General features: G+C 34.8%; 6 protein-coding genes and 1 pseudogene across 21 annotated transcripts; 3 read left to right on the top strand and 4 right to left on the bottom strand.

The window, feature by feature from the left end:
- Nucleotides 1-12967: 12967 nt before the first annotated feature.
- LOC147511621 (uncharacterized) lies at nt 12968-17190 on the bottom strand. 9 transcript variants are annotated; one of them, XR_015219453.1, is made up of 6 exons: nt 15444-17190; nt 15247-15316; nt 14851-15170; nt 14366-14489; nt 13865-14200; nt 12968-13746 (listed from the first exon to the last, which is right to left on the bottom strand). XR_015219453.1 is itself a non-coding variant. In XM_086603296.1 (5 exons), the coding sequence occupies exons 2-5, from the start codon at nt 15286-15288 to the stop codon at nt 13735-13737; spliced, it is 426 nt and encodes a 141-aa protein (XP_086459422.1). In that variant the 5' UTR covers nt 15289-15316; nt 15420-15694; the 3' UTR covers nt 12968-13734. The 9 variants fall into 9 exon arrangements, 1 of the variants encoding a protein (XP_086459422.1); XR_015219450.1 differs by having other exon boundaries at nt 15420-17130; XR_015219451.1 differs by having other exon boundaries at nt 13865-14171; nt 15420-17128.
- Nucleotides 17191-20011: 2821 nt separating this feature from the next.
- Nucleotides 20012-21346, top strand: LOC147511620 (uncharacterized). 4 transcript variants are annotated; one of them, XM_086603295.1, is made up of 4 exons: nt 20012-20323; nt 20573-20664; nt 20862-20955; nt 21048-21346. In XM_086603295.1, exons 1-4 carry the CDS (start codon nt 20273-20275, stop codon nt 21054-21056), a joined length of 246 nt encoding a protein of 81 aa, XP_086459421.1. In that variant the 5' UTR covers nt 20012-20272; the 3' UTR covers nt 21057-21346. The 4 variants fall into 4 exon arrangements, with proteins under 4 accessions (XP_086459421.1, XP_086459420.1, XP_086459419.1 ...); XM_086603294.1 differs by having other exon boundaries at nt 20787-20955; XM_086603293.1 differs by having other exon boundaries at nt 20437-20664.
- Nucleotides 21347-21601: 255 nt separating this feature from the next.
- Nucleotides 21602-47916, bottom strand: LOC147511616 (uncharacterized). 5 transcript variants are annotated; one of them, XM_086603289.1, is made up of 3 exons: nt 47550-47916; nt 24293-24362; nt 21602-23370 (listed from the first exon to the last, which is right to left on the bottom strand). In XM_086603289.1, the coding sequence occupies exon 3, from the start codon at nt 22737-22739 to the stop codon at nt 21837-21839; it is 903 nt and encodes a 300-aa protein (XP_086459415.1). In that variant the 5' UTR covers nt 22740-23370; nt 24293-24362; nt 47550-47916; the 3' UTR covers nt 21602-21836. The 5 variants fall into 5 exon arrangements, with proteins under 5 accessions (XP_086459415.1, XP_086459414.1, XP_086459413.1 ...); XM_086603288.1 differs by having other exon boundaries at nt 21602-23355; XM_086603287.1 differs by lacking the exon at nt 47550-47916 and adding exons at nt 24737-24867; nt 24981-25134 and having other exon boundaries at nt 21602-24434.
- LOC147511619 (putative clathrin assembly protein At2g01600) lies at nt 25288-26551 on the top strand. The gene is made up of 5 exons (XM_086603290.1): nt 25288-25497; nt 25661-25846; nt 25926-26004; nt 26104-26219; nt 26335-26551. The coding sequence occupies exons 1-5, from the start codon at nt 25441-25443 to the stop codon at nt 26419-26421; spliced, it is 525 nt and encodes a 174-aa protein (XP_086459416.1). The 5' UTR covers nt 25288-25440; the 3' UTR covers nt 26422-26551.
- LOC147511618 (glucan endo-1,3-beta-glucosidase 3-like) lies at nt 27806-35830 on the top strand (annotated as a pseudogene).
- Nucleotides 41221-44793, bottom strand: LOC147511617 (F-box protein At5g07610-like). Its single transcript, XM_086598519.1, has 2 exons — nt 44531-44793; nt 41221-42038 (listed from the first exon to the last, which is right to left on the bottom strand). The coding sequence occupies exons 1-2, from the start codon at nt 44791-44793 to the stop codon at nt 41354-41356; spliced, it is 948 nt and encodes a 315-aa protein (XP_086454645.1). The 3' UTR covers nt 41221-41353.
- Nucleotides 47917-58486: 10570 nt separating the features above from the next.
- On the bottom strand, nt 58487-66691 carry LOC147511615 (homeobox-leucine zipper protein ATHB-15-like). Its single transcript, XM_086603284.1, has 19 exons — nt 66489-66691; nt 65857-66265; nt 65615-65774; nt 65390-65490; nt 65220-65310; nt 64510-64605; nt 64273-64386; nt 64107-64190; nt 63846-64001; nt 63655-63729; nt 63422-63528; nt 63143-63335; nt 61718-61903; nt 61483-61563; nt 60956-61090; nt 60492-60817; nt 59793-59898; nt 59217-59366; nt 58487-58928 (listed from the first exon to the last, which is right to left on the bottom strand). The coding sequence occupies exons 2-19, from the start codon at nt 66066-66068 to the stop codon at nt 58782-58784; spliced, it is 2520 nt and encodes an 839-aa protein (XP_086459410.1). The 5' UTR covers nt 66069-66265; nt 66489-66691; the 3' UTR covers nt 58487-58781.
- Between the last annotated feature and the right edge of the window lie 4965 nt (nt 66692-71656).

The raw sequence follows: 71656 nt of genomic DNA, 5'->3' as shown, positions 1-71656 counted from the left end.
GATCAGTAGATCTACAAATAGTGTTGCACAATGTTTAGCATCTAACAACCACAATATAATCTCCCTCCACATTCTGAGTGGCTTACACTGCCACCTAGTTGGTTAATGGACGTCCTGGAGGAAGATAGAACTCATTTACATATTCCACTTTGAGTTCACTATATATAAATAAAGTCAGTTGATCACCAAAAATAAATAAATAAATAACAAAAAAAAAAAAAAAACAACAACAACAACAAAAAGGAAAGAGAAGATTTCTCCCCTTCTCAGTGCAAAATGCTACATTGGCGTCTTCCAATAGTAGAATAAACTGCAACTTGATATTTTACTTTCTAGAAAACCTTATAATTTTCTCTGGCATAAGAAGAAGGTTTGCTCAAGGCTCAAAAGATTTAGAACTAGGGTTTTAATATCTCCAAAAATGTGTCTTTAGAGGCTCAAGGTAGACATAAGCTGATAAGCCTTTTATATAGAGGCTCGAGGTCTGTCACCAAAAGTGTTCTACTCAACATGGGACTAAACACACAAAAAGCATTATACAAAGTGCAAAGTTGGTTTAAAAAAATTCAGTAACCAATTTGGGATTAAAGTAACACAAGTGTTTTGAAATACCAAATAAACATTTACTAGGAATGACAATAGAAACCAACAACCTAAAAAGTCTCACCAAATAAGCTTCTAAACTAGATGATTTTAGCAAGAGGGATTTCTCATTATATTTTTATATTTATGATGTCTATTCCTAAAATTGAAAAATCTATAAAAATTTAATTTACATGCTTTTTAGCTATGAATCTGACTTGACTTTAGCTGTAACGTTCCCTCCTCTTTCGATGAGTTCAATTGTAGATTTTGGGAAACTATAGAATACAAGTGCAAACTACGCACCGGTTTCTTTTGAAGTCTTCAAATCTATCGCTTGAACAACTATTATCTATTACTATACAGAAGAATCGTGATAGTCTCATTTTTTGGATTCTAGATTGGGAGCAGCGCTTCCTCATTTCAGTTGCAATAATAAAGCTCAAAAACATAAATTTAAGATCTCATCGAATAAATGCTCAAAAACCTAATAAAAGAAAATAGTGAAATAGTGAAAGTTTTTTTTAGATTTGTAAGCCCAATAAAGTTTTTTTTACTTTTTCTTTTTTTTTGCTGAAAGATGTACTCTCCAACATTACAAAGACTTGAGAAATGAACCTATAATAAGTGGAGTAGTGATTCTCCAGTCTCCACTCTATAATAAGGTTTTTTTTTAGTTGTGAGAGAAAAACTCGAGAAGTTTGCAAGAAAAATAGTGAATGGGGTATTTCTAATTTTATCTGCCATTTTTATTAGTTGCAAGATATATAGTAAAGAAAGAGTTTCTGTTTCTAAATAGTAACTAGCTTTCGAACCCGTCCTACGAACGGGTACCGTTATATTAAATTATTCTAAACAATATTTGAACTATGTAGATAGATCCACTTATGAGATATGAATATTACATTGGTCACTTATCCAAATTTCTTACAACATGAAAATCACACTCCAGAAATAATGATAATAATAACGCACTTTTATAAAAACCCTTCGAGTTCTTTTTGTTGTTTAATAATAAAAGTTTGATAAAAAATTTGTGAGAATGCCCAATGAGGCGAAATTCATATACTTTAATAGCAAGTCATTCCCAATCATATACTTGTTGAGACATTTCAACTACACATAAAACAACAATGTTTTGAGGTTAGTTCAATGCATTAGCATTTAATTTTTGATTTTCCATTAAATATTTTTTGAGATTAGTTCATTGCATTTGTATCCAGTTTTTTATTTTCTGTTAATTCATCTTTGAGGTTAGTTCAATGCAATTACATCCAGTTTCTGATTTCCCATTTTTTAAATTTTTGTTAATTATTCTTTGAGGTTAGTTCCATGAATTTGCACTTAGTTTTGGATTGCGTCTTAATAACTCTATGAGGTTAGATCAATGCATTTGCATCTAGTTTCTTATTTCAAGTTAATTATCATTTGAGTTTAATTAGTTCAATGCATTTGCATCCAATTTTTGATTTCCCGTTAATTATTTTTTAGGTTAGTTTAATGCATTTGCATCTAGTTTTTGATTTCCAGTTAATTATTCTTTGATGTTAGTTTGATGTATTCACATCCAGCTTTCGATTACACCTGAATGATTCTTTGAGATTAGTTTCATGCATTGGCATCTTGTTTCTGATTTGTCATTAATTATTCCTTGAGGTTAGTTCCATTCATTTGCATCTAGTTTCTGATTTCTTGTTAATTATTCTTTAAAGTTACTTCCTTGCAGTTGCATCCAGTTTTCAATTTTTCGTTAATTATTCTTTGAGGTTAGTTTGATGCAATTGCATCCACTTTCCCATTTTTTGTTAATTTTTCTTTGGGGTTAGTTTGATGCAGTTTCATGTTGTTTTCGATTACCCGTTAATTATTCTTTGAGGTTAGTTTGATGCATTTGTATCCGCCGAAGTTCCGATTAATTATTCTTTGAGGTTTATTGAATGCATTTGTATCTAGTTTCTGATTGTCTGTCAATTATTCTTTGAGGTTAATTAGTTCAATGCACTTGTATCCAGTTCCTGGTTTCCCGTTAATTATTCTTTGAGGTTAGTTCATTGCAGTGTTATATCCAGTTTTCGATTTCTCGTTAATTATTATATGAAGTTAGTTCATTGCAGTATTGCATCCAGTTTCTGATTTACCGTTAATTATTCTTTGAGATTAGTTCATTACATTTGCATCTAGTTTTCAATTTTCATCCCACTAATTATTTTTTTGAGATTAGCTCAATGCATTTGTATTAAGTTTCTTATTTTTCGTTAATTATTCTTTGAGATTAGTCGATGCATTTGCATCCGGTTTCGATTTCTCATTAATTATTCTTTGAGGTTAGTTAGCTGCATTTGCATCCAGTTTTCGATGTCATGTTAATTATTCTTTGGTTCAGTGTAGTTGCATCCAGCTTCTAATTTCCCGTTAATTATTCTTTGAGGTTAGTTAAATTTATTTGGATCCAATTTCCAATTTCACGTCAATTATTCTTTGAGGATAGTTTGATGCATTTGCATGCAATTTTTTATTTTTCGTTAATTATTTCTTTGAGGTTAGTTTATGTAGTTGCATCTAGTTTTTTATTTTCCATTAATTATTCTTTGAGGTTAGTTCAATGCATTTTTATCCAGTTTTTTATTTCTCGTTAACTTTTCTTTGGCGTTAGTTCAATACAGTTACATCCAGTTTCCAACTTTTCACTAATTATTCTTTGAGGTTAGTTCAATGCATTTGCATCAAATTTTCAATTTCCCGTTAATTATTCTTTTAGGTTAGTTCAATGCAATGTTACATCCAATTTTTGATTTCCCGTTAACTATTCTTTGAGGTTTCTTCAATGCATTTGCATTAAGTTTCTGATTTTCCATTAATATTCTTTGACGTTGGTGGTTCAATGCATTTGCATTCAATTTTCCAATTTTGCATTAATAACTCTTTGAGATTAGTTCGATGCATTTACATCCAGTCTCCTATTTCCAGTTACCCTTTAATTATTCTTTGAGGTTAGTTCATTGCATTGTTGCATCCAGTCTCCGATTTCCCATTAATTATTCTTTGAGGTTAGTTCGATGCACTCACATCCATTTTCCGGTTACCCATTAATTTTTCTTTGAGGTTTGTTCAATGCAGTGTTGCATCCATTTTCCTATTTCCCATTAATTATTCTGAGTTAGTTCAATGCAGTGTTGCATCCATTTTTCGATTTCTCTTTAATTATTCTTTGAGGTTAGTTCAATGTTGTTGCATCCAACTTGCGATTTCTCATTATTATCCTATTTCCCATTAATTATTCTTTAGGGTTGGTTCAATGCATTTGTGTCAAGTTTTTGATTTCCTAATAATTATCAAAGTTGGTGTGTAATACCAACTTCTATTTATCGTTATGTACAATCCTCAAAGCAGATAATAAGAATGTTCATTGTTTGCTAATTCATGTTAGCACGTAAAGAGCATGAGCACTGATATGTTTATTGATTCAATGACCCTTTTTCCAAAAAAACTCAGGTACTCCTCTTCATGGTTTAATATTTGAAAACTATAAGAGACAAATGTGGAATGTGGTCCGTGATAGAAGGCAAATAAATACTTAATTTACTAATAGTGCAATTACAAAAAAATCACTCTTAAAAACATGAAAATTTCAAAACAAACTTGTGATAAAAATTTCAATTTTGTTCTACGAAAGAAATCTATTAATTAGAACCCCATCACAAATTAAAGTGAAGTAAAACATAAGAAAGAGTCGAATTAACACTAAATCACAGCATCACTCTATATTAGAAATGAATTGATTTTGCAACACTAACAAAAACAAAAAGTTGGATAAGTTGCCTTTAAATATATATCAGTTGCTCTGTAAAGTCCATCATCAATAACTCGGGCATAGTCAAGCAAGATTTCAATGATATCAATGAATTTCCGTAGACCTAGATATGGATCAAGCGCAATTTCTGCTAGATAAGCATCAATGAGTCGTCCAACCTTCAGGACTGAGCCATGACTTGGAGAACCAAGACCTTCAAATTCATACCCAAAATGTGATGTTTTTTAAGATTCTTTGTCTTCGATTTGTTGCAAAAGAAACCAAGTGCTAAGAAATCCTTCCTTTTGTAATTGTAAGTGGGACGAAAGTACCAATAAAGTAGCGTAAGGCTAACAAAAATATAGTAAAACAACGCATGTGAAAGAAAATCAGTATTATATTAGATTAATAGCACACCTGAATCTAAGAACATACAAAACAATCAGGTTAGAAAATCAATCAAACGTACCCAACTGGGTCGAAAAACGCAGTACCAATTGCTTTAACTTTAAGATACATTAAACATTAACTTGTGATCCGAAAAATCAGGAAAAGCGACTCCCACAAAATTTAAGAAATATCAAATATATATGAATTATGTTGTGTGCCTGAACTTCAATTTTAAGAAAATAAATCCATATGAGCATATTACTCAACTATTATGGTACATGCTCATGGAACTTTTTAGTTTCCTTCACGTATCTATATTATCATGTAGATTTACATCATTTTACTTTAAGTATACATTTGAAGAATGGTAGTCTGAACGGCACAAATGTTCCAACATAGACATATGTACACAATAAAATTAATGCGACCAAAAAATTTAGAAGTACAGATTCAAGTTTTGAATATATAGTCCAACAACTTCACAAAACACAACCTAACTCAGTTATATCGTATTAGATTTGCAAGGTTTACTTATTATTATTATTATTATTATTATTATTATTATTATTATTTTATATATATATATTTAGTCTACTAACTCACTTTCTGTTTAAGAATCTCCTATTTGTGTTTTCATATAAGAATCTCCTATTTCTGGCAGTGCCACTGACACTCTTTGAGACACTACACCAAAACAGCTTTTTTGTGACGCCTATTTGGCGTCACAAATATAATTTGTGACGCCAAATAGGCGTCACAATTTAGGCGTCTCAATTTGCGTCACAAAAATTTATGACGGCATATTGGCGTCAGTAATTTGTGACGGCATTTTGGCGTCAGTAATTTTGTGACAGTATTTTGAATTTGTGATGGCATTTTGGCGTCAGTAATATTGTGACGGTATTTTTGAATTTGTGATGGCAATTTGGTGTTAGTAATTTTGTGACGGTATTTTGAATTTGTGACAGCATTATGACGTCACTAATCATATTTTAGTTTTGCTTTTAAAAAAAACATAATAATGCACCTGCTGCCATATATTTAGAAACTACCTGCAACTGCTCTAATCACTACTATACAATTGTTTCCATTCATCCATTCACATCTGATTACCACACAAATAAAAGAAGAAATCTTGTATTAAAAATATTTAATATATATAACATTGTATTCTCAATAAACAATATAATTGTAACCCTGCTACATGCGTAGTCCCACATAGTAAATTTCACTCAACATTTGTATTAACACGCCTACATTTGCAAAGAACTAGTTCTAACACTTACAAGGAACCAGTGGACAATGACTTATAAAACGACAAAAAAGGCCATCATGACTTAAGTACCAAAGGCTTTTGATACTTAGCCCTTCACAGATGAACTAAACACCAAGGGCACCAGCAGCGACACCACCAGCAGCAGCAGCAAGCACCAGTAGGTCCATGGCAGCAAGCACCGATGGGTCCATGGCAAAGAAGAAGCGGGCAAAGAACTTACAGCGACAGAACGGAGGCACGGGCGGCCGCAAAGAAACACCCAAAGAAAAAAGCACCAGCAGGTCCATGGCAGCAGTAGGCACCAGCGGCAACAGCAACACCCAGCAGCAGGCAGGTACCCAATAGCAGCACCTAGCACACACTCCACCCAGCACATAGCACCACACTCACACACTAACCAAGTTTTCGTGAGTCATAAATTTCCTTTTCTTCATTCTGTATTAATTGGCCCAACCCTTCAAAACCAGTAAAAAAATATATAGTTAAAAACCAGAAAATGAAAATACTGCTTAAATTCAAAGAAGAAGATGTCATTGTTATTTACATGCATGGTGCAGAATCCCAATGCCTTCTTGAGAACTTTAGGCGCAAAACTACCAGTGTACTTCCAAACCAACAAGGCGCGAGCATCCTCAGTTCCACTAAATTCTCGGAGGCAAAAAACAACATCCATGATGGCAAATAATATCAAAATATTTCTTACTAGTGACAGTCCAAGAGGTTGATGTTCTTCTTGGAAAACTTCACAAACATAAGCCTATCAATACAGAAGATAGATAAGTGCAGAATGTAATAAGGAAATTAAAGGCTGGAGCAACAACAGCAAGCAATATTAATAGTGCATGATGCAAGGACACATAAACTCAATAGGCGATAGGTTTTCTTCCTTGAGAGAAGACACGCTCGGTCGCTCAAACAAATAAAAGTTGTACCTTCACTGTACCAAGAAGTCCAATAGTCCATTCAAGGTTCCAAGAAGAAACCTAGTAACAATTGCCATCCAAAAGCTTCTACTAAGGCCAAACAAGTTGTTGAACACGACCCTGTAAAAATTATTAACAAGTTAAAATAGTGGTCCTGAGAACAGTCTCCAAAATAACAAGCTTAATTTCATTCTAGACAGTCGACACAAAAGTATAAGGCCTAGATTAACTAACACTGAAGCAATTCCGACCATGATAACAGGTTTCCGACTGTATCTATCAACAATAACTCCCCAAAGAATGGAAGTCAGCCCCCTTCCGAACATGAATGTTGCCCCTTCAAGACATGAAACTTATAGTAAAGAGTGCAATATACCTCTGAGTACTATTTTTAAGTGTTCATCATTTTGGAGTGGCATACATCACATAGGATAACAACATATGCTTTACCCACAAAACCTACATAAAATCCAATATCTTCTTGCCTTTTTGCAACATGGGTGTCTCTTATGCGTTGAACCCAAGGATATAATTCAGCTAGAACTATACATACTTTAAGCACATTATAGTCGTTTATGATACTTTGATTACAGTTAAACGAATTCGCGAAGTGAGCATTCAACCAACCAAACAATAACATTCATACCATTGCAGACAAATATATTAATTGATCAAAATTTATCTATGCAAAAAGAAGGGAATACAATGAATTACCATATATTGTCTTTAAACACAGAATGTAATAGCAAGGGAATACAATGAATTACCATATATTTTCCTTAAACAAATTGCAAATTTATGGTAAATTCCATTTTAAATTAATGCAAACTAGTACATACTAATACAATATCAAAGAAACTACCTGATTGTACTAGATCTTTATATCCAGACCTTGAATATCATTATCTAACTTCCCTTCACATCTCCATCGTTTTCATCCAGGCTTGGGTTTGGCAATAACATGGCACTAGCAAAGTTAAAACTCATAAACGATTTAAGTTTTGCTAAAATGTCTAGGTACACCTTGAATAGCACTTACTTGACTTTGTTTTGTAAGATACATATATTCCACTCATAATCTGCTTATATCTCTCTACATCCAACAATGGAGCATATTAGAAACAAAAGAAAAACACAGTTTAGACATGACAAGATAAACTGGTTAGCTAATTAAGTTGCTAAAAATTGCACAGCAGTTTAAGAGTACACTTAAAACTAAGTAAAACACAAAGCAAAGCATTTTGACATTCATTCTAGCGTGAGTTATAATATCAGATTTCCAGGGATTTTGATAATTACCTTACACTTAAGGCAATTGATTTTCAGAGCAACAACGCTAGATTCATTTTAGTATCTTTGCCATGTGTTTATTCTATCTTCTACATTTCCCTCATAAACAGAAAATCCAACTAACCGACCACTTTTATAGAATTGAAAGCACAAACCAATTAAAGTCAAGAACAAGCTAACTATACAATTCATATATGGAAAGGAAATCTTCTATTTCAAAGTATCAAGAGGGAGGACACTTTTATTGTTTGTCTAAAAGAAAAACTCCACTCAAATTCAATAAAGAATAGTTAAACTAATTCTTTTAAATAAATATAGACCTGACTGACATTTCTATTGCTCCAAGATCAAATTAACAACCCACCTAAACAGATCCTATATCCATATATCCTCTGATATCCAATAATCAAATAAACTTCTACCAAATCCAATATCCACGTGTCTGTGTCAGACACATATTGCATGTAATTTACCTCAAATTTTGATATTTTGCCGTGGCCGACAATTCGTATCCGTGTCCGATACGGCGTGTCAATGCAACTTACCTTAAAACCAACCTAGGAAAGAAAAAAAAATATCATGAAACCAGCTGAAATCTCCACGACTCTACGGCTACCAACTCGACTCAGTCCAAGAAGCCCAACATTTTCCCTGAAAATTGTCATTGTAGCCTTAAAGCCTAAACAAGGGGCACATTTGGTGATATATATATAAGTGAATTAATAGATGTTATCCAAGCACATATCCATAATTACTTTCCCAAGTGTTCAACGCATAGGCCACTAAAGAATATTGGGCAGTACAAAATGAAACTAAAGTAAAACAGTAAAAGGAGCAACAGATGTTAAAATAAGACCAACATTCATGCATGCCCTGTATAATCTCTACTCTTTAAGCTGGGGATAGAAGACAAGCATACAGATGATTAATTGGACACACAAATGTCTAATCTTTCAGTAGGATACGAAACTAACTCAGCAATTTAAATATTATAAGCAAACCAACCAACTTCAGTAGAGAAAAGACAACAAGATCGAAATGGGCAATAATGCTTTAATTCCTCAACTAGATAAATTTACAACCAAAATTAATTCAACTGAAACCAACAAGCATATAAAAGCATCGAACTTAGTATCGTAGAGGAGAGTGCCTTAGATACTTAACTATGGGTGTATCTGTATCAGGACATAAGCACAAATGAAACTTTTACCTTCTGTTCTGCAAGCCAACGTTTAAGTTTAAACTAACCAACTCAATCAAAATTCTAAATGAAGTGAAAGACACCCACTTCACAAAAATGAAATGAAATGAAAATTCTAAAAAACTGGCAAGTCTAACTTTCACAATAGTAGTGCAGTAAGTCGAACTTGGAAACTACTATAACCAAATTCATTCAACAAGAAATTATAAACACTAGAAAGCGAAATCAAGAATTGCAAACCCAAAAAACAAAATCGCGAAAAACAAAATTGATCTTCATAGAAACTAACACTAAATGATTGGAAAGATGACACCTTTGTATAAGAAGAAGAATTTGAGACAAACAAACTACCTCCTTTGTTTGCTTTCATCTAAATTTGGAAAAGATGAACGAAAAGGTGGAGGAATTAGAATAGATTGAGAAAGTGGAGAAGAGATCAGGCGGAGTTTGAGGGGGAAGGGGTTTCTCTCTGTTGTGCTGAAAAAGTTTTAAGTCGAGGAGAAATCACAAAGATGGGTAAATGACGCCTCATCTTGTCTCACACGCCAAACACGTGCTTGGAATCTTTGTTAAACTGATGCCTCTTTACCGTCACTTTATTTTCTACGAATTTCAAAAATAAACTAAACTATATTTTTTGACTTATTGTGACGCCAAACAACAATAATGATGGCAATTTGCCGTCACAACTTTTATGACACCTATTTGGCATCACAAATCTAGAAAGACCCCTGTCACAAAAAAGCTGTTATGGTGTAGTGAAAAATTTATCTACTCCAAAATACCATCGGGATGCAAACTACTAACACACAAACCTTAAACATGTACAAAGTAATTCATTCCAACTTGAGTACACTACTAACACCAATAACCCCATTCAAAATTTAAACAACGACCATGAACTTATCAGATTATGCAAATATAACCAAATAACAACCATGAAAGTAAGTTTGGATTACTTCAACTTTTAAAGATATTATGGATAGAATCATTTATGTCTACCCATGCACGAATTGGTCTAGAAATTAATTGGTCTTAGGAAATTAAGAGTGAAGAATAAAAAATAACTAACAACCACATATTGAAACAAATAAAAACAATATAGAATATGGGGCGAAAATACTTGGTTATTAGATCCATCAATAAGTAACTACATTTACATCTTTATGATGCACTTAAATTTTATTATTATGTCAAAAGAAGTTTATCCGTTAGCATGGATGGGGCATGCTAATAACTACAGAAAAAAGAAATATAAATCTTAAACACATTATATAAAATACAGCTAGTAGATGAGGATTAGGTGAGTGAAAATAGTTACTTGAAAATTTTTATTGATCAAGAATTGCTCATATGAAAGAGAAGTTCAAAACTCCAAAACTATACATGTAAAGTTTAAAGCTTTAGATCCACTTACTAACGTTTTTATAGAACATACTAAAATATATAGATAGTATATAGATAGTGACGACTAAAATAAATAACTTAACATTCTCCCTAGATGAGGAAGTAGACTGAGTTGATAAACAATTAGGGTTGGTATATATACGTAAAGTGTATGGTTTGTCAATCTCGGAAGTCACAATCAAATGTACTAATGTTAGACCTGTATTATCTTCTCCCTTAACACTCCAAACTTTATAGTAAACACAAATCAAAAAAAAAAAGATGACTTTTGAAATCAACACATACTGGGGAGGTAGAGAAAGAAGACTTTTGAAATCAGCACAATAGTTGTAAATTGAAGAACTCAAGAATATGGGATACTTAGAAGTTCAAGAATTAGGACTTTTAGTTCCTATTTAGTTTTTTTTCTCGTAGCTTGTTTCTCTAGCTTTTTTATCAACAATTTTTTTCTCCTGATTTGAATAGAGTCTCTCCTGTAATCTTTATTATTCTTTGTTTAGATGTGTATAGATTAGGAACAGGAAACATAATTAATTAGGACTCTTGAAGAAGAGAGTCTCTCCTATAATCCTTATTATTTTTTGTTTGGATGTGTATAGATTAGGAAATAGAAAACATAATTAGTTAGGACTCTTGAAAAGAGATTTAGTATATAAAGGAAACATAATTAATTGGGACTTTTATTTACTATTTATTTTTTCTTATTTTTTTCTTAATCCCCTGCTTACGTGGACAGCCCCAATGAGCCCAAAAACATAATTAATTAGGACTCTTGAAAAGATATTTAGTATATAAAGAAAACATAATTAATTGGGAGTCTTACTTACTATTTTTTTTCTCCTATTTTTTCTTAATCCCCCTGCTTACGTAAACAGCCCCAATAAGCCCGAAAACATAATTAATTAGGACTCTTGAAAAGATATTTAATATATAAAGGAAACATAATTAATTGAGACTCTTACTTACTATTTTTTTTTTCTCCTATTTTTTCTTAATCCCCCTGCTTATGTGGACAGCCCCAATGAGCCCGAAAAGAGACTACTATTATATATATACTAGCATTTCACCCGGCCATGCCGGGATTGTTTTATTGTATGCTTTAAATATTTGGGTTTACCTGTATTTTGGGCTTAATTTTTATAAAATTATTAGAGCCAACTATACTTAACTTGCTTAGTCCATTTTGGCGACATGGGGATGTAAAAAACGGGGAGAAAAACAAAAGGAAGAAAAAGAGAAATCTGAAATTTTCAGAAAAAATTTTAAAAAATAAATCAAAAATAAATCAATCGATTTACTTTCACCCCGCCATGCCGGGATTGTTTCATTATATGCTTTAAATGTTTGGGCTTACCTGTATTTTGGGCTTAATTTTTATAAAATGCTTAGTCCATTTTGCGACATGGGGATGTAAAAAACGGGGAGAAAAATAGTGAGATGGAATGATAGATCATTAGGGAACATTTATAGCTTAAAAAAAAATAGAAAAAGAGAAATCTGAAATTTTCTGAAAAAAATATAAAAAAAAAAATAAATCAGTTGAACCTCACATTTCAACAATCTAAAGGAATAATAACTATATAATATCCGTTAAAAACCACTGACGAATCTTACTTAATATACTACTCAATTTATGGACAATAGTACTGATAAAGTAGAATTTATCTTTCTTTAAATAACAAATTCAAATTGGAAAAGTCATTGAACAATGACATTTTAAGCCAGAGTTTCGAATCAAGCAAAGTGAAAACACAATCAGAAGTTTGAATACCTCTTTGAATCTCATCAGATTCTGTGTTGACTGTGAAACTTAATGGATCATTCACTTTCCCAACAGGAGAGCTTGGACCAAAGAATGTAAAGCTTGGCATTGAAGCTACGGGAGATGAGAGCTCCAAGCTATTTGACTCATGACAACTACTAAATGAAAAGCCTTCATATACAGAGCAAGGTGTGGCAGGCACAAAAGAAGAAAATGACAATTTGCAAGTAAATGCGGGTGAAAACTCTCCCTGCGCTTCTCCAATAAGAGGAGACTCGGAACCAAAGGTGATATCTTGATTCATTCAATCGACTCCATCTTCCACATATTCAATATCCTTTGTAACTTCCATTAAGCAACCATCTTATTAACCAAATAAATCAATTACTAACTCTCATAAGTACAACTAATTAAAAAATCATGAACATATACAGAGTATATACAGAGCTATGTTTCACCAATGACTTTAGCATAAACTCCTTCAAGCCTCAGTTACTTAATATAATATACTCTTATATTTTCACCCATTGATCCAACCACATTACTTGCAGAGCCATCGCCAATTGTTGCTCCAAAAGGGATCCCTTGACCATAGCTCTCAGAAGCAAAGTTAGATGTCATCATCTACCAGCTCGTCACCGTCACGGTCAATGACAGTTCCTTCTACATTATCAGCCTCCTACATTTGCAACTGTGGTCTGTCAACTGTACTCCCACCACCCTCGATGTTCCGGTTATGCGTACTTGGTCCCCTTGATTCAAATGAAGTTGCGATCACCAACCTCACTTCCTGAAGGCTGCCCAATCCCTAGCAATCATAAGATTCAGATCAACAGTCAGGAAGTCCTAGATTCTGACTGTAGCGCCACATAAGCTACAATCCAACATAGGTGACCTAGATTCAGATCTTGACTCAGGAAAAACTAATTTTTTCTTTCTCGTGTCTCTTTTAAGAGAAGCAGAGATTGCATGTTTGATAGGTCCAGGATGATGTGAAGGCCAGAGTAAGTTTGCATTCGGACCAAAGGGGCATTCATCTCTAGCTGATTGAGCGGAGTGTTCTTCAGTCTGGAATGCTAAGAACCCATCTTGGCTCCCACCCACACAGGCTAATCAGCTTTTGGACTGTCAATGAAAAACATTAACCAATGTAAAATGAAAAGGTTGAAACTTCTACTCGAGTAGCCAAATAATATATGTTTATCAAGTCACCAGCATGAATAAATATTTCCACATATCTTACATGAGAATAAATGCAAAAAGTGTTATCTCGACTGATGAACTCTATTCCTTGTATGTAATCTGTTTCCCTAGCCAAAGTTTCTGACTGGGCTAGAAGACGATCAATTTGTGAACTCCTAGAAAGTCGCATCTGACTAATTGCAGAGGCAACAAAAACAGAAAGGGAAACAAATTGCAACAATCCGTCACATCGATCCTTAAAGCCCCCAATTAGTGCTGAAGGTGGGGTTGGAGGAAACTGAACCGAGCTTTCCACCACGCCTATTTCCCTCCAAGGACATGAGGTTCCGTGCACAACATTAATTTTGCTTGGCAAAGGCTTTCTTGGCATTATTAGCTTGAATAAAACAGATGAGATTGACTCTTGTTAGAAAAGCTCATGGAGAAAATGAAACATAAAAACACAACTCCCCATTAAATTTAATATAGTATTATAAATTAATAACTATGATATTAATATGGTATTATTAAACTAACAACTCTGAGGACAACAATGGTTCACCTTCAGTTGGTGTCCACAATGCAAACAAAACAAAACTAAGATTTGAGCCGCAAGATTCACATACAATTATATCAACATCAACACTCACCCAACCTCTTCGGGCATAATCCAATGGTCTCGCAATCTGGAAAAAATAAATAGGAGTCAAAAAAAAACACACACACACACACAGAGAATATAGAGTATGATAGCAAAAATCATTGGCTCTAGTTGTTTTTTTTTTATGCCAAGCTAATTGTATAAGTTGGCAAATATTTTTAGAACAATTGTTAACATGATCTGCAATGCAAAATTAATTACCAGTAAGAATCAACACGGTAAGTACTTCATTCAATCTTAAAATGCACTGACATTGCTAATTGGTTGTTGGAATTTCTATTCAAAGAAGAAGAAAAATTACGTTGTTTATAGTTTAGATTGAATAGATTTCAAAGCCCCAAAAAATACAGAATAGATGTGAAATAAATATGCTAAAAAAAACTTACAGATCAATGGACTGATTAAACTGCTTCTTTCTTCGTCAATCGTGAGTTCTTCAATCTTGGCGGTTGAGAACTTGTGGGATTTTGGTCTTTTGGGTGTTTTTTATTTTGCGGACTATTAGAAGGGTTAGAAGGTTTTTTGTTGTTTTAGGATTCATAGCTTAAACTTTGAAGGGGTCGAAGGTTTTTTTGTTTTAGAATCAATTTTTGTGTTTTTATGGCTCGTAGTTCTATCACAAATTCTTTTTTAAAGTGGCGTCTAATTGTTTTATGTATCTTGAAAGCATCTGCACGATCTCGAGAGAATCCTACGACTGAATTACCTGGGATTGAGTACTTGTATGTAATAACCGATGAACATGTCCTAGATAGTAATTGTATGATTGGGAGTCAAATTACCTGTGGCTCACAATCCGAAAGGTTAGGATGCATTGTATTCATGAAACATTCACCACTTTATTGTCATAACCTACAAAATCGACACAAAAAATGAAAGTACTAATAAATTACAATACAGTTCATGGATTATAAGAGATAATTGAAATAATTAGGCATAAGGGATCAAAGCATACATCTTGCAAAAGAAGAGTACTAACTGGTCTTAATTTTGATGAACTATGTTTCCAATCGGCGCTGTTTAATTAAGAACATTATACTCAAGAACACCACACATCTAGTACTCGGTTAATGCATGCTGCAAATTTTTCTTTGACTATACTTTCAGCAAGCTTCTTTCCTACACAAAACAATATATTAATCATCTACCAATCATAATACGGGTAAACATTGTACATTTTACAACCCATTAGTTGGGCTTTAAAATTTACAAAGATATTGCTTCCACTTCAAAATTTTACATAGTTTTATAACAATCTGCATTCTTTTAAAGTATTTTAGTGGAGGGGAACACGTGATTTAATAAAAATTCTTAAGGGAAAATGTTATTTTGCAGAGAGATAAAGTAAATACTGCAAAGTGCAAACCCATAAATCAACTATGAGTCATTGACAAATTCAAACAATGCTATCTCAAATAGTCAAATATATAAGGACCAGACTGGGAGTACGATTCAAAGAGTTCTCAATGTGAGAACATAGTGTACTGGTAGGAAATTAATCAGTCTAAATTAATAGACTAATCTAACCCTAGTTAAACTGCAAGCGCACAGCTATCGTTGAAAATAGTTGCGGCAAACGGATCGATCCCACAGGGATTGCTACTTCGGACAAACGAGTACCAAAATATTACCTAACCTAATTCGACAATGTTGTTTTATAGAAATTTGGAATTATTATTAACTAAAGCTAATTATTTTAATTACGTTTATGAAAATAATAAATTAAACAATTGAAATTAAACGAACGATTGGAGAGAAATACTAGGACTTTAGATTCCGCCACTAAACCTTTTAGTAAATATTTTAAGATTAGGTTTCAATGTTTCAAATTAATACGAGAAACATCCGAATGAGAATTTAGTGTTTCTCGGGATTTTATCGTGACAATACTATTTTTACATAAAAGCATCTTTCAAAATTCAGCACTAAAAATCAAACATAAAAGATTACCCGTCTTTTTACGGCACGAATAATATCTAAATTTAATATTTGCAATTAAATCAAGCTTTGATCAATAATAATATATATTCAAACGACTAAGGATGCATGACATACAAAGTGAAAGAATAAACTACTATCAATCGTGAATATATTGAACGAAGATTAATTGGTTAACATCTAAGTGAAATCATCAAAACCCAAACTCAAAATAATAACATCAAGGCTAGGGCTTCATCTTAGCCCTAGCTAATAGTTTAGCAATTCATAATAATGGAATTGAAAATAAAGAAAAGGTTAGGAGAACTCATGTCGGCAGTGAAGTCTCTTTGGCTTTCCTTCGTCTCGTTCTCGATTTCCGTGCATCTCCAATCCTCCTCCATTTTTCTGTCTCTCTCCGTTCTCTGTCTTCTGTGTTCTGGAACTCCTCTTTTTACTGTTTCTCTCTTCTATATATAATGGATTCACTTTGAGAGTTTGATTTGAATTAGAAGTATCTAATTTGGTTGAGTTGCGTGAAATTCGAAACCGAATTGGAAACCAAAAGATCGACCTGCTCACGTCTCTCATTATAAATTGGATACTGTTTTTCTACAAAAAGGAAATTATAAATAATTGTTTAAGCCCATGGGTGATTAGATGGTCGGTTGGGATATTTGATTGGTTCGATTTGGTTCGATTCTCGCACTTTTGTGCTGTTGGAATTCAAGGGAAACTTCCTCCTGTTCGCGTGAGAGATGGAGACTAAAGGTTTTATCTGGTGGTCCAAGTTGCTAGGTACTAATGTGGGCTTTAATAATTGCTTCGGTGGCTTATTTGGTATTTACACTAGATTTTTGGACCCGTTCAACGAACGGGGACCGTTTTTATATAATTTATTTTTTTCATTTTATTATTATGTATCAAAAATCTTACTTTCAAATCCATTTTAAATTGAAATATATAATTCAACATATAAATCAAAATCTGTAAATAATTTAAAAAATGTATAATGATCGAATAGTTTTTTATATATGTGTTTTATACTACTCTAATGGTAAAACTAAGATAGACTGTTTGGTAATTATTAAGTTTAATAAGATGTTTGATTTATGTTTACTTTTGGCTTAATACTACTACTACCTAATAATATAAAAAAAAATTGACGGGACTAAGTTAGTTATGAAGACATTGATGTACTGATTAATTGAGAAGTCTAAGATAACCAACTATATGCGTTGCCATTATTGGAATCTATTTGGCACCCCCATACGTTGCCATTATTGGAATCTATTTGTTGTGATGTTTCTTTGATAGACTTGCAAGTTGAAACCAATTACTGGGTTTTGTAGCACCAACTATCCACCTTAATATATGGTTCAAAAGAAGATGAAGACAATGGACAACACATTAACACCTATTACTAACTATGTTCATCTAACAAAAATAAAATTTCAACATGTTAATGTATCAGTAATACATGTTTTTGATGTCAAACAACAAAAGTAAAAAATTGAACAATGACAACTTATGCTGTTACTTGACAAATGTTGGTCTCTTTGCTATCAACATCAATTCCGGTTTCATGCTTACTAAAAATCCTACACAAACATATACTTGGTCACCTTACATAAATTACTTTTTGGTCATTACGATCCGGAGTTGCACGTTCAATTTTGCATTATTGGTCCATACATTGAACCTCGTCGAAGCTTTGAACATTTGGATCCACTTCACATACACTTATTTCTTTGAGATATTTAGACCTTATAATAACCATCGAGTTGCCGACATGTACCTTAATAACTTAATTGAGCTGCAACTCGATCTATAGAACGGTCCCGTGTTTGTTGGTAAAACATGGTTATGGACACATCCAAAAAGCTAATAGATTACAAAATTATTAGTACTTTACATACAAAATGGTAGCCCAAATCTTATGTCAATGTTCTAAAATATCAAACGAAGTCTAAACTCCAAAAAGGCGGTAGTTAACTACAAAACTAAATTAAAATTTTCCAAAAGTTACATATATGCACTCAACTGTAAAATTCAAAAATTGCAAAGTAGCATTTGAAGACTCAACGTTTACGCATTTAAATCTATTGGGATCTCCCTATTTTCATGTAAGAGCATAAAAAACTTAATTATAATTGATTATACCTACTACTGCAAACAATATAAAAATATAAAGCTTGCAACAATACAACAATGTTCGGCGCAAGTTTCATAATATTCAATGTTCCACGTAAGGATGTCCGGCCATCATGGCACACTGGTTTTATTCGTGTGTCCATTTAACAATAATTCAAATAGTTCTAATCCACATTTATTATTGATCTATCTCTTGAGATGTATTTTCACACTCAAGTGCTCTTCCATTGAGCTAAAGATCAATTTTAAGATATTTAGAAATATAATTTGCAAGGTAACAAAGTTAAAAAAGAAAAAAAAAATGTGATACACAATTTATCTACGAAAACAATTATATACAAAATCAAACTAAATACAAACAAAACACTGCCCTAAACCAAAACAATATAAAAGAATGAGATTTATTAACCTGTTTTTTCACCTTAATCTTTTAGACATGGATGATGTTGTCAATTAATTATGCTTAAATGTCAAAAAATACGTATTAGCCCTACTAATAAGATAAAATTCACATAGCATAAGCTTGAATCTACTTACAATTTACAATCTGAGTGAAGCATCTGAACAGAAGTACATTAATGATAGCAGTAGTGGATCTGTGAATGCCAAACTCACTACCCTTTCTACCAACTTCATATCTTTTTTTTCGATAATCTTTCTGCCATTGTTATCTACCTTGAAGGAGCTTCAATATTCTCAGATTGGATAAGTGCAAACATTTTATGGTCGGGCCTGCTACCTTGATAGATGAATATATGGTTGAATAAATTTTTTAAATATGTATGTATTTTATGAAATCCATTAAGAACTTTTAGTTCAAAACGTTAAGTTGTGATGGAAAAAGAATGAACGAATTAGAACGATTTTTTTATTATTAATTGAACTATTATTTATCTACTATTTAGGTGTATCAAATTGAAGTTGTAAAGCATGAAGAAAAAATGTGATTGCATCTTTGCAAGTGTTTGGTAAAAGTATTATTTATTAATAAGTTTTTGTTCATGTATAAACTTGCACTGGAGTTTCTAGTAATAATTGGCAGTTGTCCCGGTGCTATTTGCCACCACTCCAATAATTGCGCAATTTCTTTGCTCAACGGCCATTACTACTTCATATTTTTCGACTTTCGTTTCAAATTTATACACTTCGTCGATCTCAAATCTCTCGAGTGCTAATATTTTCTGTAGTTCTTAAAGTGACCAGCGCCGCGGCGTCGTGTGTTTGTTCACCAAGTTTTGCACAGTAGTTTATAGTAAAAACGAATAGTGTATATAGTCCATTAATTTGTTGAACTTTTTAAATTGTTTGGACCTCATTGTTTATTTTTCAAAAAACCCATAAAAAGCCCATTAGATAACCCATTAGTCGTCTGAAGCAAATATTGTTGGGATTCTTTCTTCCGGTGATGATGATGAGAGTGATGGAATATTAGAACTATAAGAATATGTATATATATAATAAGAAAAGTGTATTTTGAAATTTCGTGTTTATTTTTTGTTCAAATATAATGTGTTGAGTTGTATTTGTTTAAGGTAAAGCACTGTGTTCACAGTTTGAATGTCCGAATTAGAATGGGCTGAATCAAACACACGGTAAATTGAATGGCAAACATGCACTCTATATTGTATTTTTGAATAAAATTCTAGTGGGTTTGGGGCTTGATTTCTACCCAACTCGGTTTTGTTCAAATCTTCAATACATACTTGTATGTGTTTATTTTGATACATGATATATTGAATGTACCATTTTTTTCTTCAGGTTTTCTTGCAATTTGTTCGAAATGGAAGTGTAAGTTGAGTTCTTTTTGTTTTATGTTTACATGTTTATATTTGTTATGATTACTAATTTCTGTTTTTTTTTTTTGTTTTTTTTTTTTTTTTTTTTTTTTTAATGTTTTGTAGTGATTGTTCTTGTAAATTTCGTAATTTTTTTTGTTCTCCAAAAGACAAATGGTCTGCCAAATCGCATGCTCGATATAATTATGAGTGTATGACTGTTTTTGATTTTTTTGAATATCTCATTAAAAAAATCAAGCAGAAGAGGTGTTGTATACACCGTGGTGAATCTAATGTTTACGCGAATAGTGAAACTCATCAATCGGTTCTAAGGATGAGGAACAGATTAGATGAGTAAGTTTTTTTTTTTTTTTTTATTTGTAATTTATTTACTTATAATGTTATTAATTTGATGTTTATTATTATTATTATTATTATTATTATTATTTTAATTTTTAATTTATTGTTTTGTGAAGTATTGGTATTCGTTCGTATGCTATAAAGATGTTCTGGTTAAATAATGAAGCGGATAATTTATGCGCGTATTATAGGGAAAACTTTGAAGGATTAAGTTTCTTGAACTGCATGGAATATTTGGTTGAAGTTCTTACGAAGTATATTGATTTGGATGAATCTGATGAAGAGGTTGTTCCCTTTATATCATTTACTCGTCGTTTTTTGTTTTTCTCGTAATTTTTATTTTTGTTGAATTGAATGTTTTATGTTTTTTTTGACAGGTTTGGTAGTTAACCTGCGTTCGGAGTAAAATGGCAGAGTATGTATAGGGAAACATTTTCGTGGTTAGGACACTTAAGAAAGAAGATCGAGTAGGAGAAGTAATAGAGCGAGAACATGCAATGGTGTTGATTCAAGGATTCAGTAATCTCAATAGACATAGACTCAAATGAGATCAATTGTAGTAGTATTATTGTCTCAAATGAGATCACTTCTACTCATTTTTAAGATTGACTACCAGTTTGATTTACCAATTTTATTAGTTTGGAAATAATATTGTTGCTGATCGAATTTGTTCCAATTGAATCAGATTTCTCTTATTAGAAAATGCTATTAGTGCAGACTGCAGCCATTAGGAATGCTCTATCTTCTGGATGACTTTCAAACCATGTTTAACATCCTGATTAGTTAGTGATTATGTAGTTTTTATTCATGCATCAATTCAAGAAGTTGTGCTTGTTACTTCCATTGGTAATTCCTTTAGCTTCAGAACTAACTACTCTATTGTTCTGATATATGTCAGAACTAAAATATGGAGTGTCTACCAATATCATACTTGATCAGAAGTTCCATTTCACATTCAATCTGAGCGGTCTTACTATGTGATAAATTACACAAAAGAATTTTCAAAACTAAAATTACAAAAGTTCAGAACTAAAATCTGTCAGACCACCCCTAATACGAAAGATGTTTGCTTCTTAGCAACTGAGGGCAAAACTGCTGCAGGCCTTGTGATTTGAGGTCTGAAGATATTTGGTTCTATTAGCAACAGCAGGTGGAGGTGAACTGCTTTAGCTTATTCTAAAAGGAGCCTTATCATAGGGGGTGCACATGGTACAACATTCCAGCTTGGCTTTCTTAGCTTTTAAGAATTTGGTCTTCTTGGCCATAGAGTGACTGATAATATCCTCCTGCTGCAACTCAGACAATGACCTCTGATAATCAACCGTTTTCTGGTTGCTGCCTTCTGGTGCTAATTTTGAGAACTTTTTTAGGATCTTTGAGTCATCAGGGTCTTCTGTTCCATTCTTTCCCCCCTTCTTGTTCCACCCAAACCAACTTTTCTTCTCTTTGGTAACACCATTTGTTTCAACATTTTCATAACCACTCACTACACCATTCTCTTGGCCATCAAATGCCACACTATCCTCGGCATCACCAATATCATCTGCATTGCCCATGCGGAGAGCCGAATCTAATTGCATCCTCTCCTCAGGTGTCAAAACATCATCATACTCTTCAACGTTATGGGCACCATTTACCACCCTCTCCTCACTCTCTGCTGCAAAAAGCTCCTCGTCAGTCATTGCACCAGGAACCCTCCTTGACTTTACACTGACCATAACGTGAAGCATATCATAGACCTTTGCCTTCCAACTTCCAACCATCTCTGTTCTCTCTTGTCGACGCCAACTTAATTGTGGATTGAGTTCTGCTTGGGTAACATCGATTCCAGGCCTATACATGTTAGTCTGAGACATCAAAGCTACCTCATGTGCAACTTCAGACTCTGTTGGCTGTGCCCCAGCACCTTCAAGGGCATTTGTAATTTCTTTCTCCTTGTGAGAAAGAACAATCAAAGAACCTGGGGCTAAAGATATAGTACCATTGTCTGAACTGATACCATCTCCAAGGAAGAGGAATGTTTGGTCAGAGCGCTGGATGCGGAATCCATCAAAGCCAGCAAGGGTCATATCAGCACGTAAATTCGAACCACGCTTCCAAATGCGATAGGTGTCTGATGGGGCAATGCGACCTATGAAAGGGATGACTGAGCTCTGAAAATGGAATGTTATCTACATATAGAAATCACGAATGCGGCCTACAGAAGATACAATCCTGGGTAGGTGGCGACACCATTTGGCCCAGGCAAGGGGTTGGTAGTGGCGTGCAATAATCATGGCAATGGAATCCTCGCGGGTGCACACAGCTTCCTGAAGAGCACTCCAACCGTGCTCATTCTGAAGGCTCCAATCAGCACCTGCTGCCATAAGAACCTCCGCAGAAGTGGCATCACGGAGGCGAACAGCAACATGTAATGGAGTCTCACGGCCAGGGACATCACGACGATCTATTGCAGCTGAGACAACATCAGCCTGAAGCTCAGCAGCAACAGATTCATTTTCAGTGTTAACCTCACCAGCCTTGGGTAAACGGGGTAGGTGCGGCTGGACTTGGAGCAAACTTTTGCTGTGGTGGACAGTTTTGTTGTACCCACAGTTCCTTCCTACTCTTGGTTTGGCTGGACCTGGATCTGGACCAAAGTTTTCCCTTGAACCATAGTTCTGTTGTGGTGCATAGTTCTGTCATCTGCATGGCTCAAGACTTTCCATGGAAGGTTGGTGAATAGATATGTTTGATTGAAGGATTGACTAAAATAACATTGCAACTGTGTACCAGTAACCAGTGTACCTAGCAATATTCATAATAATTGGTGTTTTACAATGGTTACAAACCGATACAATAATCTAAAATCCTCAATGTACTGCCAAAATCTGAGTTGGAATTTCTGCAATCAGCCAAGGGGATCCCACGGTACGATTCTGATGGGGGGAGAGAAGCAGCTTCAGAAGTTGATAGGCAGATAATCCAACTCAGAATATGGAGCCTAACTAAGACCAATAAACTATTTATTCGTTTAGTTGTCATTCGAAACACTACTGACGACTTCAAAATGTAGGGGAGCTAAAGTCTCATCAATTGCACTGACAACAGTATCGCAATCAAAGTTTTGTTGGGTTCTTAAGCTTCTATCATGCCTACATTATCAACTTCTTGGTCTAAAGATCCACAATGCCCTTATCCTGTAAGTCTGTAACCCTGCTAGTAGAACATTTAGATCAAGGGATCCTGTATTCCTGCATCTGCTTCAATGAAGAGATATTGATCTGGCTGTACACTGACATTTTGATATTCAAAACTTGGTAATATTCTCGTCGTTTAGAATGGTGAACGGTCACAGGATATATGAAATAAAAGATACTAAAAGTGGTTTAAGCACGCTCAAACCTTTGTAGGGACAACATGGCCACAGGCAGGTCTCATGGCCATTGAAGCAATAAAGATTTCAACATACAAAGAAGAAATTAGCAATGATACTCATTAAGCTATTAAGGCGTGATTGACATAGATAAAGTCTAGAAATGAAAATATCAATGATCGATCCTCAAAATTAAGCTCATCTAAAGATTCCTATAAAAAAATACCCGAAGTTAAGAAATTAAAAACACCAAAGTTAATGACTCACCTGTATGAGCAACATGATCATCATTTCCGTTAAGAACAGACAACACTTTCATCATGGAAGATTTCAATTCCTCAACCAATTTTCCCGTTGCAGTTTGAAATATGGGAATAGATTTTTGTTGATGAATAACACCATAATTGCCCTGCAACAAAATAACAATTCAAGGTCTTGTTTTTATCAAGCTAGATTTTTGTTTTGGTGAGGTTTTGACATAGGGAAGGATGCTCTTTTGATTATCTGGGTTTCTTTTTTGGTTTTATTTGTACGGGTGAACACCGAAAAGAGGAGTGGATTTGGTTTTTTGCCAAATGATTTATTTTTGAAAAAAAAACTGAGTTGTCTAAATTTTAAAATAATTTCAAATTCATCCAGGTTTTCAAAAGAAATTGGTACCGAAATGCAAACAATCAGAAGAGAAACACTGGTTATAAAAATGGATAATACCTGATTAATCAAATCTATGACATGCTCTTAAGCTTCAAAGATCAACATAAGCCTATTTGATATCTTCATTAAACCAATAACCCACACAATCCAGAAAATACTCAACAAAGAAAAGGATTTGATTCTTACACCTAAACAAAACCCCATTAGCTATCCACGAACATGTCAATATTTCATAAACGCCTATATGAACATTATCATATCAATAATAAGAAAAAGAAATAGAACACAAATAAAAACCAACCATAAATCCTTTTACGTTAAAATATATAAATTTATCTGAGAAGATCCTCCAGCTCTTTCAACAGCAGATCCAAACCAACCATTAGCACAAAACTTCAAAACACCCATAAACAAACAAACTCCACAAAAGACTAAAAACATCCAATGCCCCAATGCTCTCTTCTCCTTTAAACTATTCTCAAACAAAGGAGCAGCAGCAGCAACCTCAAACCCAGAGTCTCACTCCGAGAGCTTAGTCAGTAAACTCTCTCATTTTTAGTAAGAAGGGAAATGTCTCACATTAGTTTTAGTTCTACGTGTACTATTGGGCCTAGGCCCAACATCTTTTATATTCAAATTTTAAGCGGGTATTTGTATCATCAACTTATATTCAAATTAAGTGACTGGAACGACACAGCAAATCCTTCGTTCGGGATTGCCCGCGATTCCTAAGAACTCCCACACCCCAAGTTCTAACAACAATGGAGGAATACATAAGAGAGGCACCACGCATGGTTTCTGTTCCGAGAGAGCCCTTGGTCAGTAAGATAGGTTATTCACAGGACATTTTTTCATGACGATTTCATTTTTATTGTTTGTTTTTTTTAAACGGAAAGAAAGAAAAACCTATCATGATGACATGTCTGTATTTTTTGAGCATATATTTCATCCTCATTTTGTTTGTTGGACATCCTGAATCAGGAATTACCGGAACGACTACTTTTGACATACAAACCAGAAGAAGTTCCTTCTACTTCAGATGAAAATAAGCCATCTGTTAGTGACCCAACTTCGTTTTCTGCTGATGAGATTTCTTCTGACTTTGAGCTTGGCCCTCCTCATAAGAACGTCGCTTCTCAAGATCAGCCTGATGCTGGAGATCTACTGGTAAATCTTGTATTCATCTAGTGGTATATAGATATATTATGTTATGTTGTCAATTCTTTATTTTATTCTTCGTATGTAGGGATTACATTCTACTGCATATCCTGATGCTACTGTTATAGAGGAAGCTAATGCATTGGCTCTAGCAATAATTCCATCTAGTAAGTTATTCTTATCTATATTTCTGTAATCTTGACAAATTTCTGATGTATGATTCTTGGCATTGCTTACCAAAAGGACAAATTTTCCCTCCCTTACAGATGATTCACATAATTCTAGCCTAGATCAAAGGAAAGAACTGGATCCCTCGGGATGGGAACTTGCTTTGGTTACTACTCCCAGCAGCAATATATCCTCAACTAATGAAAGACAATTGGTTAGTCCATGTTGTCTTACTTATTCTATTTTACTATTCTATTTCACATATTGATGTTGAAATGGAAATGAGCTTATATATGGAAGAAGCCCGATGATTTGGTTATCAGTTACAGAGTGGTACAGAGCAGATAATACTTTGGAGGACTGTGGAGGTATGCACCACTTCGTTGATCCTATTAGATATATATATATATATCTAAATCAGTTCTAGTGTTGATCTGAACCTGTTCAAAGATATTAAAGATATATAAAACTTGGCTGAAGACAAATTTAAGTTGATAAAACATAATATGTATTAAAGAGGCAGGAGGCACAATTCCAAAACAGGCGCTTAACTTTCGAGGATCTTGAGGTAATATTATTTTCACATGAACTCATATTTGTATAAAATACTGAAAATAGGAGATAGGTGCCATCGTTGGTTGCGGAGATAAATTTGTTGATACTTGAAGCAAGTTCACATAAATATTGACTAACAATATTAAAATAACTAAACTAATTCTAAAAACTATTCCCATTCCCTATTCATAATTGCCTTGACATATTCAATCTCTTCTTTTCAGAATATATCTTCCTGCACATTTGATAATCCCATATAGTCTTCTTTGAGAATTGTATTTTTTTTCATTGTGTAGTATTGCAATCGATTCTGCTCTAATTTGATAGATATATCAATTTTTTTCTGTGCAAGTGTAATTGCATAATGTTGTAGTGGAGATTCACTTTTGATGATTGTGCTTCCGTTACAATTTCCATCGTCATCTAGACTATCCATGTAGTTGACCTGTAATAATTTTTTATTTAATTTTCTCAAACATAAAATGAATCGAGGAAAGAGTAGGTGTAAACCAATAAAATAAAATATGAAAAATAAACAAAACAGCTTTGAGAAGAAAAATTCTATGTAGAAAATGTGATTGATCACTATTAAAAAAATAAAAAATGCTCTTTTGTCGCTCCCTTTTTTTCTTCCTTCTTCCTTACTATGTTCCTTTATCGTTTGTTTCTTTGTTTTCAAATAGCTCATTGATTTTCAGAGTTGCTTTGTTTGTCCCTTGTTTAATGTATTCAAACAGATACTTGATAGTCCTTGTGTTGTTGTACTGACCTGTTGTACCTATAAAATTGAATGTATAAATTTGAATCCATATTGTAAATTTAAAAAATAAATTTTATTACCTTGAATTTCCTCAATATAGTATATGTTTCTACCAGACGGAATGATCTTTTTCTTTTTCCATATCTGAACATTTGAAAATATAATAATTGTTTGAGTCACAATTGAAGAGGTATTGAAAATATTAACATGTTTGAGAAGTTATTAATAAATATTTTTTTTACAAATAAACATGTAATATGTAAAATTAAATATCACAAACCTTATTGTTGTTGTTCCAAACATATTGCGTTGGAAAGTGAACATACGAATATCCATCAATTTCATTGTCACTTTGATAATCCATTTTCTTTGCAATTATTTTTCAGCCTAAAACGGAGTTCGAATTTAATAATAAGTACAAACGGATTAAAAATAAATCTATAAATAAGAAACAAATTTTGTTTGCAATAATAAATTAATCATAAATGTTGTCTAAACTATCAATTATTTTCGTCAATGCATAAATCTATAACATATTGCTTCCTCTTCCTCGAGTCTTTAATCCCTTGACGGAGCTTTATCATTTCTTCTTCTTGTAGTTTTTCTTTCGCCCATAATGATAGTATTAGTTTACGTAGTTCTGAGATTTCATTTTGTTGTTCTTCAATCTCTTGGCGCTTTTCATTCAACTCTTTGTAGTTGAAGTCTTCAATTTCAAAAAGGTTTTGTCTTTTAGGTAATTGATTGCACTCCATTTCTTGCTGAGTTTTTGGACTTTTCTTTTGTTGTTGATGGAATTCGGATATGGTTTGTTTTGGAGTCATCAAATATGGTAACCTGAGATATATGTAGATTGTCTTCAAATTTTGAGGTGTAAGTTGCTTCTTCTATGTGAAGTGAATCAAGTATTTCCTCAAGCATTTTTTTTTTTGATTAGAGTATTTATATTAAGTAATCCATATCTGCAATATTTAATAATAATAAATGTCAAAAAAATATATATCAAGGGTAAACTTATGATATTTAATATATGTTTCTTTAAATTTATGCAATTTACTAATTATGATTACACCCTTACGATAAGACACAGACTTTTAATGTTAGCTAATGATAACTTACATTAATGTGTGATAAAATGTATCAAGCGAAAGTAGTACCATAAGTTATATATAGTTTGATAGGGAGTAGGAGTATTTGGCATATCATGTATAGAAAAGCCATGACATTAATGTAAGAGAGACATAATAGATTGCTCTCTTCTTGAACCTTTTGTCCTTCCCTTTTCTTGTTATGATTTCGGTTGTTTCAGGGACAACCCTTACGATAAGACACAGACTTTTAATGTTAGCTAATGATAATTTATATTAATGTGTGATAAAATGTATCAAGCGAAAGTAGTACCATAAGTTATATATAGTTTGATAGGGAGTAGGAGTATTTGGCATATCATGTATAGAAAAGCCATTACATTAATGTGAGAGAGACATAACAGATTGCTCTCTTCTTGAACCTTTTGTCCTTCTCTTTTCTTGTCATGATTTCGGTTGTTTCAGGGACAATAATAACGTATTATATGGTGAAATTTCACCACGGATTGTCTCACTTTGTGTACGGTATTCTTATTATGTTAAGGTGTTTAGCTTTGTTGCTGTTGTAGAGAGCTGTATGATGGTTATTGCATCATTGGTTCCTAACTACATGATGGGAATAGTAACTGGAGCTGGATGTAAAGTTTATATGAATCTTTTAATGACACTACTAAATGATATTTTGCTGCTTAACAGTTTATTTGTATCAATTTGCATTGGTGTCCTAGGTTTCAGTTTATGTGCATATTTTTTTTACCTTAACTAACCACAATAACTCTAGTAATACTTGAACATAAACTAATAGAAGGCAATAACATATATTTTTGATGTTGAATTCATTGATTAAATAAGACATGTTTATTAATACTAATAAATAAAATTGAAGCAGATGTAAAAATAAAAATTTGTTTACCTTAACCGTTTGTTTTTCTCTTTCTGTAGCCTTAATTCAATATCTTCTATTCTATATAATGAAAAAATTTAGAGGAATTCAATTAGATATGTAATATTTGATTCAACATCTATATCATAAAAAAATAATTGAGAACCAAAAGTTTACCTGTGTTTTTTATATGCGTTAGGAGTGGGGAGATATGATTGTAGGTTTTGTATATATATAAGAAAAGGTTTTTTTATTTCATTAGAATTCTAGTATTAGTATGACTCTAATTTTGAACATATCTATAATTTTTTTTTTTGTTTGACAATTAGAAGTTAAAGCATGGTGGGACTCTTCCTTGTAGTCATACGTTTGCATAAACATGCACTATGTAAAAGGGCTTAAGTAAGTAAGTAAGAAGCCGCAAGCAGGAAGAAGTCAATCGCTATAGCCTAGCAAGGAGAGAGCTTTCACAGCTGCTTCTTGCCCTCCTACGCAGTATAAAATCATTGATGGATAATTTGGGATAATGCAAGTATTAGAATGTGTGTCATGGAATCTGACAGAATAATAAGGTTGAGAAGGTGTCAGAAAAATATTCTGAGTTTCAGTAATAGGAGTTTGTGAAGTATTTGAAGTCTGAGGAATGTTGTTTTAATGTGAAAAAGTATGAGAAAAAGTCTTAGAGTTGAATGATGTTGGAAACAGAGGTATAGAAGTATTAGGTGTCCAAGACATGTCAGAGATGGGTGTTGTATGATGGGTGTTGGTTTAAGACTTTAATAGAAAATCTTTCTCATCAAGTATATGATATCTAAGTACTATGTTTATTTTTAAATAGCTGTGTCCCCGTATCCTACTTATATAGAGATATGAGTTGGATATCTAGAGTACAACAACTAAGGAAAAAGGAAAAAGTAACATGTTTATAGCAAAAAACTATTTGGCATATTAAAAATCACATAAATAATCTACAAAAGCCAAATATTAGAAGTGTAAGTACCTTAGAACAAAAGGGAACTCAGTCTTATTAACAGGAAGAAGGCCAATCAAGTTTAAAGCAAGTACTAAAAATTTGAAATTAACAATCGACTTACATATGCCTATATCCAAAAAGCATTATTAAACAATTTCAATGGAAGTCTGACGTACTGAATGCTTCTGTTTCGAATGTTAATGATCAAGTTTCTAGTGTCATAGAGTTTGGACGTAAGGATGGAGTCGGAAGTCGTAGTATTAAACAAAATACTTTTATGAAGGTGGTTCTGAAATTCGTTTGGTGGTTTTTCATAATCTTAGTTGCAGCCCTATTGTCAATCACATGGATGTACACTTATGAAGTAGGACATCATTTCATTCCTACTTGATTCGCTTGCTGATGTTGTACCAGTTTCACGAACAATTTTCTGACTCTCAGAACTGGGTTTCTTGTTACCCATTTGTAAATCGCTATGACAACAAATTTTTGTGTGAAATGTAGCTTAACAATTTCGTGGCCGGTTCTCATGTTCTTAATACAACCTATTTGTTGACTCTCTTGACTTTGTTCTTTGTGTCAAATACATGTTGGTCCTTCTTTTCTTTTCCTTCTTAATTACGAAGCAATTTATAAACTCGGAATCAACATTTTGGTTAATTGATAGAGTTGCAACAACGAAACAGATAATGTACTTTTGGTCTCGATCAAGTAACTTTCTCCCCTTTATCACGATTTAGAGGTTTGGATTATGTAGAAAGTGTTAGCCCCTCCATACACCTTTAGGATTCAAGACAATTGGTTTCAAAGATTGCCGATGGACACATGCAGTGTAACGATACTTACCATACAATTAAGTAATTTGATCCGGGACTGAAAATGTATAGTTCTTCAAACCCATTACTCCCCATTTGCGAATCTGAGTTTCTTCTACCTTGTTGCATTACAAGTAGAAAGACAACTCTTAATATAGCAGGCCACATACATTTTAGGAAGTAAACGATTTGAAAAAGTCATGAAACGATTCAGATTAAAGGAGCTTCTAAGACCAAAAGTAAATTGGTTAACTTTCTTTTTCATCGTTTTTGTTGAAGAATTGGGTCAAAGTAATAAACTATGGGAATTGCTTCCTATCGCGTTGATTATATTGAACATTATCGCTAACACACATTAGCTTAATTTTTCTTTGTCCTGTGTACTACCAAGATAAGTTGAATAAGAAATGATCAAGGGAAGTCCTATTTATTGGATGAGTACCACTGTCAATAAATGTGAATTCGAGGTGCACCGGTGTATATCCTGCTCATTTCCTCGGTTAGTTTGTCCATAATTATCTTTCTCTTGCCCTTCCATTTTTTTTCTTACGTTTTGGTGTTTTTGTTTAGTTCAAGAAAGACCGTTTTGATCCTTCTTTCCCTGCTAGAAAATAGTCCTTGAAAGGCTCCCGTTGTTTTGCTTTAAATGGCTCAACAAAGACCCATCACCTCTAGAGCTCAAGATCTATAGTTTGTGATCACCACTTCCGAGCTTAAGACATTTGGATGTGGTCACAATGTGTTTAACCGACCATGTCGATCAATTCTGCCACCAACTCTACCTGCATTGAGAAGTTCCAATCGTCTTCTATTGAAAAGTGCTTTCTAACTTCAAAATTAAAATTGGAATTGATAGATGACTGCGCCGATAAAGTCTTCTGCGTTTCCTCACACATCATGGAGAACCCAAGTTAGGGTGACCATGGGACTCCACCGAAATCGAAACATGCCTCCTTGTGTAACAAAGAAGACCTTCACCCTCTGAAACAATTGTGTGTAGAACCTCGGCGTGGTTCCATGCCACATATGAGCCTTGATACCAAACACTTGAGAGATCGATCGTGTAGGAATCTGAACTTCGGCATCGTAAATATATTTCTCATTTGCTTTCCTTGCAGTGTGATCCCCTTGGCCTTTTCGATTTCTCTCGCTAGTTCTTCCCTGGATCTGCATTCTCTTCATCTCAAGAGCAATTATCTTCTCTCACGGGTACTCGGACTCTCTTTGAATCTTGGCATTTGCTTTTCGACATTACAAACGCTTGCCCGCTTGCGTTCTGTCTAAAATTATCGGGACCTCCGAGAACTTGATAAAGAATTTGCACTAAATCTTTGAAGTAACGGAATTCTGCAAAACTTGTCAAGAACAATATATCATAGGAACCAATATAGGCATTCCGCTTGTGAGCATCGGGGTGGCGACACTTCAATTATCCAACCTCATGCTTACCACACAAATTTGTCACCAATTTGATAAAAGCTTACTCCATGGTCTTTATAGATTGATCACTATTTGATACATTTGGAAGTTGATTCTATTCTCTATCTTGTATATGTGGCTTGATGTTGTGGAAGTGGATGCTTGTTTAATATTTAAGATGTTGGTCTATTTACTAAAATACTAATGATTCCACATCGATCATCTTATTATCACGCGCGTACGCATACACACTAACTTACTTATACACAAACACACTCACAAATCGAATTTGGTTGGCTTTGGAGAAAAATGGAATTTCTTATTGGAGCTCAAGTTGAGTCTAGAGGTAGAGAGACTATAGAACATCCATTGGTGCATTCACGCACACACTAACTTACTTATACACAAACACACTCACACATCAAATTTGGTTGGCTTTGGTGAAAAATGGAATTTCTTATTGGAGCTCAAGTTGAGTCTAGAGGTAGAGAGACTATAGAACATCCATTGGTGCATGCATGCACACACTAACAAATTTGGTTAGTTCTCGAGAAAAATGGAATTTGTTATTGGAGCTCAAGTTGAGTCTAGAGGTACGCGGACTATAGAACATCCATTTCAAATTGTTGTTATATAAGCTGTTTCTTTGGAACTTGGAAGCCACCCTCTGGGCCTAAAAATCCATGATTAAGTCTTACGAATGACAATGGCCTTGTCGATGAACTGAGAAAAATTACTTAACGATGGCTAATTTTGATATTTTCAGAGAAAATCGACAATTGGAGATGCGTGTCCGACCTATGGTGATAAACTAAGCACATCTTAAGTGAGCTTCTTTATATCATTAAAGGGGAACAGTTTACAGCCTATAACTTCCTTATCCACTTTAGCGGACTATCAAGCAATCAAGTTATTTTTTGGAAAAATACATAAAAGTTTGCTATGTGCTCTCGTAAACTAATTTTTGTTATTTTTGCAATGTATTTGCAAGTATGTGAACTCAACATTCGGTAATGAAGTTCTTATATCGGTCTTCATCCGGTTACGTTCTTATATTAATGGTTAAGTTCTTAACGTTTTGCTTCTGTGGCATACTCTCTTTATCAAGTTGTATGAGTTTTCATTATGCAGATTCCTTTTCCCTTTAATACACTACGGATTATTTTAGTTGTATTTTTATTGGAGTTGTGGACTTGTGGCATCTATGTTTGTCCTATCAATCATTTTTCTTTGAAACGGATGAGTTTATCTATGCAGGGGATATTTCTTCAACGCTTACCGGGTGTTTGTTTGGGTGGGTTGATTACTCTTCCCTCCGGTCCGTAAGGTTGGTCTTAGAGCTTGAGGTTTTATAATGTAGTTTTGGTTGTTGGTGTTTTGGAGGAGGCAGAATGATGGATTGCATTATTAATTTTCAAGATAAGAATATTATTGTTTCCATTGCAGATAAGATTGTGTGAATTAATAACTTTATATGTCTCTAATTCCCAAGATCCTATTGTTTGTCAGATTTTTCCTCTAATCCTCCTTAATTCAGGATGTGTCCATCAATGTTGACATAGACTGTTGCTATTTAGAACCAGGGCCTAACTTGTATTAATTTGTCCATGCATCCATGATTCAAAGAAGGGAATATTGCCACAAATTGTAGCTTTTTTGTGGTTGAAAAACGATCCAATAAATTATGTGATGCATGCCATTGGGTTCCGGGTGATGGAGAGAATTTATATTGTCTTTCTAGCAACCATCATGATCATACTCTAATCTTTCTGCACTTTGGGTGTTTTTCGATGGAGCAGATGCCTTCATCGGTGTGAACATTGGCAGACCTATCGACATGCCAAACCCTACCAAAGTTCGCGGCTGGCGAAGGCCCAAAGAGATCCGACATGTCCGTCTCTATGATCCGACCGCCGCAATGCTCCTTGCACTTGCCAACTCGGGCATCCATGTCACCATCGTTGTCCCAACAATGAGCTCCTTTGGTGTAGGGCAGTCCAATGCTACTGCTTGCCAACTCAGGTAGCGTAATGTTCTTTGCTTTCATGTACCCGCTACCAACATCACCGGTATTGCAAAGAGGCTCGGAGGTTCCGACAATCCTTCCTAATCTTTGCATCTGTTCTTGTTTTACGACTCAAATTCATCCGGTCAGCCCTTTGTTGCATCAAATCTTGATGACCAAATCAAAGTTTCCACACCTCACTCGTCTTCCATCATCCCGGACTCGTTTCCACCCTACCCAGGCCTTCTTCAACCGCTCATGGGATCCGGTCATGGTACCTTTGCTCAAATTCTTGCGCACCTAATGGCTCCCCTCCTTTGCTTAATGTGTACCCTTACTATGATTATATGCAAATGATCAAATTCCACTTGGACTATGCATCTATTCTTGTTGCCGCACTCAAATTCATCAATGGAATCTTCTTTGTTGCATCAAATCTTGATGACCAAATTAAAGTTTCCACACCTCACTCGTCTTCCATCATCCTGGACTCGTTTCCACCCTACCGGGCCTTCTTCAACCGCCATGGGATCCAAATCATGGTACCTTTGCTCAAATTCTTGCGACCACTAGCTCCCTCCTTTGCTTAATGTGTACCCTTACTATGATTATATGCGGTCAAATGATGTTATTCCAATTGGACTATGCACTCTTCCGTTTTCCATTGCCTCCAAACAAAGAGGAATGTGGACTCTAATACTCTTCTCCACTACAAAGAATGTCTTTTATGTTGTGGTTGATGCGGCTTTACTTTTGCGATGGCCTACTTGAACTTCACCAATATTCCCATTATAGTACTTGAGACGGGATGGCCATCAAAAGGAGACCCTAATAAGCCGGATGCCACTATTGAGAATGCGAATATATACAATAGCAACTTGATGACGCCCCACGTCTTTGAATGCAAAATGTCTTGGAACACCTAAACACCCCGGTATAGCGGTTAGCACCCAAGACTTGCAATTCAAGGTATATCGAAGTTTGGATTTCATATTTATTATCCCAAATCCTTAATATCTACCTTAATACATTGTTAGGGAATGTTAGGAGTCAATCCATCCTCATCAAACCAAAATACCATAGGCTTCCCAACCTATCATTTATAATGAAAATAGATGAACAATGCTATCGCAGCTACCAAACTTATTCTCCATTCTCAATTTAAAACCTTGCCTTCCACGCCAAGTCGGCTCCATTAGTTTTATGCTAGGTATCCTTTTGCGGATACCTAGAGAAGCACCATTAATAATGTACGCTGTGAATTTCTTAGGTGGAAGAAGGATACAATGCCGCCTACTTTGTCGGATATCTTCTTAATCATTCTTAATCTACTCACGCGTTTCTGTTGACTCAAAAGGCATTGCATATCCCGCAAAATGTCTAGAGAAAAATCTATTTACTCGGCTTTTTATGGGCAAACGCCCGATGAGCTATTATACAGGACTGAACATGAAACGTGCAAGCATCCATGCATCCACGTGAACATGTAAATGTACCTAGGTCATCCTTTATTGCACATGTTCACATATCAACTATTAATCACATTCAGAAAAGAGTACTTACAGGGCGAACATTTTTGGGAGAACAAATAAGACGTTAAAGCTACTGATGAGCATAAAGGTATGGTAACCTGATTTGAGTTTTCATCATCAGCAGTAATCAAGTGCGCTTTTAAGCGATTCCGTCAATGGTGGGTGCTAAGAGGCGCATGCAGATTTTCCAAGCAAAGTGATTTTTTTTTTCCATCGGGTAAAACCTCCATACAAATTAGTCTTATCTGCTGTAGAGTATGTGCACTTGAGGTTGCTCACAGAGTACGTATTAAATTTCTATATTTTCTTAATGATTGCATCAGATCTAATCGATTGATATACATGTAATATGTGATGAGAACTGCCTTCTCAATATGCAGCTGCCTTATTTGTTTTCTAAACCCCATGAAAGAGCTAGATATTCTCGCGCCTCATCTCCAGATCCGCACATCCTTTACTTCCGCAAACAATTATATCATGTGACCATTTACCAATGGTATAACTAATTCCTCCTCAGTATTTGTTATGCCTTCAAAACCACCATCGGTTGTGATTAAATAGAGGTTTTGAAGAAGGTGTTCAGGAATATAGTATTTAGGTTCAGGATGAGGTGTTGGGGGTAGGATAGAGTTCTGAGCTTGTGTTAGCACTTGGCTAGTCGAGCAGGGTTGGTTTGTGGTGTGAGTGGAGATTTGGTTTCTGTTGTACCAAATAAAATATGCTATGTTTCCAAAGAGTGTTAACTGGTAAATAGAATATATTAAGAAGAGAATCAGGATCACAAAAGTAGATGGAGCTAAGCTACACTTGTCTACATTCTTGTAGAAATTCGAGATAAATAGTAATCATCCAATCACAGCATATTAGGTTCACATGTGATGTTTGGCTGGAATAAATCTATTGCACCTTGCAGGTTTAATTTATCTGCTTATCTGCATCGTTTTATTGAATTGTTCTTGTTGTGGTTTTTAACCAATGTTTAGCCTCAAATGTTAGAGACAACTGAGAGAATGAAACCTGCAAACATCTTTTGTACATTTCTCAAATGTTATCTAATAACAAATACACATTTCTCAGGATTGTACATAGCATTGACTTGCACACATCTTTTGTCTTAGAATCTTCCAATGCACCAATGTACCATTGCTGGGGTTATTTGAAATCCAGTCTTTTTATTAAAACTACGTATTGGAAAGGTTATTGCTTGCTAGTGTCAGGGCTGTCTTCTTTGAACTTTGGTGCTTGTTGTATCTCTAGTGAAAGTCACGATAATTCGAACTGACTCTGTGTTAATTTAGGATGAAAATGAAGTTTTCTTTAGGGTCAAAAGAAGTACTCAGCTGAGGAAACTGATGACTGCATATTGTGATGGCCATCTGTCGAGTTCAATTCAATTGCCTTCTTGTTTGATTCACTATCAAAATCTAGTATCTTTGGAATTTCTTAAGAGATGACTGATTTTTTTTTTTGCTTGTCCTAATCAGATTGGCTACCTAGGCTACTGCAAGAAGTAGGGCCTTTCAACATGTTATACCCCTCATATCAATATAGAGAGGCAAATACAAATTCCAATTTCAATCCAATTTTTGGTCTTCTATCAAAAATTATGCAAGTAAAGCTCACGAAGAAGACTTCACTTTCTCATATTCTCGGTTGGAGCAAGAATGAAATGGAGGATCTAATTTATTTTATGCTTTTAACAGGAGAAAGGTTAGATTTCTCCATATATTCTTTCTAGTATGAATTATGTTCTTCTTTATCATTTCATTATCTGATTTGATTCATCCTCTTTTATTGTTTTTGTCAGTTATTCCAACTATTAGATCTCTGAAATCGTAATAGCATTGACATAAATAAATTTGAAATCGTAATATCATTCACATAATGAAGAAAAACCAAATTAACTTGTAAAAGACATGTAAAAACATAATTTATAAGCAAATAAAAATGTCAAATTATTTTCTTCATTGTTCATTGAAGAAAATTATACATCTGTAAAAACACTAAAATCCTATTACCCATCCTGTTTCATTGTGATTACGGAGCTTTCGGTTCTTTTTTGTTGGTGAGACCTCATCTGTAGGATTTTTGTTCTTATTTTTCTTTCTATTTGATCCATTTTCCTGTATTTTTGACATGTAAGTTTTTCTTATATATGAAAATAAAATTGAACAACGGTCGTAAAGAAAGTTAATTTAAAAGATTATTACCTGCTCGATGATTGGGCTGTCTGTTGGGTCAATATATTTTGTTTTTTCTTTATCAGTTTCTTCTTCCAAGACATTGTTTACACTAAATGTTGGATACATTTCATGTATACTGTACTCGTTTATCACAACTTTGAAGATGTATGTCTTTCCAGTATTTTTCTCTAGTTCTCCTTTAATTTCATCCCAATCATTGCCCTGCATTATAGAAATTGAAATGCATTAATATATATTTTCCAAAAAATTATACTTGGTATCATTAAATAATTGTATATTTACTCACCTTTAAATTCATCTTTTTAATTTTGTCAAATGGTTGTTGCACTATGTATTCTGCTCTATTTCCAAAAACAACAAATCTTTGTTTGATTTGTTTCATCTTGCACACAAAGTTTAAGATAGTAATTGCATAAAAAGAAAACATAATTAAGAAGATTAGTAATATATAAATTTTGTGTTTTTGAAAATTTAATTTGTTTACCTCTCGGATGGTTCATTGTAAGTAGTTTTACATTCCTTGCGGTATGGTTCATCTCCGGTTTCCACATGTTTGGTGATCAGAATTTGCAAGATTTGTAGTTCCAACGATTTCCAAAAGCTTTTTACTGAATCTTGCTTTGCAAGTGAATGACTTTTCTACAAATCAATATTTAAATAATGAAATAAATAACTTTTTGCATCGTCTTGCGTAATTCTAACATTACAAACTAACTTTGGTTGCATCTTTCCTTGCCTAATTTAATTAGGTCGATGATGGTGACTCTGTCCTTACTAAGTACTTCGAAGTGAAGTAGGTTCACCTTCTTTATGTTCTTCAAATTCTATTTGAATGTTTTCGGTCTCAAAAGCTGCATTAGATTAGATTTATGTGTCAATATATATTAATTATTAAATAATAAACATATTAGATTATTTTTACCTCTTTCTCATTTCATTAGACTGAGGGATATCCAAATTGAAGTATACTTGTGTTGCTGATGTGACGGATGCTTTAAAGACAGCTATGGAGTCAAATTAGATAATAATAAAAATTAAATTTTTTAAAATAATAAAATTAGACATATAAACATCAAGTATTATTGAATAATTTGCATACATCCAATTTTTTTCATATAGAGTGACGTTAATATGACTATGACAATTCCATTAGAATTGTTTAGTCCAGCAATTTTTTCTGAATCTTCACCCCATAAAGCAATATTCAATTCATAGTTCCTGCAAAAAGAGAAAAGAGATCAGAAATAAGAATTTATTTTGTAAATAAAATTGTCGAATTATTTATTTTCTTCGTATGTTACCTCTCATTCATTAGTGTAACATCTCTGAAACCATATGGGCTTTGAGCTGATACTTTTTTTAGAAGGCCTACAAAATCTGTTTAGTAGAAAATGTTATTACAAAAAATACATGTACAAAACAAAACTTTAAGTAATTAATAACATACCAACTGTGTTGATCGCTTTGACATAATAATCTTTTTTCTCCATGAATTCTTCAAATTCAACAAATGAAAATTTGTGGTGCCTGAATATTGATGTGTCTTCCTTTGAAGTTGTCACGACTGTTTCTTTTTTGAATGATATTGTGAAGTTGAATCTCACAGGTTGAAATTTAAATGGGGCTGCCTTTACCTCAAAATTTTCAAAATAATAAACTTCTCCTTGTTTCAATTTTGTGTCAAAGTCCTTTTGCAAAACTTTATCGATTTTAGCATGAATTTGGTTTTCCTGTCAACAACCTTGAAAATCTCAGCAGTATAACAACTTTGTTTTTATCAAAATAGTGCTAATTATTTGTAGCAACAAAAACATTTAAAATTATCAAATAATGAAACTTGAATTTTAATATCAATAGCCTGAACAAATAAATTTTACCTTTTCATCAATTAATATCATCTCAGTTCCAAAGACTCTTTCCTTAAACCGTGATATCCATAGTCCGCTTTACTTTCGTGCTCTTATTTTGCAAAATCCGAAGTTAAGGTTGGTTAGTCAAAAGTTTTGCACTTCCTTGCCATTTCGTACGATTCGTAAACCATTAACAATATCAAAATATTGTTAAAAGCATGTAGTTCATGGAGTATAAATAGATTAGTTAAGATTTTACCTTTTTTTTTGTTTAGGAGTTAAGAATGACAATTGTATATTGGTATTGTATTTATAGGTTTAGTATTAGTATGAATTAGAGGTTGAATTAAACTATTGTTCTGAAGAAACGAGGTAATAGGAATTTAATGTTGAACAAAACACTTAAGTAAATCTTTCTTAAAGAAGATAAACTTTGACATTAATATATTCTTTATTTCATTGGCCGTAGTAGATAAACTTTGAACACAACGTTATTGTTGAGAAATCGTATGAAGATAAATATTAACCTTTATAGTAATCTAGTGGTAGATTCTATTGGTATGAAGATAAACATTAACCCTTATAGTACCGTACCTTGTCTTTTTTTCAGTCGTATCAAGTAAATATGATTGGAGTAAGTACCAATATGACTATGTCTTACACAATGAGCTGGGGATGCTTCCATTAAGATGGTTACTGGATAGGAAGAGGTAAAGCACTCCAGTGAGCATATCACCAATATTTTGTGGAATTGATCCAGCAATTTGGTTATTTGATAGATCCAAAATATTGACGTTAGAGAAATCTAAGTAGGATAGTTGGGAAGAAAGGTTTTGAAACCAATTTGGTATAGAGTCTGAAATGCTTGCATTGGGCATCGTTAATGCGGTGAATTGTGTTTGTGTTCGAAGCCATTCTGGAAATCTGAGTCCTACATTGCAAGAAGTCATTCCAATATATTGGAGTTGAAAGGGTGGAATCCAACCTGATGCCATATTCACAGTGAGAGAGTTCCAGCTCAATTCTAAAAAAACTAATTTGGGGAGTTTAGCAAAAATCGCGTCAGATATAACACCATTGAGAGAGTTGCTAGATAAATCCAAGTCTGTCAGTTCTGAAAGTTGTCCTAGACTTTCAGGAATGGTCCCATTCAATTGATTAGATCTGAGATTTAGTTGTGTCAGGTTTGACAGTCCTCCAAATGACACAGGAATTTTATCTGTGAGTTGGTTAAGGCTGAGGCATAATAGTTTCAGTCTCCATCTCAAGAATGTAGAGCTGGTTGCCGTAGTCCCCTCTGTATGAGGTAGAGATGGTCTCTGGAAGCGCCGAGGTAGTCAACCCTCCTCTCTTCTCGTCCCACAGGTATTGGAGGCAGTGGCATTGTTCTGAATAGTTCTTTTTCTACATCAAAACAGAGACAGCAGTCCTCCGATGTTCGGAAGTGCAAGGCACCATTCCAGTATATTCCAGATAGGTAGATAAGACCAGATGCAGTGAAAGTTCCTCCAACAAATCTCCTGGAAGAGGTATTCGATGAGTAGATCGAAATCTGATGGTCTTCATCATCAGAACCAATGTTGTGCATGCAGACAACTTTGTAGTCTGGTGATTTCAGAGGATTGAAAGCTAAGCTAACACTACATATGAAACCTCTGTTGCTACCAGGTACGCTGCAAGCTTTGGGAAGAAGAGTGTATTGCTTTGTGTTGGGGTTGTAAATGTAATAGGTTTTTGAGTTTGTTCTGAAGCTGCCGCTACAACAAAGGAGACCATTGCAAGACTGAAGAATTTTAATACCTACTGGATCATTGACAAAAATGAGAGATTTGAATGGTGCAGATTTTGTGGTACTGTTGAGGGAGATGAACTCAAATTCTGGATTGCCAAGTATTGATGTTCTATGCAGAAAAACTCCAGAGATCGGGGGAGTGTTTCTAAGGTTGTAACTATGAACCATATAAGGATCAGAAATGAGAGAGGCAATGCTTTGAGACAGACTTGAATCTAAGAATAGACTTCACTGGCAAGCGGAAGAAAAACTGTCTTAAACAAATACTAAGAATCTCATTGCATATATCTTTTAATAGAACAATCCACATTTACTCGAAATCGAGAAAAACATTTACAGTAAGAAATAAAAAACATACTATTTAAAAAGTACTTTGAGATGAAGTACTCTTCTTAAACTTTTGTACAGGTTACCCAAAAAATTAAATTCCACAGATGAACAATCACTTGAAACAGCTTCCTAGAAGAATCACCACATAAAATCTGTAGTTCATTATCCTTAAACAAATTAAATTCCACAGATGAACAATCACTTGAAATTTCACCCTGATTCAATGGCCTACATCTGTAGAATGTATGAACTGGTGTCTTGGGATTAAGTTCCATTGTTGGATAAATAATGTGTGAGTTGAGGGATCTTCTGAAATTATAGTAAACTCAAAGGTCATGGAGGAACCTCTTTTACAGATTGTCTAGCTGATGGCTGGTATATGATTACCCAGGTACCACCTCTAGCATAACCTGCTAGTGGGAGGGATAATTGATGTTCCTAAGACATTCGATTCCTTGTGTGTCATTCAAAGCAATGAGCTGAACTGAATTGGAAGTGGTCTGACATTCACAACTGATAAATACCAACAGTCAATGTGGTATTGTTGCTCCATAATTCATAACCTAGTCGCGAACCTGAAGGTAGTGTACTACATCCATTTCGTATGTAGCTTAAACAAATCTCTGGAACTGAATTTGCCAAATTAACACAGCCGCATTCAGATACAAACTTGATGTGACTCCATTCACATTCAGAATTTCAGATGACAGACACACGGACACAGTCCTAAAATGAAACAACTCACGCATCATAACATAAAGGTTCATCAAGTTTGGTCAGCCAAGCTTAAAATATAAATACAACACAACATGTAAATAAATAGGACAACATCAAATTCTGGCCAGGTTGATGACAATCAATCCCCTGTTCCAACCATCAAACTCTTTGAGTTTGAAAATCAAAAATCGAATCAGAGATGTGCAAGAGATGTGTGTGTGTATATATAAACTGATCGGCATTATGATCTCCTTAAACAGTTATTCAAAGCTTACACCAAATGCAAGTATAGTTGCAGTTTGCTTAATTTGTGCGAATGTGCGTTACCGTAATATGGTATTGTCAGTTATAACTGGTCAACAACTCACCTTTTTCTTGGCGAGCTCAAGTCTGACCAGTTTAATACCTATATTCCCCTGTCAAAGTCGCATTAACCAGTACCTAGACAGGACTTGACAACCTTGCAATATCAATGAAAACAAAAGATAGGCATATTTTTTGTCAGAGGTAATAGGCATATTTTTATATCCTGATTCCTAAGATCGACCTTGGGCAAGAGTCAGATGTAAAGTTCCTACATTAGATCACACTGAATGATGTTGAGTGTCCAGTCAATATCAATAAAAAAAAGTGGAGACAGCATAAGGTTTTTTTCATAAATGTCATACGTAATAGGACAAAGAAAATTAGACAAAGTTGGTATGAAATAGACAAAGAAAAATACAATCTTCTCTACGGCTTCTAATGCAGTATCATCAAATGACCATTCCAGCATTCACACATAGTATTTCTGCAAAAAACATGTATACGATTTTAGTGGTAAGTCCTTCACAGCAAAAATCAGATAGTAATGGAGCCTTACAATCACTTGCAAAGGAATTTCCAACGCAAACAAAAAATATTAATAATAATATTACAAAAAACATTAAGTATTATGATGTTGATAAGCTTAATCATAAGAACAATACCTTAATCAAATTGCTTGAAAAACCTCTTTATACACAATGTTACGTGTATATCCTTTTGGCTCATCGTCTTCACTTTTTTATTAGAAATTTTAGTCCCTGTCTAGATGTTGTTCTTGAAACAGCTTGACCACATATAATTGGCCATGTGTGAAAATTGGGCGTGGTAAATAAACACCAACATGGTTGAAAGTTTGTCCTTGGCTCTTGTTTATAGTCATTGCATAGCACACTCTCGATAGGAAATTGTTTTCTCTTGAAAACAAATGGCCACTTGGTGTCACTTTCGGAGACGGGGATGATTCTTGGAATGTAGATTTGGATCTCCTATATTACTACTGTTATAATTTTTGCTTCAATAACTTTGGATCCCAACCTGGTCACAATCAACCTAGTTCCATTGCAAAGCCCCGCGACTCTGGTTCAAATTCGCATTAACATTATGGGAACACCAACTTTCAGCTCAATGTTATGGTTTGGCACTCCTGAAAATTGAAGAGTATTCAAAAATTCTATAGGATAGAGAACGTCTTGTTCAGCAGACTTTCCCTGCAAAATAATTAAATAATCTTATAAGAAATGTAAAAACGCGTCTAAAAGGAAAACAGTTTTTTATTTATTTATTTGATGTGCTAACCTTCTATGGGACAAAGTGAGTGCAGACTCAAGTAACTCAGTAAATCTCCACGGTAGTGATGAAATAATGTATGAGTTAATTTCATCAACTGTTTCATTCTTAGGGGCTAAGATGCTTCTTTCCTTGAGGTACTTAACCGAGTTATGATTTCTGGCAAAATCTGGATAAATAGTTGACACAATATCTTGGATAGAGTCATCGGATTCTGGAATAAGGAGATCTTCTGGAATTTGTATCCATGTTCGTTCAATATCATTCTCCATAGCAATTGCTGGCAAGTTTCCATCTCCAAGATCTAAAACCCACTTGCTAAAGTCTTCTATAGAGCTAACTGTTTTAGGGTCTACTCTGTCTAATTATATACATTTATAATAATAGAAATGAAAACACCGTGCAGGTGTGACAACAATCTGTTTGAGGTCCATGACTATGCCAGCAAATCTATACAATGGTTGCCAAATAAAATTTCATAGTAATTGACATCATAAAAACCGCAAGGGTATACTAATGTGGTGAGGCATCAAGCATACCATTGTGTCCAAATTATTTTTCAAATGGGGAAAATACCATTGTAGCATTGAAGTTTACACTCCAAGAAAAGTATTAGCAACTTGAATCACTAAAGAAATACCTTGTAATTTTCTAGGCTATAGCATTAGCAACTTGAAATAAAAAATATAATTAGAAATACTATATAAATAATCACTAAAGAAATACAAATAGTGAGCATAATGACCATACCAATGGGAAGCTTGGTCACTCCAACTATTCTTCAAATTTGAATCCCTACTTTGTGTTATGGTTTGTCTTCTTGACCTTTGCCACCGAGCCTTCATAACTTTCATTTGGGGTTACACAGTTCAACTTTCCCATTGCGGGGTGCATTGTTGTATTTCCTTAGGTTATCCTCTAAAGAGTTTTATGAAATATATGTAATAAAAAAATAAATAAATAATTGACATAAGAAACCACTAATACCTAGCACACATAGAATGACTAAGACTTAGCAACGTCAAATACATGTAAAAGCGAGGACAAAAATGCTTTGGTACAGTACGATGCACAACTGCAAGCAAGTATTAAGTCTTAATATCCAAGTGTCTGCTTAAAATTCAAAAATCTAAATACCAATTATAATATGGTTGGGCTTGTTAAATTTAGTTGGAAACTTTATCTTCATATTGGACATCATTATGTTAGCGACAATAGGGTCTCTTCTTTGTATGTTTCCAAATGTGTTGACTCAAGGAAAAAAAATGTAAAAGTAAAAGACTATACATTTTGCGCGTATAACTATATTAGAAATTTACAAATGAAAAACATATCTATATTGACCAAGAATAAAAATATTCGTGAAGTTTCACCATGTCTTGACTTTCTTTGGTAACTAATATTACAGTTATTGTGCAAAGTTTCTGTCAAATATAATCTACTCAAGCTATGACCTACAACCCTAAAAACTTACCTTTTAACCTGAAACCCCTTAATCCCTCTTTCCTAGATAGAAATGGGAATTGGCCCATCCCCTAACGCTTTGCCCAGTGAGCCACCAGACACCTTCAAGACCCCAAAACTTCACAAACAGACTCCAAAAAAATGTAGTTCACTCTTGAAAAGTTACCAATCAGTTACACTCAAGGCAATCTGAATGTTATATAACTTTGTTACATGATATTGTTTTTTTGAAAGGTGTAATACTTGGAATGCATTTTTGACTACATATAAAAAGCAATAGCAATGAATTTTCAAAATGCAAAATAAATTCAAATGAATAATTCCTAAGTATCTTACTACAATACTACATTGAACATATTCTAGGCATTAGTGAGATTAAATTGTACTCCATGAGAAACTACACATCTACACGCACTGATTAGTAAATAGAACATGCATTATTAGAGGCATGTTACCTGAAAACCCATATCCTAAGGCCGGTAGCAATAAAGCTCTTTGTGTTGGCAAAGCATTGAAAGTGAGAACCCTTCTAGTTCTTAATGAGCACATCACTACAATTGAAAAATATAAATACCTCGGTTAGCTTCCTATCAAAATATCGCAGACAGTGAAGCGCATAAATTCGATCAAGAATATTACAAAGAGTGTGTTGCACTACTTTTAGTTTGAATCCTTGTTCTCGCCATTTATCTAGTTAACTTAATTTCCTTAGTGGACCGAGGCAAAGTAAAGAGTGGCCTAATTATAATAAAGAGCAAAGAAGAAAGGCCATCACGTTTCCATAAGAACATGACTCCAAAAGCCTCATGATAGATTGGTCTAGGTAAGAGTATCGCATACAAAGCTATTATTGTATTTAATTGTTAAGCAATAACAATATCTTGCACAATAATATCGACAAAATAGTAGGCCGGCCAATGAGTAGCGCATGATAAGAAGTTTGTAAAGTCTCCATTATATATCATTGGATGTCCTCCCTAAATCTGACAGGTTTACAACTTATTGGTATGTCTTAAAAAATATATCTAAGAGAGCTAGCTATTCTTATATACATTAGCTACATAAGAATGATATAAAAAACACCAATAGTAACAAAATTTGACCCTATAATTTATGGACTTCGTACAAAGCACTCACAATTCATATAGCTTAACATGAAAAATTGATCCGAACACTTTCCCCGGATTGACCTCCAGACCATATTTGCTCTAGTAAATAACTTGCTTCCACCTTACACACGGAAGATTGGATTGCCAGAATCGCGAATCTTATATATTGTGTTACGATCATCTCATATTTAAGATCGTTCACTTCACATAAAATATAGAAGCACTACTTAGATAATTACCATGAGCATATATTTATATATAAAAAAATACAATAAGTTCATTCGCTAAGTGGGTTTTGAAGAGGGAGAAAAAACCTACCGACATTGAAAAGATTTGAGAAAGTTTATAGTGAGCGAGAAAGTGTGAGAGTACTTGGACATAAGGATGCAGTGCCTTTAGCACATGTACCCTCAATCTTTGAATCCATCTTCACATTCACTTCTATCTCCTTACACTTTTTGAGGCTCAAGTTGTGATGGAATCCATATCTATTGTTACTGATTAAAAGTAAAATAAAACTAATAGCATTTAATTAGGAGTATAGTCAGAGAAACATATATTATTATGAAAAGATTATCAAGAAATGTATCTTACCAGTGGCGTGATCTGTGACCAACTATTATGGCCTAACTTCCAACAGTCAAAATACCTATGCTCACATATCAACTCTTATCATTCAAAATTCATTTTTTTTCTTCTAAAGTAATATAAATAATTTATGAGTCATACTAAATTCAAGCTTCTCCAACCCATTCTCATAATTTAATCTGAGCAAGCAACTCAATCTACCTTGGTGTTAAAACTTATGGTTTTGCATTTTCAAAAGTAAAAAAAGTTGAAACTATATAGTATTTGATGCATTGTTAAGCTATTGATTACTTCAAATTTCAAGAGCAAATCTGCATGAAACTTTGGCATACACTTTTCAAGACTTGAGCATTTCTTTGTCTTGAATCCGAACCTACCTATGCAATGCATAAAAAGTTGCTAGTACTATTATCATGTCATATTTACTGTTGAAGCAAAAGTAACCTAAAAGTAATTTAGTGACTCAAATATACCTTTGAACCAAAAGACACCTAAAACAGATTTATGTACTATCACATTACCAGATTTAGTATCATAATACGAAGAAAACAAACGTGAGAAATTCCTAAGTTGTTCACCAACAGCAATTTTCAGTTTCAACTTCTCGGCATCTTCAACAACTCGAATTCCACAATCATAACCAAACCACTGAAAGCTGATTTTTTTCAAAGAAATTTAGAACATACCTTAAGAAAATTGAATTCGCTTGGCGGATTAATAAAATTGTCGAGATCCCAAGCAAACTGGTTGAGGTTGAGAACTATGATAGAAAGCGTTTCTTGGATCCATAAAGGATTTAGATTTGAAAACATCGGATTGCCCCAAATTAATAAAATGGAAGAATAAACTTACTTTGAGGAGGCGGAATCAAACATAATATTTTCTTAAAAAAAAAACCTGTTGAAGTTTGGTTTGAAGAAGGGGAGAGATTATTATTGGAAAAAAAACTGAAAAAAGAAGGGGCGAGATTTTATTTGGGTTTTGGGAAGAAGATGATAACCTTTAAAAAGACTTGGACTTTGGGCGTGATATTGTAACCAGTTACAACATATGCAGACACGGATAGAGTTCACTCCGAATCAGCAACTCCTAATCGCCACTCGAAGCTGGCGGATATGGACCCCTTTGGGTCCCATCAGTAGATGTTGAGAAGGGAATCGAGCCACAAAACGATGAGGTTTGGTTCAGCGATGCCGCTCCAATTGTATTCACCTCTGCTTTAATGCATCTTCTATCTCAGAATAAATAGCTCGTTTAAGCATAGGTGTTTACTCGAATATAAGTTGTTCGTCAGTTTTTTCTCCGTTTTAAATTTTATAGTATACAAACCTAGATGAGAAAAAATTGGAGAGAGTGGAGAGTGAAACCTTGTTGGTGAGAGAGTGGAGAGTGAAACCTTGTTGGTGGTTTTTGGGCGATGCTTGAATTTGGGGAGGTGATATTAATTTGAGAATAGATAAAGGAGAATTAAACAAATATAGGGAGGTGTCACTAATTATTATTCTATCCGATCTTTTAGGAACCAATCATATTGCTGGAGGTGTAAAATGGAGCGATATGGTGAGGAGAGAGAATGTGCGCGAGCTTTTATATATATATATAGATGGGCTGGTGGTCACGTGGGTATACTTAAGATTATGGGCCATTTACCTTTTATTCTTTTGTTGCTTAGTTGAGCCCAAAATAACAAAGTCCAAACCAATAACCCAAACCATAGCCGATCCATATCAAACAAAGACAATGTATTCGCCAATACTTGCACCTGTTGAACTGAAGAATCCAAGACAACCAAATACTGAACTCCCGTACTGACCATTCCGATTCCTGCCAATATCGACACTATTAATCAAGTCCGCTTCAATTCCTACAAAATCACTGAAAATACACCAACTTAATCAAACAAATAAAATAAATAGACTAACTGATATAAAATTGGGCGTAAATAATGTAGCATTTACGTGCTTATCATGTACACACTAAAAAGTTAAAAAATACAAATGCTTTAACCATCAGTGAATATATCAGTCAATCTAACCCCTCAATAGTCAATACAATCAATCAACTAACCGACGACGTTGAAACTTTATTGACGTAACTATATATGTACACCTGTAAATTACCTCATCATGATCCTAAACTCTTCAAAACTAAGCACACCATGGCCATTCAAGTCAAAAGTACGAATAATACTTTGACATTCTTCAATCGTTCTTCAATTGTTGTTGACATAAACAACAATGCTAGGTACAGAATTTGAACTGCCTTCCATTGCACTTGAATGAACACTTCTGTTTATTGGGTGTCTACCAAATTTCAACCTGGATAAGAGTTGGTTTACTAATTATTGACAAATAACAAAATGAATAACACTGGAAGGTATAGGAAACATGAAGTGCAGCCTTCTTGCCATTATGCCATGCATGACACTTCCTATCAATTGAAAAAGAAACTAAACAACGAAAAACAATTGAGCAAGGCTTTGGCTAGATTATCGATGTCACACTTTCACCCAAAATAACTGAAGCCTAGAACCTAACTACGGTTCACGTTGTAGCACTATCTAATGCCAAGAATAAAAAGTACCCAGAGATGTTCAAGTGTAGCAGAATATGACACTATTTTACTCATTTATGTGTTTGTTTCCACATTTATTAAGATCTTGAAAAAAAAAATTTTGATCAGTTGGGGAACCCCCCTGTAATATACAAACTAAATTTGGAATTCCGTCAGTTGACATTGTCCTAACCTACATTTTCTCATTTCTCGATGCATATTGTAGGATGAATCACGTCATGAAAGTAAGTCCCAATAAAGCATCACCCTGTGAAAACCTTATTCCTTATTATCTTCTCTGACTCTGTCAAACCCAAATGTCTTATCCCATTCTCTTTCAACCATCTTTCCTTCCCCTGTCTATACCCCATTGGAGCTGATTCTCACCCATCTTCAATAACTTCAAACTCTCACTAACCCTAGGAAAGAATCCTTGCGACCTCAAGCACCAAGATCCGAACACACCAAATAAAACCCCCAAATCATTTTCAAATCTCTCTATACCGTGTTCATATTTAGATGCGAAATAAATATGCTAAAAAAAACTTACAGATTAGTTGAGTGATTAAACTGCTTCTTTCTTCGTCAATGGTGAGTTCTTCAATCTTGGCGGTTGAGAACTCGTGGGATTTTAGTCTTTTGGGTGTTTTTTATTTTGGGGACTATTAGAAGGTTTTTTGTTGTTTTAGGATTCATAGCTTAAACTTTGAAGGGGTCGAAGGGTTTTTTGTTTTACAATCAATTTTTGTGGTTTTATGACTCGTAGTTCTATAACGAATCGTTTTTTAAAGTGGCGTCTAATTGTTTTATGTATTTTGAAAGCATCTGCACGATCTCGAGAGAATCCTACGACTGAATTACCTGGGATTGAGGACTTAGATGTAATAACCGATGAATATGTCCTAGATAGTAATTAAAAATGGGTCTTTAAGTGAAAATATTGCTGACGTGGCCTCCTAAAATCGCAGATGAGCATTTTCGCCCACTGTGTAATAATGGTTTTAGATAAAGATGATACACATACCTACATAATCGACCTACTAATAATAACCATTAATTTATATTGAGACATAAGTCTGTATGTATTTCGATTTCGATCCAAGCCAACATTATCCAAATAGTTTGTGTGAGTCGCAATCGTAAGTGTAAAAAGTAGGTTTGTTAGACTTACGATTACGACTCACTATTTGGATAACGTTGGTTTGCATTGAAATACACACAGACATCATAAAATAGTGTAGAGATGAACATACAATATAGTAAAACTTTTTTTTTCTTTTTTAGGTGCCGACTAGCAAAAAGCAAAATCGGTAAAATCTTTTAGGTGATGATACCATAGGTCTAGGGCTCGAACCGCACTAGCATCAAAGAGTTATTGTTCTCATTAAAAATAGGCTTGCCAATCAAAAAAAAAAACCCCTTTTTGAGTTTTACCACATTCAAAATAGGTCACTACAACCCCTTCAAGTTACATTGCAAACTCCCATGCCAAGTTATTTAGAGCACTATACGGAATAACAATCTTTTTAGGCCGAGTCTAATGGCTCCATATTTCCACATAAGTAGAGTATAAATTGGTGAATTTTACCCTATCCACATATTGAGAATAATATTGAGGAATATGGAGTGTGTTCCGCACCAATTGAACTAACTCCAAATAAAATAAATAAATAATCTCGTTTGGCGCGGTTGAAGTAGGGTAGAATTGACTGTGTTCTCACCAAAAATTTGATCGCTGTCTTTAAAACACCTATTTTTTTATTTATTTTTTTTCCAATTTTAGAGATAGAGAAGGGTGTACCATTTTGGACTCGGCCTTAAAGGTGTTTCGGCATCACCATAAATGACTATTGATGGGATATGAGGAAGTGGATTTTGACTGAGATTCAAAAGAGATCATTTGTGGTGGATTTGGTACGATAGATACTTCAAAGATCAAGTTGCACTGTTGCAACAGTGTGGCATAGACCACATGACATCAGTCAGAGGTTTCTGTTGTCCGGGGCTTGGAACGATAGTGGAATACTGGAATGTGGGACTTATAGAAGAATATTTCGAATCCTCGTAATAGACGTTCTCTCTTATCTACCGCAAACTCGATTGTTATGGTACCTAGGGCTGTCAATGGGTCGGTTTAGGTTGGATTTTGTAAAATCCAAATAGATTTTGGAAAATCCAAATCCGAACCAAATTAGATACTTAAGACCGAACCGATAAAGATATACTGTAAACAAAACTAAACCGATCTAAACTGAAAGCTATAAAATCAATTAAATCATAAATTAAATCGATAAATTCACACAATTGATAAAACCTACACAAAATTAATCGTAAATATCATTCAAATGTCATTTTATTGGTTCGGATTCATATCGGCTTGGTGGAAGACAAACCCGAAACCAAACCAATATATTATCAGAACTCAAAATTAACAAATCTATTACCAAACCAAAACCAAATTACCAAAATCTAAACCGCTTTTTATCAATTTGGTTCGGGTTGGTTATCGGGTTATTAAAACCCATTGACAGCTTTAAGTTGGATTGACGCTGATATGAACTTGAAATGGCAATTACAAAAATATGAAAATAATAAAATTTCACTTGTGTGAAAAAACTGAAAACAGAAACGCCGAAGAGCTATGCCTCAATGGCATAGTCATAAGTCATAATTCATAAGAGCATCTCTAGGTGGTGGTAGCATACTCTTCATATTTGAAGAAGTTGGTCGCAAATTTTGACCAACTCTAGCTGGTCGCAAATTTCACGAGCAAATTCACTTGACGAGCCCACCCTGCGCGACATTAGTACCGGCGCAAACCAGTATCACTGTCGCGCGACAGTGGTACTGGCGCGCACCAGTACTAATGTCGCGTGCTATGTTTAATGTAATGCCGTGCGACAGTCAGACTTTTTTCATTTCACAACTTTTTTTTCAACTTAAGTCACTCTAGTTTTAGGAAAAAAATGAGTTCCGACGACAAATACGTCTATAATAACCAAACATGATGGAGTGGTGACAGTGAGGAAGAAGAAAACAGTGGTAATAGTGCATACGTTTGGAACAATCACATTGGTGATCTAGATGATGAACCAACCACTTCTGGAGCTGGAAATCAGGGAGCTGAGGCTGACAATACATTGCTGCTTCAATATCAGCAAGTCAATTTTGAATTTTCTGCGGAGGCTATTGATTTCAGCCATCTTAGGCCGGTGTCTAAGAGGTTTCATGATAGGCATGTCTCAAAAGTTGTTCTTGAACAACAGGTATGTATTTTAATTTCATAAATTAGTAGTAGTAGTAGTTAATTTTAGTAGTTCAATACGTACATTTTTATTTTTATTTTTTTAATTTTAGTTTCATTTTGCGTACATCAGAGATGTGTTATGTATCGAGTTCGGTGCACTCCACGTGCGCTTAAGTCGTGGTAGGATGATATTAAGAAAGTCGATGCACTTGACCATGTTAGAGATGCAATTTTAGCGACTCCCTTTGCTCATCTAGTTGGCATCCCTTACAATAAGACTGGCATTCAGGGAGTTATTAATGGTTTAGTTGAGAGATGGTGGGATATTACACATACTTTTCACTTCCCTCAGAAAGAGTTGGGCTTCACTCTATTAAATTTTTGTATGATATCTGGTTTGAGTATAGGATTAGGTAATCCGTTGAGATGTAGCACTGAATTCCAGAGTTGTGCCCAAATGATGACTTTCTTCCCTTGTCTGACCGAGGAGTCATATGATAGTGCTGGTGTTAGGATTTCTGGTATCAAGGCTGCATACATTATACCGTTGACTACTGATTCAGGATTGCAATTTTTGATAGATTATTTGTCACTTGATTTTGATGATGGTCAAGCACATGTTGATGAGTATGTAAGAGCTTTCTGTATGTATTTGATGGGTGTCTTCTTTTTTCCTTCTGGCCATTCCACGATTAACTTGGGATATCTAGCCAACTTTGAGCACTTGCATGAGTTGGGCGGTATTGATTTTGGTGGAGCCATATACTATCATTTGTTGCGTTGTTTAGATAGGGCTTCTCGGCAGACTGGTGTTGTCAGTAGTCCCCATATGGGAGGGTTTGTCATTCTCTTAGAGGTATGGTTTTATGAGTATTTCCGTGCTGCAAATCCTATCCTCACAGAGTATACCGATGAGAGGCCGAGGCTCAGGGCTTGGCACGAACCTCATCGAGCTCGTCTGACCAGTGAGATCAATCATAACATAACTTCTGTCCGAACCCAGATCGAGCTTAGCACACAGGCTTCTATTGTTTGGAGGCCTTGGAGGACATTTGTGCACATCGGCGCGAATGATTGTAGATATACATTGTTCATTTCTCATAGGAGGATGATATTCACTTGTGGGAGTGATATGGATTGGTATTTAGGGGATAGATGTTACAGACAACTCACACCATACTTTGGTATCCCCCCTGATCCCTACCCATGTATCAGAGGCTAAGGACATGACTTTAGAGCAAGTCATCGAGAGTAATGTGTATTGGACTTGGCTACAAGCTTCTGACCTAGTTACATTGCAGACTTATGAGCAATACTACCGTTACTGGTTTAGGGTGTCTATTGGTCATTTGCTCCCAGCTGTAGGTCGTACAGGCAACATTCATACGGTTAGCAATTTGGGTGTCAGACGTGAATTCCATATTGGCCAGCCATCACAGCTGACATTTCAACCTGGACCTGTACACACATTTGTTCCAGCGGCAGATCCCCCTCAGTTAGAATGGCCTTGGGTTTTTAGTTTGAGCGATCCGAGTGGCCAGACGATTTACCAGCCCATTTCTTCTATTGATGACACTTTCGGCATTAAAATGGTTAGAGCGACCTTGGACATCTATCTTTGGTAATTATTTTTATTGGTTTTGGTTTATTATTTTTGTTTATTATGAAAATGTCATAAATTATTAATGAATAATTATTTCAGGAAAACCTACGCATGAGATATGAGACAAGCATTCGTGTAAATGATGGCTTGCGCTCCTCGGTATTCGCCTACAGTGTTAAGAGAGAGAGACTTCTTTCCCGTGCTCATGTGGATTATGACGATTTGCAACGCCCAGATTGATGAGTTCTGAGGGGCTCGGATTGATCGCACAAGGGTGAGTTCATCCGCGGCATGGGCGGATTGAGAGTTCAAAGACAAGGATAGTCGAGGAGGAGTTCACGGCAGAGGAGGCGTATGTAGGACAGTCTAGGAGGTTGTTGTATGACGATTATTATTATGTTGTGTGATTTAGAATTGTTCATTTGATCATTTTGATATGTTGTGTGATTATTATTATGTTGTGTGATATGTTGTGTGGTTATTATTATGTTGTGTGATTTAGAATTTACTTCCTTTGATTTAGCAAATGAATTGCAATTTTTATTAATAGAACGACAACTAATATATGATTACAAAAACATAAAATAAAAATAAATAAATAAAAGACAATTATTACATATCACCTTTATTACATACTACTAGAGTTACTCTAGTTATCAAGTCAGTCATCATTTTCTTCATCATTGGCTTCTTCGTCATTAGAAGCATCATTTGTACTACTTGCTCTAGTTTTTTTTCATATTTAGCTACAATTGCATCTTGTTTTAGCTCTAAAACCCTTTACAAACGAGGATTGACATTGTCGAGTGACATTACTAACAACCTAGTCTCATTTTCCTCCTCTCTAACACGAAGTTTTTCTTGCTTCAAAAATAACTTTTTTTGTGTTTTCTCTTGCTTCAATTTCATACACGGAGTTTTTCTTGCTTCAAAAATAACTTTTTTTGTGTTTTCTCTTGCTTCAATTTCATCATACTTTGAAATTGCTCATTTTGAATCTCTTCTTTATTTCTTCGACTTTCTTTAAAAGCTTCAAGAAATTCATCCATATTTTTAGTAGTAGATGCAACATTACCCTCGATAGTAGAAGCAACTTTCTTGTTCTTCTCAATTTCTTTGCTCTGCTTCCTACCGACCGACCTCTCCAAAAAACCTTCGGTACTGCTAGGATCGTATTCCGAGTGCAGTGAAGGTGAAGGGGTAGAGTAAGGCATTGAAAGGGTTGGGGTTGAGGGTGAAGAATTGAAACCTTCAACATCTCCGGATCTTGCTTTCTTCTTTGGTCTTGGAGCAAGCGTTTCATTGCGTAACTGAGTTCTTTGCCACTTTGGCGTATTTTTTACAAGATTATAACAATCTTGTCATATCCATGGTTTTCCAGTAGTAGCCGCATAAGTTGTTGCTGTGTCTAAAAGCTACGTTTATTTAAAAAAAATCAATATCAAGTTGTATATAAAACGAAGTATAAACGAATCTTACAATGTCTTCACGTCCTCACCCGCTTGGAGGTTGGTCTTCAAGCTTTCTTAGTATAGCATGATATTTGTTGAAGAACGGTAAAATAATCGACCAACGTTGTGAGACTCCCTTCCACTTACGGTTGCGGTCAAAACCTTGAATTTTATTCATTCTAGCCATAATTCGTTCCCAATAAACTTGACCCGATTGATCATTCCCTACTATAGGATCTTCTCCAATCTCAATCCACGCTTTAGTAAGAGCAATATTTTCTTCATTTGTCTAACTTGGACCCCTTTCTTGTTTTGGTTGTGGCATTGAGAGTGTTGTGTGTGAAATGGTTGAGAATGTTGTGTGTGAAAATGAAGAAGGAGATGAGTGTAGATATATGGATGTAGAAATCCGGCTGTTATTTGCCCTTTTTTCCCGTTGGAGCACGCGACATTAGGAGTGTTGCGCGATAGTAGTAGTGGCGCTCCGTAGTTGTGGTCAAAGTCAAAAAAGTGGGGCGACATTAGTACTAGCGCACGACATTACGATTGTCGCTCCGCATCCGCATCCAAATCTCCAAATTTGTGAACAAAAATGTGAACAGACAGGTTATGCGACCATGAATGAGGCCACCTAGAGATGGAATTCCGGAAAATTCCGAATTTTTTCTTCAAATATGAAGAAAAATACATGTTATAATACCACATAGAGATGCTCTAATCATCCATATCTGTCAACATATGCTGCCAAGTTCAAAATATTGGATACTTTTGTTCATCCAATATGGTTTTGAGTGTTCTGGACAATAGAAAAGCAAAAGAAACTAAAGATGACATCTCTATCACCAAATCATTCTTGAAGAAGATGGAAAGAAACAATTAATTGAAGTATTGAACACCACAAAAGAGAGTGGGACTCATCTGTATCCTCTAACTCTCTAAGTAGCTAAACTTGTAAATCTATCATCCTCTTCACAATTACCAGATTGGGTATTTTCTCATCAAGTGGATCTAATAGAAGTAAAGAGAAATTTAACCAACTGGCAACAATATTAGGTCACAGCAACTAGTGTAACTTTCATCTAGTCAAAGCCCAAATGGGTTGTACGTCGTGAAAGGGCATGGTGGTTTAGTAAGTTACTAAGTACTTCAAGCGGATAAGCTTATGCATACTTATACTAGGAATGGGATTGATTGTATGCAAAACCTATGCTATATTTTACGAAGAACCATAGATAAGCGGCAGGCAAGAGACCCAAAGTCCAACAGAAGGAAACAAATTCAATCATTTGGCCTGACGGAAGAGATCCAATGTGACATATCTGCATTTTACCCCGTTTCAAACCAAATGATATAAATTCCAACTACCAACCCATTTCATTGGCCACTTTTTCTCACATACACCGGTTTCCTTGGGTCAACATCCAAATTGCAGTTGTAACAGTTCTACTCCCAACTATATGGCCATACGGTAATACCCTGCCAAGACATTTAACAACTATAGCTTCAAGGCGTTTTCAAGTTTCAACACACCTCAATGGCCACTCAGTTCTCTCTCTCATCGCACAGTTGGTTTTCCTATGTCAAAATTCAGCGTGTCCAGATGGCAGTACGCTATTAAAACAACTGGGTCCTTTGCACTTTGCAGCCTGAGGCTGCAGCTTGGATGAAACAAGATGAATTATCTCCAGTTTTAATGCTCCAAGGGTCTACGACTTGACATGGCTATACAGCCCACACTAAAGATAGGATAATTTTCAACTTTAACAAGACACTGAATGTTGTGTTCATTCAAGAATCATGCCAATCATTTCTGCTAACTTCATGAATAGCTTTCGAATGTTATACATTGCTTTTCCTGCTTCAATTTAGCTAGCAATTTTCCCTACACCATGACAAGTAAAGAGATGAACGCTTGCCTAAATCTTTACATGGACGCACGAAACTACATCCAGTTCTAAAACAGAAATTAGTTAACCAAACCATGATTCCCAAAACATTTCACCGTCTAATCTAGAGATAAAACTAAATACAGAATTTGTTAAGGGGTGTCAGCCAAAGATCCTTGGTCAATATATGGTACAAATGGAAGGCCCCGGGATTCAACTGGATCAAAAGCATTCATAACTAATTATGCCATGGAAGTCTAGGTCTACATCCGAAAAGGATAAGTAACTTAAAGACAAGGTAAAGATCGGAGTTTAAGGTTCTTTTATTCATCGGTCTCTACTTGATCCTGGTCAGCACTTTAGACAAAGGACCAGTTGACAAACATGAAGCAAATGCAGTGCGCATTCTCTTCCTCATTCAGTACCTTCCATGCTACCGCCCTCTCATAGGAAACAGGCCTGCCCATGCTCGACAGACAGATACCACCTTGAAGACAAGTAAAGCCCTGCATAAAAAAATAATTACAAGTTATAAGATATTGACCAAAGAAAAGTGTGGGAGCTTGATAGAAATTGAATGATACAAATATCAAAGTTGAAGTTAACTTCAGACAAACAAACTACTGTTAGCCCTAGGATGCATGCAAAGAAGCAGTGTGTATTATACATACATGCATCGCACCGTAAACACTAACAATCTCAAATCTAGATAGACCTTACTTGAATACATATATTACATCTTATAGTTCTTGATTTCTTGAACTCAGGACTGGCAACTACGAGTAAAGACAAACCTGTTGCATTATCTGTGGGAACTCTGAGCAAAGGGTCTTTCTTCCATGATCATCAAATATCTTTTCAAGTGTTATGTCTTGCAGGGCAACCAACGTTGTCTCAAGCATGTCAAGTCCAGCCTGGTTTGCAAACGTGAAGACTGGCAATGCCTGCAAACGCATCATTCAAAAAAAAGTATTGGTTCAAAAACGTAAAAACGGGATGGATATTGAATACCCAGAGAGAAGCAGAGGTAAACAAAACATGGCAGTAAAGATGTCTTTCTTTTCATTTTTCACTGCATATATTATTAGGTTCCTAGGTGGCCAAAAGTGAAGCACTTTGTTACTTCCCTATAAAAAAAAAGCAAGTCACATGTGTTCCAAAAAGACATTCTTAAAGCAGATTACATACATGTGCACTATTTCATCCAAAGAAAACAAGACTACACTACATTCAATCTCAGGTGCAGGATGGAAATCAATTCATGTGAAAGCTTAAAACTATGAAGTCTATTAATATATCAAGTCAACCACAACTCCAGGTATATTAAGCTGTGCAGTTTCTATGTGTGGATAGAGAAACTAAGTGTGAACCTTTAGAGAGCAACACATGATCGCATCCGAGTGATGCCAGAGAGTTTTGAGATTGGCTTCACTCCCATCACCGGTAGTTTTGAGGAGCTCCACACCCAGATAGCACCTGCTGAAAAGATGAACTTAACTTTCGTGGTCCTTGAAAAGTAATAAGTGACACAATATGGAATTCTCACAACTATCAGGGTTTGGCCTCCCTTGGTCCATCGAAATGTATGCACATCAAGATGAACCAGAACCAAAAAAAAAACCCTATAATAATATTATCATGGAAAACATGATGCAACTAATCCCACGGTTTTGAATATGCAACATTAGATTAAGTGTGTGCTGCCAATATCATACTCTAATAAACATATCAAGAACATTTAAGTTGTTTGAAAATTGGATATGGAAAGATGTTACGGACAACAATGAAGCTAAAACCAAATCAATGAACTTCTTTTCAATGTGTGCTCAGGATGATGAAGCTTTATACACTTACACACCTACACCAGGTTTCCTACTCCCCATTCTTACACAGGCCGAACCTTCTAAGGTCATACTGTGTGTGCTCTATTTACAATTCAGAACAAATAATACCAAGGAAAGCCTCAACCTTGAAATAAAGAGCCTGAATAGCTCAGATATATATAAAGGAAGAAATAAATCATTAGATATCAAATTGGAAGAAACGTAGAAAACAAATACTTGACACACCTATAGCTGTGACAGATCCAACGAGCGAGGGTGCGTGCTTCAGGAGTGCCAGGTGGAGGTCGAAGACCAGAATGAGAACCAAGAAGTGAAGGAGACAGAGCCAGTGCAACCCTCTGAACAGATGATATAATACTACGGATATATTGCCGAGCCATGGATGCTACATTATCTTGCAGGTGACTTTCAAATGCAAACTGAAAAGCAATAGTCATCACTGATCTCATGCTGCCACAACTGCCAGAATAATCACCGGATGCTCTACTTCCAGCTGGCCCAATCTCCAAAGCAGAAGCAAGGTCCAGTGTGCGATTTGGACTGGATGCATCCTGCATCATTCACACTTATCCCAGTTAGGAGTAAAACTCCATGAAAAATGCATAACTTTTATTGAATTAGTGAAATATCTGTTTGCAACCATAATAGGACAAGGTAAAGTGACCGTACAATGCAAGTAAAAATCTTACCACCCCAAATTCAAGCGGGATAATGCGGAACCCAGAAGGTAAAAGAGGTGCTTCATCAGCAAAAGACGAATCAATGGGAGCAAAGACAAGTTCAGCACAAGTGCCAACAGCATTTTCATCTACCCCACTACAGAGCTGTAAAAGCAACATGATCAATATCAATAAGAAAAATGTGAGAGTATTCCACAGGAATCTCTAAACTTCAGGCCTAAGATATACACCAAAGAAAAACCACAGACAAGGCCAATATGTTTACAAGGATACATCAACACATAGTCCAAGTGATAGTATTTTTTTTCATTTTATGCTAAAACTCAGCATGGAGAACATTCGTTAAAAGGTATTTTTTAACATGAGAATTAAAACCACGGTATATTAATCCATTCTCATAGCAATGATATTTTCATTCAGGGTTTATTTATATAAACCACGATATGAGCATTAATACAGAGTTGCATCAGATGCCAATGTATCACTCAAAAACAAAATCTTGGTAAGGTAAACACTCAGAGAGAGAGAGAGCATACTTGCAACAAAAACATGTCTCGTGACATAAGTGTGTCTTCTTGACACTGGCTTATGTTTTCCAGCTTGATGACCTCCAAAAACTGGTTGTAAAAAAAAAGATCAATATAAATCTAAATCTAAATCTAAATCGAGTCTAATCAGAATGAATGAAGTAACCACTTTGTGGAGTTCTTTGAAATCATAATGCATTAGCCGAACAAGCGAACATTCCTAGGTAGAAATATGTTTACTTGCCTCTTCATGCTCAATCGTATGGGCCAACGGAAGGATAACCTGCCCCCCAAAACCTCCCACCCTCGACCCTGGTAAAATACAAGGACCTGCTTTCAGAGCAGCAGCAGAGTAAGCATCAATATTACTGTCAGCCCATTCTGATCTGTGCTCTCGCAGAAACCTCAGAAGTATTGGTGGAGGCACATTCTGGCAAAAAAAAAAGGGAAATGAAATACAAGTAGGAGTCAACCCTGTTTTTATACAAAAGGGATATTTCAAGTAAAGGCAAAAACTCATCAGGCCAAAACAGGTAAATCAAGCTTCAGAAGAACTTTAAAAAGCAATCAGTCTGATCAGCAGAATCTATGTGTGTAAACTAGGACAATTCATTTTCTAGGAATCCATCATGTCCAGAACAGTTTCTTACCATGAATCTTTCAGAAAAATGGAAACTCTTCGAGAGAATTTGCGTATCAGATTTTGTAGTAGGTTAGAGTATTTGAAGGCTGTACACCAGCGTGTGTTCGTGTGTGTCATTAATAGATAATTAATTGTAAACTACACGTATGCAGACACGCTAGCAAGCACGCAACACACAAATTGATCCAAGGGAATGCCTTTGAAGCACGTGAGTATGGAGGAAGAAGCAACTACACACCAGTTACAATTTTTCACATTTTAAAGCAAGGTTCGTAACCACCATGTTTGAGTAAAACCTAAACATACACAATGCAGAGGATTTTCTAAAAGAAGATGAGGAAAACCATAGTTCTTTGTGGAAAAACTTCTAAAAGAAGATAGAAAAAGCTTTAAGGAGAGGAATTTCACTCTCCTGCAAATTTATGAGTTACACATGGACTCAAGTAGGGGTCATATCTTAAATAGTTATGATAAGTTGTCTAGAGTTCAATTTAAACTTTTACAATGGATGTAAATAGGAGTTAGGGCCATCAAATTGAAATATTAACACAGCCATGTCCCTCTACTAGAGTGATCTAAAGATCCCACGACTGACACTTTGTACCCATGTCTGACATCAACACTTTTATCTGTGTCAATGTCAGTCCATAAAAGAAGGTCTTCCATTTTCAGGGAACAGGTTCAGAGATATCCACTGAAAATGCCAGATAAAATGCTTGATGATGAATGTAAGCTGGTTTATTTGACCTGACCATTGAAAGTAGTCGTTGATTTGAATATAATACCTCCATGGCTGGGCAACTCTACCCAAAGCATTCACAAAATTTCAACTATAACAATTATATATTTTTTAATCAAGTTGATAAATCTTAAAAGATACCACTAATATTAAATCTGACAAGATACCACCAATATCTCCAACAACAAGTGACCAAAAATATTCAATAGCGATCAACGTACAGTTTCTTAACAAGATTAATAGCTCAGATACAGATTGTTCAGTAGAATGAAGAACAATATGCTCACCTGCAAAAGCATGGATGCCTTGGCACAAAGGATGCCACTGCTAACAGCAGGAAAGCCATTAGCATATCCCATATTAATTCCACTCATCTTACCAGGAGAGGAGTTCACAAGAATGGTGACATCATCCATACCATCGCTTCCCATCGTTGACCATCCCTCATCAGTAAAACCATTAAGAGCTTCGTTGAAACCCCTGAAAGATGTACTTTTATCAAGATCATGGCAATATAAGAACCTCTCTGATCAGTACAAAATATAAAAACACTTTGACACACATACCTGCTCAGCCTCTGGCTAAGTGCTCGAAGAGCTGGAGGTCGTCTGCCCCAACCAGTGACAGTTGATTGAGAAGCTTCTAAAGCAATCTGCCTAAGCTGTCGTAAGGCCTTCACAAAAAACAAAATGGAAAGCTTGTAACAAGAGAAACTCAAAGCCTCCATATCCCTTTTTCATCAAAGCAATGAGAACAATAAAGAGTGAAAATATTCCAAGGGGGGGAATGCAAATTTTACCGCCATAGTAGTCTTCTGAGCAAGCACTGTTGGTGATTCATATAATGGGCGCAAGACCTCAGGTACGCTGCATGGCTGTTCAAAGAATGAGCACTAGAATTGTCAATTGAACATTTCTAGCATCATAGATGGAAACATCCAATGGCAAGCACAAATGAAAATGCAACGGAAAGCAACCAAACTCGACATGCCTCTAAATCCATGTGATCAACTATGTGAATGATGGATCCACCTCCTTCGCAGGGTCGTATCAGATACCCACTTGGCAAAATTTCAGCTCTTACAAAATGCTGAACTGGTGGCATACTCGGGCCACCCTGGGTGCTACTAAGTGACCTTTCACAGACCTGAGAATTTCAAAATTGGGAACACTGTCAGAGAAATGATGACAAAACTCAAGAAAACAACCAAAATTTTATTATCCCATTTAGGGACAATCATGTATTGCATACCACAAGGCTACCATCCTCCAGAACAGAAGTATAGCGCAGTAACCAGAAGTCACGGGCAGGTGCCAATGTTGTTGGTGCATATAGCTAATTGAAATCACCAAATAGATGTTAGTAAGGTTATCAATGATTCAGCATTCCAACACACAACTTGCACACAGAGACAAACCTGCATGTACAGCAGCTCAACAGTTCCACCAGTTCCAGTTGGCAGTACATTTAACACATCCACAGCTCGGCAATCGCGGAACCACGAAGGCCGATCTTTGAGAATCTCGGCTACCTGGAAACAACTCAGATAGTCAATCGTCTCGTGTAGCCACGGAGAGTACTTCCAACAACAGCAACAACAACAACAACAACATCATCAAAAACAAAAAGCAAAACAGAGAAGCTAAAAACTTACCCTTGCAGGTTCAAGACCCACCAGGCCGCACGCACGTGCAGCCACTCCAGGGCAGCCATGAGATATAGCAATGATTCCAATGGAATCCGGACCAGGCTGCAAATATTAGAGAGATGATGAGCATTCAAAGAATAATGACTAAGAACGAAAAACAAGAAAAGAATAATGGATTCATTTTTTTGAATAAATGACAATAAAGTGTATCTTCTTATGCTCTAAAAAGTAGGGCGAGCTGGAAGCATTTGGTCATGACACTTAAAAATATATGCACAGTGGACGCGTTTCAATGATTGACCTATAAAGTAAAACAGAAAATGATGGTCATGTCAATATAAAATGGCGAAAGAAATTTTGAATTGGATTGTATATTCGTGTTCAAGTGCTCAACAGCCTTTCAAACATGATGGTGGAACCAATTGAACCTGGCCTCTCAGGGATTTTTACTGTCCTAAAAATTTGCATAAATAAAGTGAGGCGCAGTGGGAAGCTGCCTAATAGATCATTATGAAGTCATAAGTGCTTAAGAGTGTGGCTGCCTTTAAATGGTACCCATTTCTGAGCCACAATGGAACAATTTTACTTCACAAAAGTACAGATGTTTCTACAGAAATTTAAAAGAAGACTAAATTTTCCTTTACTTAATAAAGACTTCCATTACAAACTTTAATAAAAGTCAGGAATATAGTCAATCTGGGTCAAGAGATGGTTACCTTCATCCCAGGCATTTGGACCCACTCCACAGCAGTTCCAGTAGCCTTTGATAAAAACTCTGTTAAAGTTTCCTCTGCAATGGACAAAAGTCTGCAAAGATGCAAATATAAAACAAAATTCAAGACAAAGCAAAAGATTAGAAAGGGACCCAACAAGCATTCCCACTAACCCTGCAGGGCTAGCATCCCTTGGGGGATGCTGTGGTGTCAGATGGTGTTGACCACTAGTCACCACCGATTCACAGCTTGTGTCTGTAGTTGCAAGACCAGTCTGTGACAAACGAGTAGCCCAACTCAGATAGAATCCAAAGTAAAGCAAACCAAAATGAAAATAAATTAAACAAAACAAAACAAAATCAAGTTAAACCAAACATCTAATATCTTGATTTTCTTACAGTCTGTGAATGTTGGCGAAAATAGCCATTTTCATACACCAGTTGCGACACCTGCTTCTGCAACCTATCGTTCTCCTCCATTAAAAGCTTGTTCATCGCCGTAAGCTTCCGATTCACGGCCTGAAGACGCGATGCCTCCTTCCGCTGCTTCTCTCGGCACCTTAAACACAAAACACAACACACATTAATATCAACAAAAAAATCACCAAAGCAAACATTTTTCTTCCAAAGAAAAATTATACCTCCGGTTCTGAAACCAAACTTTAATCTGCTTAGGCTCAATATTAGAGAGAATGGGGCATTCCCTAATAAGTTGCTGTCTTCGAATCGAACTCGGCTTTGGGCACTCATGATAAACCCTTTCTAGTGCCTCAACCTGCTCAGGTGTATATCTCACATATTTCCCATTATCTATTCCACCTTTACCATCCTTGCAGGAACTTACGGCCATCATCCCTTCAATCTACAACCTTAAAAACTTGTTTTTAAACTAGTCTTCAAACTCCTTAAACACTCAAACAAAAACTAACCCCTTCACACTTAAAACACTTAAAAAAAAAGTTAAGAAAAATAATTCAACCAACAGCAAACACAAGAAACACAGATCCCTCGAGATCAGTGCTTTAAGCTTCCTCAAATCTCCTCTTTTTCCTGAAAACAAAAAATAAAAGAAACATGATTTATCAGTATACATATATGAAACATCAAAACCATGGTCTCTCTTCCTTCTTTAAAACCAACAAAGAAAAAAGAGCATTCCAAGTTTTTCAACAACAGAACGTTGACGGCACTCATTTCTCAACATTTTTTTCAAACAAACTACGAGACACTAAAAATTTCACAAGATCCGAAATTTCGTTTTCTTTATTAGTACCTTAACAGACTGAACTCCACACTATCGTTCCTAACCTTTGAAACATTTTCTATATCACAAAGATCAATAAAACAAGTAGGTAGGTAGTTTTGAAGTGAAGAAGCAAAGGTTGTTTATGGAAGTAAAAGCCATTTCTAGCTTGCTGCTGTTTTTTTCCAAGTACTTGTTCTAGCTTGAAGCACTTCGGTTCTCTCTTTTTACATAGTAAATTTTATATCCCTCATGTTTGTTTAACACTTTTCCCTCCAAAAGTGATAAAATTTCGACGCTGCCCTTAGTACGTAGTATGGTAAATATATGGAAATGCATGGGTGGATGTATTAGGATAAAGAGTCCGATGCGTGTACAGGAATCCAAAAAATTAAAAGAAAGGAAGGCCTGAAAAAGGGTTGTGTGGGTCAGAGAGGACAGAATCATGAGGGTTTTGCATGCGTCTCGATTTCTAGACTTATTTTTTATTGTAATGTAATAACATCACCTACTTCGTCAGTATCGAATACGACATACATGGTATACATACTTATGACATGCTATGATGTAGGTATTAAACATGAGGCCATGAGGGATTGAGGAATAGTGGTTATGATGGATGTGAAAGTGTGGGTTGATTTTCATGCTTTCGAAGTGAACAAGAAGAGTTTCATGGGGAATACTTTTGAAAATTTTGCAACTTTTACCTTCCCAAAACTATTGAGACCGAGTACACCAGGCTTACCAGGTATTAAAAAGTGTCCAAAAGTTTAGATAAATGTGGAATTGCAGGTTATTAGAATTAACCGAAATTTTTCTATGCTTGAAAGTCGAAATTGAGCATGCATGATGTATTGTGATTATCTTCGTCTAAACGGGTTTTTGATCGGATTGCACAGTGAACCATGGAAGGAAATGGCCCTTTTCGTTATTTTTATAGAGGATCTCGGGTAGCTATTTATCGCAACTGTTGCTAGTTAAAAACATTTTCGAACTAGCTGTTGTTTCCTGTGTTTTGGGTTATAGAGAAAAAACTTCATTTATATATATATATATACGCCTTAGCTAGAGTGACATCTTTATAATGATATTTTTATTGTACATTCTATCAAAAAATATATTTTAACAATGAATTAGTGGCTGATTTTTTGTAGATATATTCTATCCACTATGGATTATATCTCTACAAAAAATTAGCTCAATCCAATATGTGAAACTTTGTCAAAAATAGTGTTTTAAGTTTGCAATTTTATCTAACGATCTAGAAATAATTTTTTTAAGTTTGAAATATCATTTAATTTTTATAGATATAATATCGTGGGTAATATATTACAAAAAAACACTAATTTATGTTAATTTTTATAGAAGATATAATCCTTAAATAATATATATATATATATATATATATATATATATATATATATATATATATATATATATATATATATATATATATATATATATATATCCAGATTAATCAAACTAGAATTAGGATGGATTGATGTATAGCCACTAGCCAAGACCCAAAACAATGTGGATAAAACCATGAATGATGTAATTGGCCTAATGTATTGCGAATCTCTTGTATTGCTTACGAACATTGTCAAGAATTTGAGAATTCAAGTACATAGTATTTGTCTCAATTGAAAGATTGCTGCGATCCAGTACTTATGATCGAGTATTTAACATGTAACATATTTTTGTTGGCCTTAGGCTCTTAGCTCATACGGTCATACCTCGTCAAACAAATCAAATCTTTTCCTCAAAGTGGCCAACTGAATCAATGGTTCCCTGTCCATCCTTTTTCTAAGGCCTTGTTAGTTTATGACTTTATGCATCTAGTGATTGAATATAACGAATTTCAAGTACTATGGAAGCAACACAAAGCATAATTATAGCAGCACAAACCAGAATTATTATTAGATAGGCAATTTAGAACATCACGCCTTAATTTATGTCATTCCACGACAGTAAACAAAAAACAAATCGAGATAAAATGTTCCTATGTGACAATATAAGAGGTTCAATTTCTTTCTTCTTCGTTTTGTTTTTCCTTTTTATTGATAAAAGGTCTAAATTATATTCAAATTATTGAGGTATACGCATGCCACATACCATTTGAGCTTAGCAACTGACTCGTACAGTAACAGGAACTGAATACAAAATTCTGAAGGACGTTATTTAGGAACTGAGGATGCTTATAGTGACGGGTCAAAGGCACAACATTGTTGAATATGTCCAATGGTGAAATAATTTTGTAAGTCGCAATGGCAGACCAATTTTAGTGGGGTTAGATTCACCATTTTGATCTTGTGCTCAGCATGGAAGAACTTCCAATTTATTATAATCTTCGTACATATATGAGTCAATTTATTGGTAAACAATATTAGTCGATTCTAAACTCCATATATTAGTCCCAAGGAAAACTTGGTGCTGATTCACAGTGGCCAGATGTTTGCTGTTTCTACCTTATAATGAGGTGATAATGCTCTAAGAGGACTTTGTGGTTTTTATAAGTCAATTGTGATATTACATTAATTAACTTTACGTTTAGTGGATTTCATTCGAGAATATGTTTGTGGACGGGCAACTGTTTGCTGTCCACAAGACTTCAGCTAGTGATTGGTAGAGTGGCTACCTAAAAATATTGTTTTACTGCCAAAAAAAACTGTTAAACTGTCTAAAAATGGTTTTGACCAATAGAAAAGTGATGTTTTGTCAACAAAATCGGACTCATTTCATTCTATAGTTTTCTTTTTGTTGAGTTGTTTAGTAGTCCCATATTTATGTTTTTTTATTTTATTTTTTGGGTTTAAACAAAAGTTTATTAATGTCGAGAAATGGTTACAGCTTACAAATAGGTTGGCGAAGGAGTTTCACTAAGTAACGGAGTCAGGAAACTCTTCCACGGAGCACTGCACAAAAAAGTTACTAATGACGACAAATTTCGATAATCTATAACTTTATCGCAACAACTTTGTTAATCAGAAAAAGAATGGTTAACAAAATAAATTATCAATACTTAATGCGGGTGGTTATCAAGGCTGGAGTTATGAAAATTTAAGGTTATCACTATGGAAGATCCCACATTATGATGGTACAAATTAGGAGGGTGTTTCATTCGGTCAGATCAGATCGGAATATGGGTTTTTAATTTGGTTTCGGATTTTTCGAAAATCGGATGAAAATCGGAATTTGAACAAAATTGGGAACTTTAGAAATTGGATAATTCGGATAAAAATTGAAAATTATTGAAAATTCAAATATCTTTAAATATTTTTTATAACTTATACAATAAATACTAATTCTAGAGTTTTTAGTTTCTTTGTACTATATATTGATTAATGCAAGTTAATCTACTGTAAATGAGCAAAAAAAAAGTGGGATTATATTAAAATAATTATAGTTACATTATAATTTTAGATATATTGTATGTCCAAATAATCATTTGGCAAAATCAAATATAATTCGGAAAAAATCGGATCGGATATGCACCGGCGGATTCGGATAAAAAAATTCGGAAAATCGGAATTTCATAAAGCATCCGAAGCCAATCCGAATTTAAATCGGATTTTCGAAAATCGGACAAATAATATTGATGCCGAATCCGAAATAAAATTCAAATCGGAATTCGAAAAAATCATAATTTCGAGAAAAAGTAGCACCCCTAGTACAAATGCCATAAAATTCATTACTGTTCTAAAAAAAACTCAGCATATATATAATTTTCTAGTGGACTTTTATGGGTTTTACAAAGCCTGATATAAGAGCTGGCCTAGGGCCCCACAATCTCAAAGCCGACCCTGATGGTTATATGAACTCCAGTTGTTAAAGTGACTCCAAAATTATTCCACCACTAATACAATGAATTAGAAGCTGATTTTTGCTAGAGATATTCTCCACACAATATATATCATCCTCATAAAAAAATCAGTTCATTTAAAAATATACAACCTTCATCAAAAAACATTTAGAATGTTATGAAATCAGCTAACGGCTCAGATTTTTTTTTAATTTCATAACAACTTTTAACAAGGTTAAACATATTTAATTGAACTGTTATTTTGTAGGTGTATCTCCATCGTGTGATGTATATCTCTACCAAAAAAAAAAAACAAAAACAACAACAACAACAACAACAACTCTTCATCTTCTAAGTCTACTTTTAGGAGTGGATTAATATTGGAGTGATTGTAAGATGGAGTTCATATAACCATCCCTATACTTAATTAAAATATATATAGATAACCCAATCAACAAAACTGGGTATAGTTTGTTTAGTAACAATAAAAACTTAAAACAAATTTCATTTCTCCGCTCTAATAACATAATAATATTTAAAAGCCTAAGCAACAATGTGTGATACACTTGAGCAATAGCAAATTTTGGTTTTGAAAAATGAGTATTAGTACAATTTGATTTCACAAATGAATAGTGGATGAGGTGTTGAAAAAAAATTAAAAAGATACATGTGTAAAGCTAAGATATTGATCCATCAGTAATACCGTGGTTATAGTTTCAACTAGATTTTGAGCCCAGGCATACGCTCGAGATCTTATAGGTATTTTGGGTATAGAAATCGCAATATTCGAACATTGTTTATGCCTTGAAACACTATTAAGATCAAATGTGTTATATGCTCCAATGCGTACTCTATCAATTTATCACATGTGTCCTATGTAGTCTAGGTAAGGCATCTATTTCCGACTGTAGTTTTGGTCTAGCACTTTTATTTGATGGAAAATATTTAAGTTATATGGCTCTTTCACGGAAGTCTCCTAAGAATATAAGCTACTAAACCCAGTGACCCACTACTAACATTACTAACAATTTACTATTCATCTGCACAATCTCTCTCCCCAAGTACCACTTTTATAATGTGTGATTCATGTAATGTCAGACTGAGTGGAACAATAACATATATGTTAAACAAAATTAATGCAGAGAACATAGTGTATAGACTATTTTTGAACGTACAATATAATTTCTTTAATTGACTATTATTTTGTGTAAATTTAAGTAAACAAACAAACTAATATTGAAACAATGCGAATCTTCAATAATCATCGCTAATATTGATGAATTCTTCTTTGTCGTCGGTTATGCATTACTAGTGGCGAAGATAAAAAAAAAAAAATGAAGAGTTAAGGTCAATAATTTCTAAGGATCCCAATAGAAGTTTATGCATGCTCTCCTAT

Source organism: Coptis chinensis, chromosome 3 (assembly GCF_015680905.1).
Source record: "Coptis chinensis isolate HL-2020 chromosome 3, ASM1568090v1, whole genome shotgun sequence".
Taxonomy (NCBI): Eukaryota; Viridiplantae; Streptophyta; class Magnoliopsida; order Ranunculales; family Ranunculaceae; genus Coptis; species Coptis chinensis.
The sequence above is the reverse complement of the archived record's forward strand: the minus strand, read 5'-3'. Positions and strand labels throughout refer to the sequence as shown.

Bases quoted from the DNA above. Each gene is read 5' to 3' on its own strand.
- LOC147511620 (XM_086603292.1), top strand. The intron at 20,665-20,786 runs GTAAGTTTTTTT...TGTTTTGTGAAG, and splicing joins ATGAGGAACAGATTAGATGA to TATTGGTATTCGTTCGTATG.
- LOC147511619 (XM_086603290.1), top strand. From the start codon at position 25,441: ATGGAGGAATACATAAGAGAGGCACCACGCATGGTTTCTGTTCCGAGA. The intron at 25,498-25,660 runs GTCAGTAAGATA...ATCCTGAATCAG, and splicing joins CTGTTCCGAGAGAGCCCTTG to GAATTACCGGAACGACTACT. The intron at 26,005-26,103 runs GTAAGTTATTCT...CCTCCCTTACAG, and splicing joins TCTAGCAATAATTCCATCTA to ATGATTCACATAATTCTAGC.
- LOC147511617 (XM_086598519.1), bottom strand. From the start codon at position 44,793: ATGGAGAATGATATTGAACGAACATGGATACAAATTCCAGAAGATCTC. The intron at 42,039-44,530 runs GTTAGCACATCA...TATGGTTCATAG, and splicing joins CTCACTTTGTCCCATAGAAG to TTACAACCTTAGAAACACTC.
- LOC147511615 (XM_086603284.1), bottom strand. From the start codon at position 66,068: ATGATGGCCGTAAGTTCCTGCAAGGATGGTAAAGGTGGAATAGATAAT. The intron at 65,775-65,856 runs GTATAATTTTTC...TTTGTGTTTAAG, and splicing joins GTTTGGTTTCAGAACCGGAG to GTGCCGAGAGAAGCAGCGGA. The intron at 61,091-61,482 runs GTATGCTCTCTC...TTGCTTTTACAG, and splicing joins GAGACATGTTTTTGTTGCAA to CTCTGTAGTGGGGTAGATGA.
- LOC147511616 (XM_086603289.1), bottom strand. From the start codon at position 22,739: ATGACCCTTGCTGGCTTTGATGGATTCCGCATCCAGCGCTCTGACCAA.
- LOC147511621 (XM_086603296.1), bottom strand. From the start codon at position 15,288: ATGAATACAATGCATCCTAACCTTTCGGATTGTGAGCCACAG. The intron at 14,490-15,246 runs GTAATTTGACTC...TATTTTTTCCAG, and splicing joins TTTCGGATTGTGAGCCACAG to ATTGCGAGACCATTGGATTA. The intron at 14,201-14,453 runs GTGAGTGTTGAT...GTTTTATTCAAG, and splicing joins ATTATGCCCGAAGAGGTTGG to CTAATAATGCCAAGAAAGCC.